Source organism: Amblyomma mixtum, chromosome 8, assembly GCF_055824585.1.
Source record: "Amblyomma mixtum isolate Tamu chromosome 8, ASM5582458v1, whole genome shotgun sequence".
NCBI lineage: Eukaryota > Metazoa > Arthropoda > Arachnida > Ixodida > Ixodidae > Amblyomma > Amblyomma mixtum.
This window is the reverse complement of record NC_143019.1, coordinates 128,422,611-128,493,678: the sequence shown is the minus strand read 5'-3', so window position 1 is coordinate 128,493,678 and position 71,068 is coordinate 128,422,611. Positions and strand designations below refer to the sequence as shown.

The 71,068-nt window shown below is 45.5% G+C and overlaps 2 protein-coding genes and 9 non-coding genes across 11 annotated transcripts; 9 read left to right on the top strand and 2 right to left on the bottom strand.

The window, feature by feature from the left end:
* Positions 1-12,230: 12,230 nt before the first annotated feature.
* LOC149334381 (kunitz-type serine protease inhibitor A-like) lies at positions 12,231-14,674 on the bottom strand. The gene is made up of 4 exons (XM_089557909.1): positions 14,632-14,674; positions 12,912-13,100; positions 12,645-12,674; positions 12,231-12,421 (listed from the first exon to the last, which is right to left on the bottom strand). Exons 1-4 carry the CDS (start codon positions 14,672-14,674, stop codon positions 12,231-12,233), a joined length of 453 nt encoding a protein of 150 aa, XP_089414035.1.
* A 12,824-nt stretch (positions 14,675-27,498) lies between these two features.
* On the bottom strand, positions 27,499-30,131 carry LOC149334380 (kunitz-type serine protease inhibitor A-like). Its single transcript, XM_089557908.1, has 4 exons — positions 30,087-30,131; positions 28,179-28,367; positions 27,920-27,949; positions 27,499-27,695 (listed from the first exon to the last, which is right to left on the bottom strand). Exons 1-4 carry the CDS (start codon positions 30,127-30,129, stop codon positions 27,499-27,501), a joined length of 459 nt encoding a protein of 152 aa, XP_089414034.1. The 5' UTR covers positions 30,130-30,131.
* A 22,230-nt stretch (positions 30,132-52,361) lies between these two features.
* Positions 52,362-52,433, top strand: TRNAT-UGU (transfer RNA threonine (anticodon UGU)). Its single transcript has one exon. It is a non-coding gene; the product is annotated as a tRNA-Thr (tRNA).
* A 68-nt stretch (positions 52,434-52,501) lies between these two features.
* TRNAT-UGU (transfer RNA threonine (anticodon UGU)) lies at positions 52,502-52,573 on the top strand. The gene has a single exon. It is a non-coding gene; the product is annotated as a tRNA-Thr (tRNA).
* Positions 52,574-52,641: 68 nt separating this feature from the next.
* On the top strand, positions 52,642-52,713 carry TRNAT-UGU (transfer RNA threonine (anticodon UGU)). Its single transcript has one exon. It is a non-coding gene; the product is annotated as a tRNA-Thr (tRNA).
* Positions 52,714-57,798: 5,085 nt separating this feature from the next.
* TRNAT-UGU (transfer RNA threonine (anticodon UGU)) lies at positions 57,799-57,870 on the top strand. Its single transcript has one exon. It is a non-coding gene; the product is annotated as a tRNA-Thr (tRNA).
* Positions 57,871-57,938: 68 nt separating this feature from the next.
* On the top strand, positions 57,939-58,010 carry TRNAT-UGU (transfer RNA threonine (anticodon UGU)). Its single transcript has one exon. It is a non-coding gene; the product is annotated as a tRNA-Thr (tRNA).
* Positions 58,011-58,078: 68 nt separating this feature from the next.
* Positions 58,079-58,150, top strand: TRNAT-UGU (transfer RNA threonine (anticodon UGU)). The gene has a single exon. It is a non-coding gene; the product is annotated as a tRNA-Thr (tRNA).
* A 68-nt stretch (positions 58,151-58,218) lies between these two features.
* On the top strand, positions 58,219-58,290 carry TRNAT-UGU (transfer RNA threonine (anticodon UGU)). The gene has a single exon. It is a non-coding gene; the product is annotated as a tRNA-Thr (tRNA).
* A 68-nt stretch (positions 58,291-58,358) lies between these two features.
* On the top strand, positions 58,359-58,430 carry TRNAT-UGU (transfer RNA threonine (anticodon UGU)). Its single transcript has one exon. It is a non-coding gene; the product is annotated as a tRNA-Thr (tRNA).
* Positions 58,431-60,071: 1,641 nt separating this feature from the next.
* TRNAT-UGU (transfer RNA threonine (anticodon UGU)) lies at positions 60,072-60,143 on the top strand. Its single transcript has one exon. It is a non-coding gene; the product is annotated as a tRNA-Thr (tRNA).
* Positions 60,144-71,068: the final 10,925 nt, after the last annotated feature.

The following is a 71,068-nucleotide window of genomic DNA, read 5'->3' as shown; positions in this document are numbered from 1 at the left end:
AAGGTGGGGTGAAGTAGCGAGAGCCAGCGTAGGGCAAATCGGCTGCTAGTGTTCGGGAAGGCGATACGCGCGAATTTCCCGAATCCTTTGTACCAAGTTCGTGTATATACGATATCGAAAAGAAGCTTTCCGCATGTTGTGCTACATTCAATACATACAATCACTTTGCTGCTTCGCACATGTGGTTAAGCATCTTGTTGCCGAAGCTCTCACAAGAACAACAACACTCTCTTCGAGAACTCCAGGGAGCACTAGAACCAGTCGATGGTCTTGTCTTCGGAGCAAAATCGACGCATTTCTTAGGTAGTAAGTTAACGTGTTTGCTACTATTCAAGAGAAGAAAATTAATAAACATGCAAACTCTAATTATTTGGTCGAACTTCTGGCACAGAAAGAAAAGGACCAAGGAAGCGTAGTGAAGAGGACGCAGCTCTCATTCATATGAGGGATTGTGAATATTTCACTATTATGACAATAATGGCGTAATGGTAATGCTTATTGTCAATATAGTGACAATAAGCAATAACATTAGGCATCGGTTGCGTCTGCAACATGTTCAGATGTGGGAAACATGAACGTTGTTTTATTTTATTTTTACAGATGGACTGTTCAAACAGAAAGGCCACTCTGGTTATCGGCGGTTTGCGTTTAAATTACTTTCGCATTTATTTTTGAAAACCCAAACTTTTTATACAATAATCATAATATTTTAAATAGTAATCAGCTTAATCCTCAACGCTCCAAACCGGCATATATCTTTAGGAGCAGCTGGAGCGACTCTCTTACTAAATAGATGTCTCGTGGTTGTATTTTAGGCAGTGGCGACAGAGTTGAAAAACATAGCAGAAATTATCCTGTTCTCTGAAGATATATTTGGCTGGTTTGTGGGCCTTTTACCTTTTAGTAAGGACCAATATGACTGTAGTAACAACAGAATATTTTGATAACTGTGCTCTCTTTTGTTGCTGTAACAGAACCACGAAAATTTATTGCAGCATAAGACCGCGTAACTACAAAAAAGAGAATACCACACAAAAACTTCTCGCTATGACAAGACCACAAAAGAGTTTGTCAAATTTAGGGCATAATTTCGCACTTTTTTCACCTCTCAAATGGGCAAATTCAGATGAAAAATAAACAAACAATCCTTATATCACCTTATAGAGACACATTTTGCTTTAACAAGCTTTGTTCCAGTCTTGAAACGTAGCCCCTACGGTCATAGGCGACTGCGAGTGAATTAGCTGACGCAACTCCGCTTATTGTGCGCACTTATCTCACTAAGCAAACAATTGCTAGGCCTCAGTGGAAACTCCGAGTTCATCAAGTGCCTTAACTACCTAAGCTGAGACCTAAGAATACGCCTAAGCTTTCTGTTTTCCTTCCTGAGACTGGGGAGCGCTAGGTTCTAGACAAGGGAACAACACACACAAAGGAACAACACGAGACACGAGATGTGTATAAATTTACGTCATGTCGAAAATAAACTTAGTTGTAAGTTTGCGCTCGTGTCTCGGGTTATAAGAAAATTTCCACGACTTGTACCGACCGTCGCAACACATCCCCCGCCCCTCCTCCTCGCCTACACACTCGCATCCTAACCCCTCCCCGAAAAGACACATTCTATATATATTACTTCTGAGCTCAAGGCTGGGTGCCGAGCATTTGTACCGTGGCTTCGCCGCACCAATCCTCTAATTAGGGCCAACTTGAAACGGTAGCTTTTGTTAGTCCAATCACTCATACCAACTTGTACAGCCTAACAAAAATACAATTGTTATCGACAGGTATCGGTTTTTATAACATTGCACATATAGGTCGCACTTTATGCGGCCGTGTGACATACAATGTTTAATCACCTTCCATTTGCTGAATGAGCGCAGGCTCGACTCGTCAGACAGCGCCATAACGCTGAGTACAGATTGGTCTGCGAGAGAAATAACAGATCATCGCAAGTGATTCGCATTAGACCAGCTAGAATTGGGCACCTGCATCAAGTATTATTGTTACAATGCACGACTGATGCTGCGGCTGCTGTCATCCCTACCCGGTCAACCACCTTGCACTGTTGATCCAGGTCAGAGCTGGACATCGCGGCTTCCCATTATGCATGGGAAGGGATGGGTATATGGTAGATTGTCAGGTTGTATTTGGCGCGTACAGGAGGTTTGGTATTCGGATGGGGTTTTGTTATAATGTGAGATTATGTAAAGGTATAGTGTTGTAGTCTGAGTAGTAAGTAGTGTGCTTATGAGCAGGTGCATTACATTGCAGCTGTCGCCACAGCCCTGCCCCGCTGAACTTACTCACCGCAGTCATGCTGAACGCTATTGCTGAACGTCTAAATCTTTGTATTGATTCCGTAGAACTCCCTCACTCACCTTTTGACAACATAACCGCTAAAGTGCCGCTGAGAGTCACCGACGTTTCCACCATAACAGTTAATATGCCCAACGAAAAGTTTATTCATTGTCCCTCAGAGCAGAAGTTTCCTTTTTACGCACGCCTCTAAAGAGAACGGTTGTGCTGACAGCACCTCATCTTTGAATTAAAATTTGCAGTTTTTGATGCTGCCAAGCAAGCGCTCATTTAGTTTCTGGATGTAGTCTTTTACACCTCTATTCCGTAAAGTATTTCCGGGATGAATTATGGGGCGTTCTGACCACTATTTACAATGCACCCACTTGATAATAGCTGCGAACAACTATTTATAAATCAGCGCAAAAGCACTCCTACAATCACCAACACCTACCAAGACTCTTGTCACCGTACGTACCTACGTACGTACGTACAATCTCGTGCCGTTGCCTAGTAATCCCAGCTTCTGGTCGAGCTTACCCGAATTACGCGAGTTACCGAGTTACTCGGGTGTACTCGTTAGGAGCGCCGCGCCAGCTGCGGGATTAATTTTTTCGGGAAGAGCAACAATGCGTCGGACAGGCCCTACCGGGGCCGTGATAGAAACGGGCACCTGCCAGTGCAGTGTCGTATCTCAAAACCGCTGAGCCCCTGCGCTCGTAGCGGTATGAGCGCTTTCCGCAATCGATGATTGTTAAACAGAGAATGGCCAGTTACGCACATAAGCAAATTAATCCAGCAAAGGTATAACACCCTAACTTCAAGGCGGAGCTTTAGTGCTCACTCCAATTGAAGAATGAAGATGTGCTATCGAACGTGTCCTGTGTTTAAATGCGCCAGACCCCTATAATTTTTTCTTCCTATGAAGCATTAAACAGTGACTGTCAATCAGTGTTGTCGGTAACGCGTTACTTTTCTCGGTACCTTAGTAACGTACTCGTTACCATTTCGGAACTGTAACGGGTAACGTACTTGCGCTAACATTTTCCGGTAACGTGAGGTGTCACGTTACTAGTTACTTTTTATTCCAATTGTCCCCCTCCGCCTCTTTTTCAGAAAAAAAAACGCCGAAAATGATGTTGCAAATAAACAAAATCTACGGGTGCTCTCGACGACCCTTGTTGTGGCTCGCATGCATGCCAGAAAACACGTGCCCTTCAGGACGCACTAAACTAAAAAAAAAGCACGAACACGCATTCACACACTTGTCTTCACCCCCAAGCCACTCACACACACAACTCTCTAAAGAGTGGACGCTTGCTGAGCCACCAATGGTCCATTTGCAGAAACCTGTAAGTCAGCTTCTCCGTAGGCTTGTTTTCCAGCCAAAAGGTCTCGTTCCCAGGCGACACTCTCGCATTCTTTGTGGAAGCAGTTCCCTCTTCTGAGTAAACTCAGGAATGTCGCCACTTTACTTCAAGATGGCTCCAAGAGAGCCGTCGAAAGAGTACAATGGTACAGCACAGAAACGGGGATTGCAGTAAACTGGCTGTAGCACCGAAGTAGAGAGAAAAAGGAAATGAGCCTTTGTTAAATCCTGTGCAGGCGGTAGTGATCTACCTCACACTAAATTTTCTAAAAATTTTCTGCTGACCAACATTGTCGCTCCAACTTTCTTCCGTCATAGTCATACCCCCCCCCCCCCCATTTCTCCCCTAGCCAGAAGAAACAACGCACTCCCTACAGCACTGTGAATAAGCACGGCCCCTCCCTCCTTTTCCTGCCTAGACCCTGTAGCAAGCAGAGTGCGACCATCCGGAGTTTCCATTCGCTTGAAGAATATGAGCGTGTCGCCAGGGTTCGAGATGTTTTGGTTGAAAAACAAGCCTTGCAGAGAAGACGGGTTATAGGTTACAGTTAGAGCCAAGACGCACTGATTAAAATTTATGGCCATGGAGTAACGGCAAAGTAACGTGCGATACTTTTCTCGGTAACGGTAACGCGTTACCTTTTTTTTTTGTTTGTAACGTAGGGCGGTAACGCGTTGTTTTTTTTTTTCTTAGCGTAACGAGTAACATATTTAGTTACTTTATTTCGGTAACGCCTACAACACTGCTATCAATCATGTATTTGTTTTTCCCGCATTGAAGGCGGGGTTCTTTAACAGTTCTCAAGTGAAACACCTTTATTGAAAAAATATGTTTAAAGAAAAACAGTGTTCCATTTTTAGATGGATTTGAAAAGAGAAATATTATAGTTGAACAGAATAAAAGTAAAAATCAATGCTCTTAGGAAGCAAGGCAAAGGATGTCTCAAGATCTTCTGTACTGTTTCTTTTTTGTTCTGTGCGAATGTGTTTTTCTTTTCTACTCCAATTGCTATCGCTCATTGTTGATGACTTCTTGAGTATTATTTTATGCCTGATCAGTGTTTGTGTAATTGCTTATATTGAATTCCTGTCCCATTGTGTTTGATGTACCACTGTTCTCACTGATATGTCACTCAGCACCAACGTGTATGGCGGGTGTTGGACCTCGTCAGGAGAATCCTTAGTCTCCTTTAGCCTCTCCCCGCGGATACTATCTATTGTTGTCCGAAATAAATGAATTGAATTGAATGTTTAGTGTTGTTCTTCGCAGACCTCTTTTAACTGAACATTACCCACGTGTTTGCAGCACCGCATTAAGGGTATAGGTCGTCTATGTGTAAATGACTGCTAGATATAGATCCCTCCAAACCGTTCGTGCGGTATAGACTTTTAGACATCTCGTCCTCTCCAGTGCCTGTGGCCAATTCCTTTCTGCGTTAAAATTATATCAGCAGAAAGAAGTAGGCAGTATTTTTATCGTTCCATTAAAATTTCGAAACGAATTCTGCTTTTTTGCTTTTAAGAGCAAAGCATTACTTTGTATACGAAAGCATGAACTATCACCGGGTCAGTGGCAAGTATTCTTTGTACAGCGCTTTCTAAGAGGCAGCGCAAGGGAGCTGCCAGGCCTTTAAGATAAAGTCCTTGTAGTTAGCAGGGAGCCCATAGGCCACTCATAGAAATATAATGCTTGTCGGGACACAATTGATAGCGTGTAAGAGCAAAGCGATAAGCTTGGAGTCCATCTAAGCAGTCACGCCACCTTCGATACACCCTAGCTTCGACATCAGGCGAAGAAACGATAATGTACCAGATTACGCATACTCGGGGGTTATAGAGGAGGATTAGTGGCATGCCAAAGCTGTGACTCAAAATCAGTATCGAAAGGTGACGGATGAGAAACGCTCTTTTTGTTCTTGGAATCTATACCAGCGAATTATAATAGCGCGGGTAATGCGCTGTTCTTCTGTGTCCTCAGTAGCTTTCCGTGTTTTCATAACTGAGTCTCACCAACACGCTCAAATATGCAGAATATATCGTTCTTCAAAAACGAGGCATCCAAGCTGTTACCTTACGGGACTCTTCTGTTCAATAAAGTAAGGAATCAGGTGCGGCATTTTTGTTTGGTGACGACGGGTATACGGGCCACAATTTCAATACCACACGTCTCCTGTAATTTTGCCGCACTATAGCAGAAGTATGACTAAACAGTATGAACCTCCACCATCCGCAATACGTAGCGTACGTTCATTTGGCAACTGGTGTTGAAGGCCTAATAATTTGGGACTATATTTAGTGCACTAGCCTCAAAAATGCTTCAAAATAATAGGTAACATTTCACCGTTTAGCACGTCACACTTTTTTGTGTGGAAGTTTTCCGACTCCACGCACAAATAATGATCGCAAAAACGCGAGTCCTTCGTCTCGCCTTGCTTATAAGCTGTGCGCCAGCCAGCGTGAACATGTGGCAGCCTTTTAGATGCATATAATACTTTGTAAGTTGGACAAAGAAGACAAGAGCCTTTTTCCTATTACGCTACACATAGGATAGACCAGAGGACAGAAAATGAACAAGGATGGAGGGTTACTATCAATCTGCCGTCCAACGTATCGAAACGAAATGTAGTGTCTACCTGTAAAAAAGAGTTGTAGTCTTCTTTCAGGAACAGTAGCCGCGGTGGCTCAGTGGTTATAGCACTCGGCTGCTGGTCCGAAAGACGCGGTTTCAACCCGGGCTACGGCGGTCGAATTTCGATGGAGGCAGAATTCCGCAGGCTCGAGTACTGCGCGACGTCATTGCTTCTTAAAAAGCCCCATGTAGTCGAAATTTCTGTAGACCTTCACTAAGGCGTACCTCATGGCCCGAGTCGCTTTAGGACGTTAACCTCCCTAAACCAAACGCAACATTCGTCTGTGAACAAAATAATCCTTAAATTGCATAAAGACCGCCGATATATCTCCACATTCTAAAACATACATACGATAAACGTAGCGCGCACACTTTATAGTAAAAAAATATAAAGGATAAACGTGCTCGATACTGTACAGTATTGATTAGCCGTAATGTACCTCTCAGATATGTACCAGCGGCTGACATAGACGGATTTCTCCGTGCGAGTGGGTGGCGTGATCCAAGCCCTCAATCACGACTCACCTGCGCTGACCTTCTCAATCTCTCCTCATCTCTCAGTTCTCTCTCTGTCTTCATGTTCCCTCTCCCTACCGACCCCAGCAAGCGTTGAGGGAGGCTCCATTTGTCCACTTTGCCACCCACAACCTGTTCTCCCCTATAACCAATTACCCTCTCCCATCAGCGTAGAGGGAGATTTTACTCTCCCCACTTTGCAACCTCAAAATCGAAGTCGAGATGGACGCAACGACCATTTTTTCCAACGGGGAAGCCTTCATTTTAACGCATTAATTGCACATTAGGAGCAACAGAGTGCGCAGCGATAATGAAACCGCGCGGAATTTAGTGTCTCTACTATTCTGCCTCAGTCAATGACAAGGCAACGCAATACTCTATCAAACATGACAACCCGCCCGATCACCCTTTTGTTTTCACCTCCCCCGCCACCTCTACCATCCGTTTGTGCCTTGCTCTGGCAAGAATTCGCGGCACCACCGTTCACAGAGAAGGATGCTGACTACATTTTTTCCCTCACCGGTAGTGTTATGATTGTGCGCCGACTCTTACGAGCGCACCGCACGTTGACTCACCTGGCCTGAAAGTCAGCATAAATTAGCCCCAGAGGCTAACGTGGTCTCGGAGAAAATACGTGATTTCGTCACGGTTTTGTAAACATAAACACCTCCCCCCCTCCACCACCTCAACTCGGGGGCTCTGATCACGGGAGAAATGGCGCACCAAGCGGGGGCGGTTAGGGGAATATCCAAAAGGGAGGAATGTTAGCGCTCCCTGCCGAGTTTCGCGAGCAAGGTGACGCCTCTGGCGGCTGCTTTGAAAGCGCATGTTCCGAGAACCTTCGAACGGGAATGCTTGGATACGAGCCGCGACCCTGACGTCTGCTACCTGCCGGTGCTGACATATTGAGAGGGGGGGGGGGCACCCGGCTGCGAGGCAGAGGCCACGGGTACAGGACTGTAGCGATGTGTTAGCAGTGTGTGATGAGGGTCGAAAAAAAAGGCAGGCTGTTTTCTTAGTCTCCGATCGCCTTGTCTAAAATTTAACACGTTGTAAATACCCTGTATGCAGTGCTTTCGTGTGGTCTTCTACACAATCACGTCTCTGGACTCCTCTTTACTGCTGCGACTCCGACCACGCTACGTGTGTGAATCCTAGCAACTCTCGCTTACCCATCCAATCATCAAGAGGAGCAAGTCGACAACACATGAAACGGGCGTTCTTGAATGCCCATAACCATGGACTTGTTGCGTGAGCGACCCTCTTGCTTCCAAATCACCAGTTCGACCGGGCGGAGGAAAGCTCAAAGCTTCGCCGACACAAGGAATCGTAGCGAAGGTTAAGGTTGGTAAGCTCGCAATTAAATAATCGCTTTTGCTGCAAATTATTGTGCTCAAAATAACTGAATACTATAATAAACTGCAAGAAGAGACGTGAAATTGAATAAATTACAGGTTACCAAGTAAAGTAATTAAATTGTAGCAATTACATTAGAGTAAATCTCAGTGACCGTTTTTCAGCTAATAGAGATCAAAATGAAACCCTAGATAGGCTATCTAACGATAAATTGGTTTTATTCAACGTCCCTATCCATGATGCCGTAGTCCCGTCTCAAACGCAAATTTTCTTCCCTGATTTTTGTAACCCTGACGACACAAGTATTCCAGATCACCTGAATTTTGAATGCTCACGTCTCGTGAATTTAGCATCCAACGCATCAACAGACAATGTAAATTTATGGCTTAGGTTCAAACCATTGTATTGCATTGCACTAAATGTTTTGTTCCAACAAAAAAATGAAGACAAAGCAGCAAAATCCATGGATTACGCGGGGCATCATTCACGCCAAGCGAAAGGTGAAAAGACTGCGAAAGCATCTGAAGTCAATTCCACAAGCCAAAGATCAACTCACAACAGATATCCATACAATGAAATAAAAAAAAACAAAGCATCCAAAACTAACTACTTCGCAAAACCCTTCGTAAATTTTTGAAGCGCTCGCCCCGGAAAATCTGGGACTATATAAACCTTAAGAGTGGGCCCGAATGCTCAAGAGCAGAAAACCATATTACCGCCAGATATCTAAAAAACTACTTTCAATCGATTTTTAATGAAGATAACGCTATCGCTCCACACATAAGCGACAGCAACCAAAAGCAACTAGACCCACTCACTATGACCGAGTCAGGAATACTAAATTTTTTACTGGCTTTAGACACAAAGAAAGGACTAGGCCCAGACAACCTGTCGAACGCTTTTCTTAAGAGATATGTCTAATGGACAGCTAAAAATCTATGCACAATCTTTAAAAAATATTCTTATCCTGCACTCCTCCGAATGAGTAGAAAATTGCAAAAATCATACCAATACACAAATCAGGAAACAAAGATGATGCCGCAAACTACAGGCGCATCTGACTCACTTCCATTAATTGTAAACTACTGGATCACGTCATCGTAAAACACAATACGACATACTTGGAAAGGGAACACATCTCACCACTATTACAGCACAGATTTCGAAGAGCATTGTCCACAACTACACAGCTAATTGAACTAGTGCATGATTTATCTTCCAGTATCGATAATCAAAAACAAATGAACCTATTACTACTAGACTTTTCGAAAGCATTTGACCATGTATCCCAACGTAAATTAATAATGAAGCTGGAATCTGCATTAGGCAATAGCCCCATAGCTATTTGGATCAAAGACTGTTTAAGAAACCGATCACAATGCGACTCGATTTGCCTGGAAAATTCGAACATACTGCCTGTAACATCCAGAGTGCCACAAGGTTGCCTATAAGCCCCTGTCTTATTCCACATCTTTATTACTGACTTACCATCAGATATTTGCTCTAACATCAGTCTCTTTGTAGACGATTGCATGACAGAGTGCGAGATCAGTTCAAGCGCAGACAATACGGTTCAATTCAAGGTCGTCTTAACGACTACCTTGAAGCAGTAAATTAATGGTAAACGATTCGTAAATTTACCTAAACGTAAAAAATGCGCTGCGTTATCACTAGCCAGGAAAATTCAAAAATCAGCCACAAAGTATGCCATTAATATTATCCTACTCCCCAAGTTGTGGAACGCATATACTTCTGTGTAATATCATATCCTATGACCTGAGATAGAATTTCGATATAAATCATATCATCTCCAAGGCTCTAAAAAGACTTCTTCCAGAGCAGGTGCCTCAGACCATCACTATTATTATCCTTGTAAGGCCATTTCTAGAATACTGTAAAAATGTCTGGTTTCCATTTACTAAATAACACGTAAACTAAAACAAGCACAATGGAAGGTGACCAGAGACATTTTTATTAAAAACCGTCAACATGATTCACCAACGGTCCTACTCCGTAAAGCTGCTACTCATACCTTGAAGAAGAGATCCAAATATCACGTCTTAGATTCACGCACCAGTTACTCGAGAATAAGCTGCATATTGACACTTCTAAACATTTATCCTTTACAGATACCAAGCCCACGCGCCATTAGAACTTCCGTACATTATACGAGTACACTTTCCGGACATACTCCTTCAGACACTCACTGTTACCACCAACCATATGCGAATGAAATACCCTTGACCAAAACATCACAAGCTGCTTATCATTAAATACATTTGTAGCCCTCGTCGAAAACTACTTGCATACGAAAGAAATGCCTGAAGTATTTTCGAATATGTACCCGCCTTCCAGGCAGCCGGTGATGATGATCATTCTATGCGTATTACTATATGTTCTTCCGTTCCATTACCTTCCATTTACACCTATTATTTTCAGAATATTGAATCATTGGCTTACCGTGTCTGTTCTCTGTTCAGTGCTTCCTTTCCATAGTTGCTCCGGCTATTTGGAAGTTTATAACCTTTTACTTGTATTGTTGAGTTCTTTGTTAAGCATCTTACTCTCACAACGCTGTTTGTTTACCTTTGTATTATGCTAGCTTGCCTTATTGTGCTTATTTATTAATGGTGTTCAACTTATTCCCTTTCTGTTTTAATTCAAATGGGATTGGCAGTATGTACAAATAAATAAATTAACAAATAAATAAATGGCCGTTTTCTGCTTTACATTCATAGACAGCTTTACATTCATAGTCTTCACACCACTGCTGCCGCAGTGGTGCAGAGGTTAAGCGATGTCCACTGCCTTGCGATGGCAGTTACTGCCGCCGATGGGGCTTGTGTGACCAAGGCTGTTCTTGCCGAGCGACCTCAAGGTCTCGCTTATTGGCTTGAGACAGACAAACATGGGGGAAATCTGAGATTGGGGTTTCAATGTTAGTGCACAAAAAGTCTTATTGAACATTTGCTGTGTTCTCTAAAACTCCACATTGAAGTCTGCTCGCAACTGTACCTGATGTGATTATACGTAAACATCGCGATGTAGTGCTTTCTGTCCAGGTAAATATCGAGGACCAATGTCACCAGAACATGTAAAACGCACACTAGAGGCATTGACGGAATGGCTGACAGTCCCTAATTGGATTGCGTTGGTCTTGATAGAGCAGGATTGCACGGCCTGTCATTTCTTAAAATGTGGTTGAAGCCACTCATTCGGAAAGATAGCATGTGCTTCGGTTGGAACCAAAATGCCTTGGAAAATTTTTTCGCCCCATGCAGGGGAATTCATGTAGTTCCTCTGCATTGCTCTGAATCTATCAAGCTGTCAGTAATGTGTTATGTGATTAAAAGCCTTGCGATAAAAATATACCAAAGGCAATTAAGATTGTGAGCTCTGCTAATCACTTGATTAATCCTTTCTCTCACCTACTCATTAGCACAGGATCCTGAGGAAACAGCTACGCTGGGTTCACCTTTATTCGCCAATAATAAACGCGCTTTTGTGGCCCACGGGTTTCGGGCTGCCTATATGCTTTGTTCGATTCCCCGCACATTTCGAGGGTTTTTCTTTCGTGTTTGCTGCAGACATCACTATTTTATTGTCAGCTGTCGATGTGCTGCGAGACCATCAAGACGCCACTGAGGAATTTCGCACCATTTATGCGGACGGGTGTTGGACGGCGGCGTTTGTGCTAATGGAAGGTATAACTCTTTCGCATTAACATACGAGGGCTTTGCGTGCTATATCCCATGCCGTGAAAACTTGTGCCTCTACGCATGCCTGTAAAAATCGAGGTGTTAAGTATTGAGTGCTTTGAATATTGCTTGAAGCATTCCCGATTAGTGTGGATTGACGTAATGACAGCGACACTGTTCATTGTAGTGCATACAGTTTATTACTCCTTTCTTTTTTGCAAGAATGATAAAGCTATAAAGCGGAATACCGACATAGCAGCCGAAGAAGCTCTCATTTTTCTTATAATCGCTTGGTTTAAGCATTAGGCTTAACCAAATACGTCGGAAAAACATCTATTTACCGAAGCACAACATTGCTCAGGCTCTATGCGGTCTTAGTGCTACAAATTTCCATGCAGCGCTCGAAGGTCTTAAAGTTGTTTCCGTTGCTGAAGCAGCCGCCGAAAACAAAGGGACGGCAGGTTCCGGCCTCTCGGTCGTAGTAAAATCGGGGCATACGGGCCACGCAGGGTCCGGGATCCGCAGGCAGGTGGCACCACTTGGACTCCACGGGGGCTGCGAAGGAATAGTTTGGAACAAAGAAGGATAAATTATAACACGTCAAAATATCTGTCTTGCTTGTATATCCTTATCCACTTCGCTGCACCGATCTTCAGTTGGATCTCGACTGGAATTCAGATTTTAAGCATGAGTTCACGGCTTATGCACTAACCTTGATAGTGGTAATATGAATGAATCGTTACAATATTTCTCTTCATGCGACATAGTGGGTACTCACCAGGCACCTCCTCAATGATCTTTGCCGTTGCTGTAAAAGATGTAGAACATAGTTTTTAGTTCCAGGTTTGCAAAAGATCAAAGCAACAGTCGCCTTAAGACGGACATAACATTTTCTTTCGTCATTTATTGTTTTTTTGCTTCGCACGCAGACATTTCTTTTTTTTTGTGTATATTTATTCAAATCGGCATGAAAAAGATATAAATCGCATTTCCGTATCCTGAAATGCGAACGCTAAACTTAGTTATGCAGCTTGTGAGCGATTACCTGGCTGCGGTTTGCAGGACTCTTCGCACTTCGACTGATTGACGTAATTGTTCTCGTTGCCTCCGCAGCCAGTGTAGACGAACATTTCGCATTCTTCAGTCTCTTGGTTGAACCACCATCTCTCCGTGTATCCAATGCAGTGGCCAGGCTTAGGCCTCACGGTGCATTTCCTGTTCAAATTAGCCGCCGCTGGAACGAGGACAAATGGTTTTTTTATTGCACTCTTATCCCCAACAGGAATAGTACGTCGGATTCCAGTGCCCTTTCCCCTTATGTCGCACCTAACGCTCTAATTGTTTGTAAGGCAACAAAAACCCTCGTCCCCAGCTTTTACGATATTTAGTTTCAAGAGGCGGTGCAATGGGTCCACTGTACGGCACAGAATTACTGAGTTCCATAGCTACTTTAGACAAACACAGTATATTTGAAGGGCGAACATTGGAACACAAACGTGCACAGTTGCTGGTCGGTGTGTTTTATTTGGATAATATTAGCCTACCAAATGTATTTTGACGTCGTTTTGCACCGCTGCATTGCTATTTCACAGCGTCACTATCTTACAGCCCTGATTTCTCCTTTTCAGAGAACGTTTACTGTATATATACCAATGATTTCCATGTAAAGAGCGTAACGAAATCTAGTTGTAGCTTTGGCACTATGTTATAGCTAAATATTGTTCAACATTTTTACACTGACAGCTTTCTAACCTCCATGAAAAAGATTTTCGGTAAACGTTTTCAGAGGTTAATTAGCTAACTTCTGCAGTTCACTAATTTAGTTACGGAAAAACGAATGAGCACACAATTACGTGTTGTACACTGGTGTGCCCAAGTACTTGGTAAGACTGTCCATAAAACTATTTTGAAAACTGAAACTTGTAGGTGGTTCTCCGGCATTAGTTCACTGATTACGCTTTTGTCTAAAACGGAAAGACAGGTATTTTTTTCACCTTATCGATGATCTGGTTACCGCTGTTCATAAAAGTGCCATAATTGCTCCCATCGCTGAATACTCCAGGTTCTAAAAACCTGTAAGTGCACACGTTTGCTATGTTCTACGTGTAGCATATATGCTAGCTAGTTTAGTTTTACGGAACCAAACGGCGAATGCTAGAAAAGAAGGCTCTCACGCTAATACTTGCGACAAAAGCCTGCCTCTAGCATTGTTCGCTTGCGAGAAAACTTGGAAGCGCCCCCGATTATCATCAATAAATGTTAGAATCGTTTTTTCGGCTTTGTTTAAATCATTCTCATTTTTCAGCACTATATCTGTAAACAGACACAGAAACGGAAAGAAGAAAAGTTCTCGCAACAAAACAGAAGCAGATATAGAGTCTGAAATCAGAAAGACTGATATTCAAACTTTGGACAGTTTTGATCCAGATTTTGCGAGTCTCGCGCTTCTTACTACTGTACTCATTTATTAAGGAAATCTCGGTATTACATTCGCGAACTATCAAAATTCACTGGACAGTCGCAAGACCACCCCTATTGCAGCGATTTTGTAATGTCCCAACTCTCTAGCATATATGCAATTTTACACAGTTTCTGTTCAAGGTTGGTAGAACGAAACTGATGAATGGCACACAGAACCGTCATTGGTTTGGAACCAAGTTTTCCATGCTCCGAATGCATAAGAAAAAATGAGGCAGGGGTGGAACCTTTCTGTGAAGCATAGTTAGTCCCACCTCTCACAAGCAGGAATTTCAACTGGAACTCACCTAAAGCGGTGCTCACGAGAGCCAGGACGATGAGCGCCTTCATGGTGATCTACGGCTAGAGGAGGGTTTGTGAAGCTTCCGTCGGAAAGGCTGTCTTTTATTCCCTCGAGAACAATGGAACAAACGTGATTCAGGCATGCCGATTGCAAGAAGAGTTGTAATAGATAGAAGTCGCTGAGTCTATTGAGATACTAGCATCACGAAGTGATGGCATGAATATGATTATCTGTGAGTAGTGCCAAGTACATTGAAAGTTATTGTGCAAAGAGTCTGTATTTGGGCTCACTTAGTGCAGTGAAAAACACCACTTAATGCGCCATTTGAGATTCATTGAAAAAAAAATGTTGAGTATATTTTACGTCCAGCTCTGAATACCTATACCATCTTTGTGTCATGTAGACGCGATGCGGATGGAATGTTCAGCACTTACGCATTTTCTGCGTTTATTTTATGGTAGCTTTACCACTCATTTCGAACAAACTCTTTTCGCTTCAAAACAAAATCTACCGAGCCAAGATTTCAAAATTTTAATGTCTCAAGGCAAACTCCAATCCAGGCGAACATTTAAAAAAAATTTCAAGCTTCAAACAACACGACTTCGCTGGATGGGCTATAGACGTGATTGTGTTCATTACGAAAATGAATACAATGAGTTCAAAATCTTCTGGGCAAGAGTGGTATCTTAAAGTGTTGCGCATGAATTCCTTTCAATAACATCGGAAGCACTCTAACAGATTTGGATCCTCCATTGCAGCAACTTCTGCCGATACTTGAACCAAAAGCTTCACTTTAGGACATCAGGCTTCAGTCGAGGACCGCGCAGATTTGGCCTTCAAATGACCTTGAACATCGAAAGCAAATGAAATACGCATAACTGGCCCCCTGGAATAGTGGACACCTTTGTCGCGGTTTATGCTTCGCCACCAAAGCAGCGGGTGCATGAAAAGCAAATGATCATAACTGCCCTCTCGGAACAGTGGACACTTAGTCGTACTTTAAGCTACGTGGCGGTAGCGACAGACGCGCGCTGCATGCGTTGGCATTGACAATGTTGTGTCAGAAACGTGGCACTGAAACCCGCCGCGGTGCCTCAGTGGTTAAGGCGCTCGTCTACCGTGACGGAGCACCCGGGTGCGAACCCTGCTGCGGCTGCCGCGTTTCGACCGAGGCGAAACGCAAAAGGTGCCCGTGTGCTGTGCGATATCAGCGCACGTTAAACATTCCCAGGTGGTGGAAATTATTCCGGAGACCTCCACTATAGCACCTCTTTCTCTAGTTGTTCTTTCACTCCCACCTTCCTCCCTTCCCTCACGGGGCGGTTCAGGTGTCCGCTGAGATATGTGAAACAGATACCGCGCCATACAAATTTACCATAGGCCGTCGGCGTTCCTTGCCCTCACTCTTGTTGGCGTTGAAAACATTTTACGCTACGATTATTTTAATTAAAGTAAGTGCGCATAACCTGCTCCGTGGCCCATTGGATGCGTGAATCGTATTTAGACATGTGTGGTGGTGAGAGAGAGATGTGGGCCGCATACGCTTGCGCCTACAACGTTGTGGCTGGCACGCGGCACTGCAGCAATCGGGTGCAGCGTTCATTGGAGAAGCAAACTCTCGCGATAAACCAATAACTGCCCCCTGCCAGGTTACAGGGTGAGTGCGCTGCCTATCCAGCGTCCTAAACGTACTCAACGTTGTAGAAGCCCAATCGTAACTTTCGCTCTTTAACCAGGTTCAGCAGTAGTTGAACCGCACCGTTTTTATTTTATGGAGAGTGTTGTTTTTGCTGTAGCGAATTAGGGAATGGGGATATGAAAACTGCACGGGCCTGCGTACTGGCTCGTGCAGAGCCACAACCGCTGCAACGAGTGGATAGAAGAGAGCTGAAAGATATGTGGGAAAGAGTGAAAGACCAGACGCGCGTCGCAACAACCGCGTCCGGCGAAACGGCGACGCTGCCTGTAACAGATACCGAGAATGAAGTACTCACCCATCCAGCTGTTCTCTGCTACAGTAATAGTAAAAATACCATGAAGTGACAAATTTATGAAGTCTAAATTTCAGTTCTTAATTTTACTCCTCCGCCGAAGGAACTCGAGCTAACTGGTTGACTTGAGTCTATGAGGCCACGCACCCGACGGAGGTTCAGGTACTGTGGACAACGGATGGCTGCTAACCAAACAAAGAAAACAGGTTTCGCGTTCGAATAGCGGCTGCGAGAATTCTGCAGGAGGAGGAGGAGCGGGGATGGTACATTAGCAGATGCGCTGGTGTGATGAATGTCCTATGCTTGCATAGTGCGAGTTTGCGAGCTGGGCTGATGGGGGCTTGATGGAACTAGTGTCTGCAAAGTGTGTTGCAGGGGCGTGTAAAACAGCTACAGGTTCTAGTAAAAGAGTACCGAGGGGACCCTGGTGCCCGGATATATGTCTATAGTACGAACTGATGGTTCAGCTTATCACCAGGAATGCCCGCATTAGCTCACCGCCCATACCATAGAGACTAAGGCAGGGTGAAGTTGCGAGAGCGAGCGCAGGGCAGATCGGCTGCTAGTCGTCGAGAAGGCGATACGCGCGAATTTCCAGAATTGCTTGCAGGAAGTCCGTATTCATCCTGTAACGAGAACAAACTTTTCATGCGTTGAGTTTAGCGGTGTTTTTCTCAAGTTATCGATATATTTGCTTCGCTGCCTCACACATGTAATGTAAGAATGTTTTGCAAAAGCACTCAAAAGAACCTGAACAGTCTAACAAACCTTTCCCCATTTCATAAACGCGAGTTAGCACTAGAACAGTTCGACGATTTTGCCTTTACAGCAAAATCGACGCATTTCTTAGGAAGGAAGGGAAATTGCTTGCTAAAGTTAAAGATAGGAGAATTTACAAACATGCAAACTTTAATTATTTGCCCGAACTTCTGGCGCTGAAAGAGAATGACAAATTAAACGCAGTGATGAGGACGCAGCTCTTCTTTCTCGATACTGATTTTGATTCTATCACTTTAGTGACAATAACGGCGTAGTGGTAATGATTATTCGCTCTATAGCGACAATAAGCGCTACCATTACACGTGGGTTCTGTCGGCAGCGTGTCCAGATTTGGGGTGAGTAGACGCTATTATGTTTTATTTTTCATTTGGACTGTTTCAACAGAGAAGCCACTCAGGTTATCGACTGATCGCATTTAAAATACTTTCGCATATACCTTGGAAACTCTGAACGCTATTTCGTCTTTTAAAATATAACCTTTTCATTCTTCAACGCTCCAAACCGGCATTTATCATTAGGAGCAGCTGGAGTGAATATCCAACGAAGTAGACGCATAGTGCTGGCAAATATTTTAGGCAGTGGAGATAGATTAGAGAAACATAGCAGAAATTCTTCTGCAATATCAAGAGGTACTTTGTCCGTTCGTGGGGCTTTTACTTTGTAGGAAGGACGAAACTAACTGTAGTAACAATATAATTTTCCATTACTTGGGCTCTCTGTTTTCGTAGCAACGGAACAAGAGAAAATTATTGCAGCAAAACAACACATAACCACAAAAAGACACTACCATGCAAAAACTTTTAATTATGACAGCACCACAAAAGATTTTGTTATATCTAGGACATATTTTTGCGGTATCTTTTACCTGGTTAACGTGCGAATTAGGATTTAAAAAAAAGTAAAGAACCCCTGGACCACCTTGTAAAGACACATTTTGACTAAACAAGCTTTGTGCCAGTATTTAAACGTACTGTCTACGTTCATAGGTGATGCGAATAAATCAGCTGATGCAACTCCACTTATTGTGCGCACTTATCTCCCTAAAGTAACAATCGCTGAGGCCCAGTGGAAACTATGTTCATCAAATGTCCTAACGACCTGAGCTAAGACCTGGGAATGCGCCAAAAATTTCCATTTTGGTTCATAACTGTGCCTCTTATAGGAAAATTTGCACAACTTGAACCGACCGTGGCAGCCCTTCCACATGCGCAAACACGCCCTCCCCGTCCCCCTCGCCTGCACACTCGCGTGCCAACCCCTCCGCGAAATGACACGATCTACACATATTAATTCTAAGCTGAAGGCTGGGTGCCCGGCATTTGTACCTTGGCTTTGCGGCACCAATCCTCGAATTAAGGCCAACTTGAAACGGTAGCTTTTGTTTGTCCGAACACTCATACAAACTTGTATAACCTAATAAATAAAAAAATATAATTGTTATCGACTGGTATCAGTTTTTAGAACTTGGCACATGTCGCTTTTTGATGTGACCGTGTCACTCTTGCAACCGTTCGTGACCACCCATATGCTGCATGAGTGTGAGCTTGACTCGCGAGAGAGTGTCATTACGCTGACTTCAGATTGGTCTGCGAGAGAAATGGCAGATGATCACGAGTGCTTCGCATAAGACGAGCTGGATTTTTTGCACCGACAGCAAGTATTTCTTGATGCATATATATTTCTTCATATCTTTTCTTTACTTAAATCGTCCTGTACGCATTACAAGGGGTAGGATTAGTGCTGAATTGCAACAAAAACTAAGAGGATGTAAAGAAAATGATTTCGTTCAATACGAACTTTTAGCCAAGCTTGTGGGCCCTAAAGTTCAGGACTGATGCAGCGGCCGCAGTCAACCCTGCGCGATCAACCAGCTTGCACTGTTGATCCAGGTCCAGGCTAGACATCGCGGCTTCCGTTTCGGCGTGGGAAGGGATGGGGATATTGATACGTGGCGGCTAGAAGCAGCAGTAGAAGCAGCAGAGGTAGTCTGCTACGCAAGGAACCGACGGCTTGGAGTAGTCTCTCAGCACACAAACACGCACCTCAGCGTCGTCTTCGTTACAGAACCACTTCGTCGTCCTCCCAGCGTCCGTAGCATGACCCCCCTCGCGGCAAAAGCACCGTCCCGGTGCGCACTACACAGGCCAGCTCGACGGCGAGTTGTAAGGTTTGAGGCGGGACACATGGACGATGTCGGTGCGGGATGCAGCTGCCGGGGATGGAGGATGTAGCGGGGTGATCTCGTAAGTCACCGCGGTCACCGGACGTACGACCCAAAAAGGGCCTGTATATCGGGGGAGCAGTTTTTCACAAAGGCCCGCACGGCGGGAAGGGACCCAGAGTAACACAAGGGAGCCAGGAGAGTAGGTGACTTCACGATGGCGACAGTCATGACGTCGTTTCTGATTGACTTGGGAGGCCGACAGCCGCTGTCGGGCGACAAGACGGGCAGCGTCGGCGCGAGCGATGGCGTCCCGAGCTTAAGGACTCGTGCAGGCAGTGGCAGGCAGTACACTGTCGAAGGGCAGCAAAGGATGCGGCCAAAGAGAAGATAAAAAGGGGAGAAACCGGCTGTATCGTGACGCGAAGAATTGTAGGCGAATGTAACAAATGGGAGGCTAATATCCCAGTCGCGGTTATGGTCGGAGACGTACATGGAAATCATGTACGTCCCCAGCGTCCGCAGCAATATGGTTGACTGACAGGATGGAATGGGCGCGCCCTGAAGGTTTGTTATTACGCAGGGTTTTATTGCGAAAGCAATACTACTCGCACTTTCAAGCCTTCGCGTGACCCGGCCGCAGTTACGTTTGACCTTTAGCGGAGTGAATATGGGCGACCAACTCGCTCCTTCAGATAGCCCGGATGCAGTTACGCCGCTCCGCGCACCTGTGGCGCGACGCCGCTGTGACGTCATACCAGCTGTAGATAATGGGCGACCAACTCGCTCCTTCAGAGAGCCCGGTTGCAGTTATAGTGTGTGTTTGCCGCGCACGGCACCTGTGGCGCTACTGCCGCTGTGACGTCATACTGGCTGTAGATTATGGTTTCTTTCTCTCAGTCGCAACAACATCAAAAAGAAAATATCAAAAAAATTATCGAAGACGCTTTGAGAGACGTCGCGCAGCGGCGGCCGGTAGCCACGTGTGACCTGTAGACGCGGCATACTGCGTTCTAAGACGCTTTGAGAGACGTCGCGAACCGGCGGCCGGTAGCCACGCATGACCTGTAGACAATGCGCACTGCGTTCCTTCAGTTGGAGGCGCTGCGCTTTTGCTTTCGCAACCTACCAGGCTTAACCAAAGCTAAGCGCCCGCCAATTTTTTGTTTTAATGTGGGCTTAATTTAAGGTATAGTGTCGTGTTTATTGCATAGGATGCTGAATGAGCTCGTGCATTACATTGCAGCTCTCCCCATTTGACAGCCCTGCCTGGTGTGAGTTGCTCAACGAACTCACCGCAGCCATGCTGAGTGTTATTGGCAGTAAACCTTCTCGCTGGTTTCCTAATTATAAGTTTACATTGTGTAACTGTTCTTATTGATCCCGTAGAACTCCCTCATTCATTTCTTGACAACATGTAAACAGCGCGCTGGCGCGAATCGGTAAGTGCCGCTGAGAGTCACCAATGTTTGCACGATCATAATTAATCTCTCCAACGAAAAGTTTATTCGCTGCCCTTCCCAGCACAAGTTTCCTTTCTGCACATGCATCTAAAGAAAACGGTTGTGGTGACAGGTTGTGCTTACAGTACCTCTTGTTTCATTTAAAAACTAGCAGTTGTTGATACTGCCAAGGAAACGCTCATTATTTTCCTGACGAAATCTTTTGCAGCTCTATCAGGTAAAGTATTTCGGGGATGGCCTATGGGCCGTCCTGCCCACTATTTACATTGTACCCACTTGATGGAAGGTGCTAACAACCAGTAAATTCATATATTTATTTGTTAGCGAGAAAGCACTAATACACTCACCAACATCGACCAAGAATCTTGTCACCGTTCGTACCTACGTACGTACGTACGATCTCCTGCCGTTGCCTTGTAATCCCAGCTTCTGCTCGAGCTTACCCGAGTTACACGAGTTACTGATTTACTCCGAGGAGTGTCGCGACATCTGCGGGATCGGTTTCTCGGGAAGAGCAACATGGGTCGAACAGTCCCTACCAGAGGCTGTGATGGAAACGGGCACCTGCCAGTGCAGTGCCGCATCTCAAAACCGCTGAGCCACTGCGCTCGTAGCGGTATGAGCGCTGGCGCTATCGATGATTGTTAAGCGGAGAATGACTAGTTATGCATATATGGGTATTAATCCCGCAATGTTATCACATCATAACATCAAGGTGGAGCTTAAGTGCCCGCTCCAGTTGATAATGATCGCGTGCTATTGAACATGTCCTCTCTTCAAATACGCCAAACCACTGCAATTTTTGCTCTCTACAAAGCTTGAAACAGAGACTGTCAAGCATGTATTTCTTTTCATGCATTGTAGTCTTGGTTCCTAAACACTTTTTAGGCCAAGCAACTTCATTAAAAAATATATCTAAAGTACAACTGTGTTCAGTCATTAAAAATATATTTGGACGCAATAAAAGTAGAAAGCAATGCTTTCAGGAGCCAAAGAAAGGATGTCTCAAGATGTTTAGTGTTGTTCTAGCTAGACATTTTTTACCTAACTATTGCCCATGTGTTTGCATCACCACAGGAAGGTTCATATCGTCTATATCTAAATCACTGCTTTTCCCTCTAACAGCAGCGCGCGGTATAGATTTTTTGACATGTTCTCTCCAGGCATTGTGGTCCATTCTTTTGTACCATCAAGGATTTCAGCAGAAAGAAGTAGGTAGTATTTTTATCATTCCATTTTAATTTAGCAAAGTATTCTGCTAGTTTGCATTCAAGAACAAAGCTTTACTTCGTGTACAAAAACAATATCTAGAGCCGTTAAATGGCAAGCATTCTTTTTACACCTCTTGCTTAGAGGGGGCTCAAGGGGAGCTGGCAAGCCCTTAAGATAAAGTCCTTGTAGTTAGCAGAGAGAATATGGGACGGTCATACCAATTACCACGAATACACCAATGTGTATTCGTGCCTTTCTTTTGTCCCATCGTCTTCGCGCAGTTTTTTTTCGCTCGCTCCTTACCAATTAAATGCGTGGCGAGAGACAATTGATAGCGAAGCGATCAGCTCGGAGTCCATCTAAGCAGTCACGCCCCCTTGGATACGCCTTAGCTTCGACATCGAGCGAATAAACGATAATATACGAGATTACGCACAGTCTCGGACTAAAGAGAGGATTAGTGGCATGTCAAAGCTGTGACTCAAGATCAGTACAGAAAGGTGAATGAAGAGAAAAGCTCTTTTTGTGGTTGGAATCTATACCGGCGATTTATAATAGCGCGGATAGTGTGATCAGCTCGATGTCCATCTAAGCAGTCACGCCCCCTTGGATACTCCCTAGCTTCGACATCCGGAGAATAAACGATAATATACAAGATCACGCTCATTATGAGGCTATAAAGGAAGATTACTGGCATGTCAAAGCTGTGACTCAAAATCAGTATCGAAAGGTGAATGAAGAGAAACGCTCTTTTTGTTGTTGATATCTGTGCCGGCGATCTATAATAGCGCGGTTAATCCGCTATTTTTCAGCGCCCATAGTTGCTTTCCGTATTTCCATAACTGAGTCTTACCAACACCCTCATATATACAGAATTTATCGTTCTTCAAAAACGAGGCATCCAAGCTGTGACCTTACGGGACTCTTCTATTCAATAAAGTAAGAAATCAGGTGCGGCATTCTTGTGTGGTGACGACGGACGTATACGGACCACAGGTGGAATTCCATACGTCTCCTGTGATTTCACCGCACTACAAGCAGAAGTTTGACTAAATAGTATGGATCTCCACCATCCGCAATACTTATTCAAAGTCCATTTGTAAAAATTTCTTTAATTATTACAAATTGTGTCGAACGCCACAAAATGTGGGATTAGATTTAGGTCACTAGCATTGAAAACGCTTCAAAATAATAGGTAACGTTTCACCAGTTTAGCACGTCATACTTTTGTGTGTGGAAGTTTCCCGGCTTGGCGCTCAAATAATAATGGCAAGAACGCGAGCCCTTCATCTCGCCTTGCTCATCAGCTGTGCGCCCGCAAGCGTCACCATGTGGCCGCCTTTGAGGTGCATATACGACTTCGGAAGTTGGGCAAAGAAGATAAGAGCCTTTTCTTATTACGCTACAGATAAGATAGACCACAGGACACAAAATGAACAAGGATGGAGGGTGACTATAAATCTCCAATTCAACGTATCAAAAAAAGTTCTAGTCTTCGTCGGTCGAAAAGAGTTGTAGTCTTCTAGGAACAGGCGCCGCGGCGGCTAAGTGGTTATGGCACTCGGCTCCTGGCCCGAAAGACGCGGGTTCGACCCCTACCACAATGGTCGAATTTCGATGGAGGCAAAGTTCCAGAGTCTCCTGTACTGTGCGATGTCAGTGCGCGTTGTAAACCCCAGGTGGTCGAAATTTCTGTGGCCCTTCACTACGGCGTCCCTCATAGCCTGAGTCGCTTTAGGACGTTAGTCCCCCTAAACCAAGCGAAACCTTCATCTGGGAAGAAAATAATGCTTCAAGTGCATAAGACCGCAGATATATCTCCTCATTCTGAAATATATTTACGATAAATGTTGCCCGCATACTTTATCGTAAAAAATTATAGAAGGTAAACGCGCTCGATGCCGTAGAGTTTTGATTAGCCTTAATGTACCAGTCAGATATTTAGCAGCGGCTGACATAGACAGATTTGATCGTGCGAGTGGGTGGCGTGATCCAAGCTGTCAATCATGACTTACCTGCGCTGACCTTCTCAATCTCTCTTTATCTCTCAGTTCTCTCTCTCTCTTCATGTTCCCTCTCCCTGCCGACTCCAGTAAGCGTTGAGCTGGAGTTCAGTTTGTCCGCTTTGCCACCCACAACCTGTTGTCACCTACTACCAATTTCCCTCTCCCACCGGCGGAGAAGGAGATTTTACTCTCTCGACTTTGCCTCCTTAAACTCCAGGCTGAGATGGACGCAAAGACCATATTTTCCAACCCGGAGGCCTTCAAGTTATCGCATTGAATGCACATTAGGAGCAACACAGGGCGCAGTGGTAATCAAACCCCTCGGCATTTGGTTTGGTTTGGTTTATGGGGTTTAACGTCCCAAAGCGACTGAGGCTATGAGAGACGCCGTAGTGGAGGGCTCCGGAAATTTCGACCCCATGGGGTTCTTTAACGTGCACTGACATCGCACAGTACACGGGCCTCGAATTTCTCCTCCAAAGAAATTCAACCGCCGCGGCCGGGATCGAACCCGCGTCTTTCGGGCCAGCAGCCGAGCACCATAGCCACTGAGCCACCGCGGCGGCTCCTCGGCATTTAGTGTCTCTACAATTCTGCCTGAGTCAACGACAAGGCAACGGAATAATCTATCAACCTTACACACATAAATACACAAACAAACATAAACGTACAGTCTTTGTCAAAAGTTTAGAGCCCAGGGGGTTCACTTCTAAGCTTTATATTGGGACTCCAGGAGCATTCGTGGAAGTCCTACCTATTGCAGGAGGCAGTACCAGAAATCTTCTCACGTTCAGGAAATTTGGAGCGCTAGAGATTCATTAAGAGCGACACAGCGTGGTTGAAAAGAAAACCCCCTGGGCTCCAAACTTTTGACAAAGGCTGTACATATATACATACACAAACATATTCTATCAAGGAGGGGAAATTAATTGCATCCTCGACATTGTCTTGTATCTAACAACTTGTCAATAATGTGTGATGCGGCTAAAATCCTTATCATAAAAATGTACAAAAGGCACTTAAAGGTGCCCTGCGACGTAGATAAAGCATAAGGTCATTAATCTTTATTTGCAGCGTAAGCGACATTGTGAGTCCAGAACGCGCTCTCAGATTGCCGAAATGGTAATATTTGATATTTTAATCTTCGACAAAAATGTTTGTTTTGAGCCGATGGTGCCGCCATGCGGCGGCCATTTGCGGCAGCGGAGATGAAGTGGCACCTAGATTGGGCGCTGATTTCTTATTTGTTCGGCGTCCACTTTACATGTTGTTCCTTTATACTTGCAAAATGGATCTGAAATATTATTCCTCTTAGTACTGAAACCTTTTTTTCGGATGCCACAAAAACTGCAAAGAAGCTGTGTAACCGAACAAAAATTAACAAGAATAACGCTAGGGGCTACACCTTCCATTCTCCTTCAAGCCTTCTTTGCGGCCAGCTCTGTTCAAAAAATGTTGGCTAAACTACACCAAGACGGCAGCGAAAAAAATCCAGTTTCACACCCTGCCCAGAATTGCGAACAGAAAAGCCGGACAGGAGACGGGAGTCGAGTTTGGGGGGGGGGGGGGGGGGGGGAGGTTACTGCCTCCCATTCCGAGTAAAAAACAAACATCGGGGAGCATCCTTTGTTGTTAGTCACCCCTGCCCTGACTACGGAACCACGTACACAGGAGGAAGACGCCACCAAAATGCGCGGTTGTCTACAGCCCGACAAAGCAAGAATTGCATGCACGCTATACACGCTTCCGCTATGTGTGCGCTAGGCGCGGTTCTGTTTGGTAGCACTCAGTTTAGGTACCGGGTGCGTGATATGTGCGATTGAAATGCGTATTCATCTGAGTTTTTCATTTTGAATTTTCAGAGTGGAGTAACTTTCGTTTGCATGCTCTGACTTCATTACTCCTTTTTGCACGGTCTATGCCAAAAGCTGCTCTCTGAAGCAGCTTTTTCGCGGCTGCTCCTTTCCTTTGTAAAAGAGGAAAAATAAACTATTATTATTATTATTATTATTATTATTATTATTATTATTATTATTATTATTATTATTATTATTATTATTATTATTATATTATATTATATTATATTATATTATATTATATTATAAAAGACACACACAGCGCTGACTAAAGATTGCTTACGTGCTTTGAATGCGAAAGCACAACCTTATCAGGAGCTCTGTTACGGAGTTCATTAATGATTTCTTCTTTTCTATCGACACACCCACTCATTAGCATACGGTGCTAAGGAAACGCCTCCGCTACGTTCATATTTAGTCGCCAATAATAAACGTAATAAACGCGGTTTCATGGCTTATGGATTCCACGCTTGCCTATGTGATTTGTTCCATAACCCGCACCTTTGGAGCGAGCTTTTCTTGTTTGCTGCAGACATTACTATCTTATTGTCAGCTATTGATGTATTGCGAGAGCATGGCGACTCCACTGAGGAATTTTGCTCCATTGACGCCGCTCGATCAGATAGTTAACTGGGGAGGTCTGTAGAACAACGCGATAGGGGCCTTGGTATTTTCTCAGCAGTTTTGTAGACTGCCCCGAGCTGGAGGAGGGCACCCAAAGCCAAACCAAGGAGTCAGGAACATAAGACGGCGGCAGACCGGGGGAAGCGGCGCGGGCGCTTTTCTGACGGTATTAACACTTCTTCTTGGGCGAGTTGGTGCATACTTGATTGGAAGAAAATATATCGCCTTGTCTTTTCGTGCTTTGCATGCTCTGGCGCTATTTTCTTCCAATCAAATTTTCTGACGGTACTGGTCGTGAGAAGTAAAGGAACGGGCGAGGTGACGGCATTCTTCGGCATGCGCAGCGGCCTGAGAGACGGTTGTAAATTCGGACTAATCGGGGCGGTAAAGGAGTATGGTGTCCATGATGGAGGAAGGCTCGCGTCCGTACAGAAGAAAATACGGGGAAAAACCAGTCGTGGCTGAATGTGTCATGCCGTCAATACTTGTTGTATCTGTACGCCCGCATGTGTAAATCGAGGTGTTAAGTATTCAGTGCTCTCAATATTGTTTGAAGCCTTCCCGAGAAGTGTCGATTGATATAATGGGACTGACACTGTTCATTGTACTGCATACAGTTTATTGGTCTTTTCTATTTTTTGCGAGAATTCTAAAGGTCTAAAGCGGAATACCAACAGAGATAGGAACAGAAGAAGCTTCTGTTCTTTTTTATCATTCTTTGTTTAAGCCTGTAGCCACATAAGAAGGAAAAACATCTGTTTTCCGAAGCGAACAGTGCTCATGCTCTAGCGGCTTTAGTGCTACAAACTTCCATGCAGCGCTCGAAGGTCTTGAAGTTGTTTCCGTTGCTGAAGCAGCCGCCGTAAACAAAGGGACGGCAGGTGCCGGCCTCTCGGTCGTAGTAAAATCGGGGCATACGCGCCACGCAGGGTCCGGAATCCGCCGGCAGGTGGCACCACTTGGACTCCACGGGGGCTGCGAAGGAAGAGTTTGGAAAAGGGAAGGATGAGGTATTTCATGTCGAAGTATCAGTATTGCTTGTATATCAACATCCACTTTGTGTCAGTGATCTTGAGTTGGATGTTAACTGAAGTTGATGTATTGTGCCTGAGTTCAAGGCTTTTTCGCTAATCTTGATAGTTGGCGATAGGAATGAATCGATACAATATTCCAGTTTATGCGATATAGTGGCTACTCACCAGGACCCTCCTCAATGGGCTTTGCCGTTGCTGTAAAAGATGGAGAACGAAGATTTAGTTCTAGGTTGACATAACAACAAATCAACTGTCGCCTTAAAAAGGACATAACGTTTTCCTTCGTCATTTATTCTTTTTGCTTCGCACGCAACTATTTCCTCTGCTGTGTATTTATTTAAATTCGGATGTAAAAGAAATAATTCGCATTTTTCTATCTGAAACGCGAGCGCTACATTTAGATATGCTGATTGTGAACGATTACCTGGCTGCGGTTTGCAGGACTCTTCGCACTTCGACTGGTTCACGTAGTTGTTCTCGTTGCCTCCGCAGCCAGTGTAGACGAACATTTCGCATTCTTCAGTCTCGGGGTTGAACCACCATCTCTCCGTGTATCCAACGCAGTGCCCAGGCTTAGGCTTCACAGTGCATTTCCGGTTCAAATTAGCCGCCGCTGGAACGAGGAGAAATGGTTGTTCTATATCAATGTAGTGCATGCGGCATTGTAGTGATATCCCCAACCTGAGCAGTATCTTGGATTCTGGTGCCGTTACTCCTGTACTCTTTACGGAAGTTTCAATGGAATGGCTTTACTCATTTTTGTGAGCATACACTCTTTTCAAGGGTAACAAAGAAACCGGGTTCATGCCGTTTAGACATTAAGTTGCACCGTACGTTCTAACTCTTTGCAAAACAAGGAAAATCCTCGTCCCCAGACTTTGTGATCTTTTGTTTTCAAGGGGTGGCGTAATCAGTCCACTGTACGGCTCAGAATTACTCAGCGTTCCATGGTTACATTGAACAAATAGAGTATATTTGAAGGGCAAAGGTTCAAAGACGTAACCATGCACAACTGCTGGTATGCATGTTTTGTTTAGTTAATATTAGCGTGCCAAATGCATTTTGACGTTGTTTTGCAGCGCTGCATTGCAATTTGCAGCGCCTCATTAGATAACAAACGTGATTTCTTCTTTTCAACGAAAGTTGACTGTAAATGTCAGCAATTACCATTTAAATAGCGTACCCAGTTCTCGTTGCAACTTTTGGCAATGTGTTACAGGTAAATATTGTTTAACATTTTGACACCATCAGCATTCTCCTCCGGGTGCAAGACTTTCCGTAAACATTTTAGGCGGTTAATTAAATAATTTCTGCAGTTACACTCATTTAGTTACGGAAAAAGCAATTCGCACACAATTACGTGTTTTAGATTGGTTCACCCAAAGTGCTTGACAAGAGTGTCCACAAAAGCATTTTGAAACTGAAACCTGCAGGTGGTTTTTCGGCATTAGTTCAACGATTACGCTGTTATCTAAAACGGGAACACAGCTTGCGTAGGCCGTCAGGTAGCCGTCTTCTCCCCTCCCAGCTTCCTCCGGTGCACTGTGTCCCCAGGAAGCCTGTACGTAATATATCATTTTTTTCACGTTATCAACGACCTGGTTACGATTGTTGACCAACGTGCCTGTATCGTCATACTCCTGCATCTTTAAACTTTTGATAAAATCTATGGCCAGAATATGCGCTAGATAGTTCACTTTTACGCAACCTAACTGTGAATACTAGAATTGAAGGCTGTCCCATAAATGCGACAGAAGCCTGCCTCTTGCGTTGTTCGCAAGCCAGAAAGCTTGACGGCGCCACTTGTTGCATGCATTAAAGATAAGAATAGTTTTTTCTTGCTTTTAGATAATTATTTTTCAGCATCACTTGTGCAAGAACACCCTCAAAAAACGGCAGTACAGGTTTTTGCAAGAAAACTGAACCCGGTTTAGCGTCTCAAGCGATATTCAAACTTTTGCCAGTTTTGAAACCCACTCACCAAGTACCGGGCTTCTTACCTATGTACCGAACTATTTAGGAAACCTTGGTATTACATTCGCAAACTTTCAAAATTAACTGGACAGTCACAAGTCTACCCATTATTGCAGCTATTTTAATATATTCCACCTCTCCAGTACAAATGCAATTTTCCACAATTCCTCTTCAATGAACGCGTCAGAACGAGGTCGGAAGGACGAAATTGATGAAATGGACGGAGCACCTTCATTAGTCTTGAAACAAATTTTTTGTTGCTACGAATACATAAGCAAAATTGATGCAGGGGTAGAACGTTTCTGTGAAGCATAAATAATCTCACCTCTCACAAGCAGGGAGTTGAAATGGAACTCACCTAAAGCGGTGCTGACGAGAGCCAGGAAGATGAGGACCTTCATGTCGAGCTGCGGCTGGAGGACCGTTTGTGAAGCTTCCGTTAGAAAGGCTGCCTTTTATTCCCCAGGGAACAATGGAAGAAACGTGATGTAGGCATGCCGATTGCAAGAGGTGTTGTAATAGATAGAAGTCGTTGAGTCTATTGAGATACTAGCATCACGAAGTGATGGCATGAACATGATTATCTGTGAGTAGTGCCAAGTACATTGAACGTTATTGTGCAAAGAGTCTGTATTTGGGCTCACGTAGTGCAGTAAAAAACACCACTTAATGCGCCAATTTGGATTCAGTGAAAAAAAAAAAATTCTGGGTATATCTTGCGTCCAGCGATCCAAGCACTTGTGTGCCATGCTTGTGTCATGTAGACGCGATGCGAATTGAATGTTTAACACTTAGGCACCTCCTACTTGTATTTCTTGGTAGCTTTAACACTCATTTGCACAAACTATTTTCGTTTCAAAACAACATTCAGCCCAGCCAAGATTTTCAGATTTTCGTATCTCAAAGCAAACTCCAGCACAGCCAAGCTCTCAAAAACTGCAAGCTTTAAAGAATACAACTTCATAGCATAGGCTGTTAACGTAGTCGTGTTCAGTTGTGTTCTGTGGACTCCCTGGCAGTGTGGCGGCATGGTCACGCGTCCAAATATGGCGGATCCCATGCTCCCACGCTGTTAAGTGTCTACAAATGCGCGCTTGCCCTGGCGTGAATGTTTTCCGATGCAGTCCTCTAAGGAGAAATGACAACGACAACGTGCACAAGAGACGCCAGAACACCGTGAAGAACGTCTTGCAAAGCGTCCTGCTAAAGATGCCGCTCGGCGACAGCGTTCTACCTCGCAGAGTGGTCCCACGTCATCGGTCACCGAGGAATCTCAACACCTGACTGCTCAGGAACGCCGCAATGCTACCAGGCGAAGGCAACGCGCCGAAGAATCGCCGGAAGAACGCGCGCAGCACTGCTTATGCAATTTACCCTGCTTAACCAGAGCTAAACCACTGCCACCTTTTTTTTGTGTGGCCTGAATAGAAATTAGGCTAATTGTTTAACCGATATCATTCGAATGCCATCGTTGCAAGGCGAGAGCGTTTCCTGGTGCACTGTTTGTTTTTCTATTTAATATTTTGTTTTGTGTTTATGGCATTTTTACTTTTTGTTTGTTTTCTTTTTCTTTTTAATTTTTGTTTCTTTTCGTATGTTTTATTCATTTAATTCCTATTTTCTTATTTATTTAGGTCTTATTTTCTGTTTTTTTTTTACTTGTTTAATTCTATTCATGAGACCCATGCATTCCAGCATGGGTCTTTTATTCATGATCAAACCCTGAGCCTTCGTGGTGGAGTGGTAGCGTCTGGGCTTTAAATGCTAAAGGGCATGGTCGATTCCCAACCTCGGCAGTTTTTTTTTTAACAGAGCAAACTGCTCGGCGCTGCTGCCGCGCGGCACGCCGACGGCGCTGCCATCTGGAGGACCGAGGCTAAAGCAACGCTATTCAAGGTCAATGCCGGGAGCTACGCGACGGCTGGAAACCTGGCGCAGTATTGCTTACGCAATAAAATGAAAGGTTTCACGTTTGAATAGCGGCTGAGAAAATAAGTGCCCGAGGAGGGGGAGTGAAAACGGTACTGTAGCAGTCGGCCTGACGTGATAAATGTGTTAAGCCGTATAGCTCGCAGTGCGTGAGTGTATAAGGTGGTCTGTTGGGGCCGTGGTGGATCTAATGTCTACAGTGAGTGTTGCAGGTGTATGTAATATAGCTTCAAGTTCTTGTAAAAAGAGGACCAAGGGAACACTGGCGCCCGGGTAAATGTCTTCTGGCGCAGAAAGAGAAGGCAGAGGAAACTTAGTGGAGAGAACGCAGCTCTATTTATTGCTCTATTTCACGCTATTTCTTGCTCTAGAAGGCGGAAAACAAGCACTATTTTCTGTATTAACTAATTGAAAATTTTAAACTGGAGCGACCCACCGCTACTGTTCTTTCTTGATACTGTAATTAAGAAAGTGCGCCCCTCGCCGTGAACGTTTGTCCACATTACTGAATGCTTCATGTAGCCTAATTCAGTTTGGTTTCGTTTATGGCGGTTTAACGTCCCAAAGCGACTCAGGCTATGAGGGACGCCGTAGTGAAGGGCTCCGGAACTTTCGACCACCTGGACTTGGTTAGTGTGCCCTGACATAGTTTAGTACACGCGCCTCTAGAATTTCGCCTCCATCGAAATTAGACCGCAGCGGCCGGGATCTAACCCGCGTCTTTCGGGTCAGCACCCGAGCGCCGTAACCACTGAGCCACCGCGGCGGTTTGCAGCCTACTTCGCGATGCTCGCTTAGATCTGGTACACCGACATTACCAGGTATCTCGTTATCTACGCAGGTACTAAAAAAGTGTACTCATTTCGAAACAGCAATGTGTCCGTTGCGCTCGTCTGAAGAAGCCGCTCAGAGAAGATAGATTCTACGAATCACATCGGCTCCCCGAGTCGACCTATCATACGACGGAGTTCGAGTTCCGCGGCAGCTGTCACCCACCACCATATAGATCACGTCGAATTGTAGAGGTCCGCGGACCGCAGTGGGGATGTTTTCGAACTCCAGCGCTTTTTATCGGGCGTACTGTCCTGCTTTGGAAACCAGGATTTCAGCCATGTGCCACATTATTCAAGTTAGGCAAATTCCTCAAATTAAGCCCGAAACGGCACTTTATATGGCCTGGGTCATGACTAACGCTCGCGTGTTAACATTCTCCAGCAGGTGGCGTCTGCCAACTATATAGAACTTTCCGAGATGGTCCTCCCGACGAACTGTGTAAAGTAGTTGGGAGGTTCCGCAATGACTAAACAGGCTTGTGTTGGGTGTTCGTCGCGAGCCGAACCCAATTTTTCAGCACTGCCCAAGCGCGAGCTGTCCGACCCTTCGTCTTTTCTGAAACTGCATGCCTGAGGTCCCGTAAGTGTTTCAGTGCGTTTTTCAGTTTCTTCTAAGTACATGGCTACCGACGGTGCTGATAAAAAATAGCAGGCAGGTCTGTGGAGAATAGAGATGAGGGAGAAGCGGAATTTTGGTTATTATTTGCGCTTTGTGTACTTTCACCGTCATTTTCCTCTGCAATGATTTCATATGACTGAAGGTAAAATTGAAAGATGGAACTTAGATAAAAACCAAAAACAAAAAACGCTTTTTTTGGCAGCCTGCTAATGTTTTCCGATAAAATTCTCCTCAATTAAGGTAACAGATGTCAGCATACAATAATTAGGAAAAGGAATCCCGAATCGGCGAACTTCGATTTATTAGATGCTTCCTCTAATATCAGAGCTTTAAGCGGTCGATTACGAATAGGCTTAATGGATTATTCTGCTGCAATAGCTCACCTAAAGGGGCGCTTCCACTCTCTCTGGGGCTTTGTACCAATTATGAGCACTCAGGCCAGGCATTCAAGAAGCATTACTGTTAGATACGCTTCGTGTACGTAGCGTGTTCAGATTTCGTAAAAACCGAAGCCATTATATCTTAATTTTAACGTTGGACTCTTTCAACAAAGACAACACTCAGATTATTGACGGATCGCATTTAAAAGACTTTCGCATTTATTTTTGAAACTCTTATTTTTCTTTGGTTTCTTTAAACGATAATTTGTTTACTTGATAATGCTCCAACCGGCACTTATCATTACAAGCAGCTGCATTAAATATCCTACTCAGTAGACGCCTCGTGAGGATTAATACTTTAGGCAGTGGCGACGCAGTCGAAAATTATAGCAAAATTTGTTCTGCTATCAAAAAGATACTTTGCTCTTTTTTCGGTTGTAACATTGTAGTAATGTAGAGGTCGACCAGGAGACGACCGCGGACATAATTATTAGAGCCCGGCCGGAACTCTAATAATAAGTATCTCATGCCACTCCTAGAACCACCTGGCCGCCAGCGTGCTTCTTGCCTACCTTCGCATTGAAGTAAAGCGTACAGTGATTTTACTTTGTTCATTGCCGACTCCACGTTTTCATAGAAGCTTTCAACGATCTGGCCATCATGGCTAGATTTAAGCGCGTTCGCCTCCACCACCTTCAGCTTGCACCTCGTATTGTGCCTAGCTGCAATAGCAGCCACCCTCTCATTAATGTTATAGTACTACTCTGCGTTGCCAGCTATATCCTGATTGATGAGAAATCCCGCACCCGGTTCGGGCCTGTATGTTAATCCGCAATAACACAGTATGTGCCCGCCCTTTAGTAGTGTATACGCCTCACCTGTGCTAAGCCCTCTGACATCCCATTTAATGCCAGCTAGTTCCTCGAACAGCGCGGCTAGGCAAGCCTCATTGGATAAGGTTCTACCGTTTAATGTGGCCAGGTTCAGATTACAATGGCGGCTTGTCCTACCTGTGCCTCATGGTACCATCTGCAGTGAGTGCCAGGCAGCCCTTCGGGTTATTCAATCAAAAACACACCTACGATATCTGTCCTCGGACCACGAGGCTGAACTTGCGTCGCTGTAGCACCTCCGCCTGCCTCGCTTTATTCTGCACGCATATGCAGTTGAACCTAAATTTCAAGTCATCTAAAGTTATCACGAAATCATTGTGTCAAAAGAAACCTGGTAAAACCCGCTTTGGAATCTAGGTCGTCGCAAAGGTCGAACGTCAACTGCTTCAAGCACGGATAGAAGAATGCAAGCTGACAATGAAACGCCTGGAAATGGACTTGTTCTTCGCAAAACGACCCCTGGAGTTCATCGCTCCAGACATTCTTGCCAACGTTCAGTTAGTTGCCAACCAGGAATCGCGCAAAAGAGGGGAAAGCGCTCGAAATCACAAGGACGGAAAATTAAAGCATTATTTGCTGAAAAAGTAACAGGCACCACCGCAACGGCCATCTTCGAAAGAAAGAACTAGTCATCCTACAGTCTGAATCCCGCTGAAGCCAAGTGACTCGGCTGAGGTTCAACCAAGGGAAAGTTCCGAACCTACGAAAGGTTCCTTGGGCCACCGAAGGAGTGGTGCCACTTCTAGACTGAGACATTCAAGACGAAGTTAGGACGAAGGCGGTAGGCGTGTTGTCTCGTATAAAGAAGGTTTGGTTTATTGTCTTATTAGGGTTTAACGTCCCAAAGCGACTCAGGCTATGAGGGATGCCGTAGTGAAGGGCTCCGAAAATTTCGACCGCCAGGGGTTCTTCATCATGCACTGGCATAGCACAGTACACAGGCCTCTAGAATTTCGCCTCCACCGAAATTCGCCAGCCGCGGCCGGGATCGAACCCGTGTCATTCGGATCAGCAGCCGAGCGACGTAACAACTGAACCACCGCGGTGGGGCGTGTGAAGAAGGCGTCACCAGACTACTCCCTGTATCAAGACGAATGCAAGGAAAGAAGTAGCCTACAGGCCAACAACGACATTGTAATCCTGCTGCAGATAAAGGCAATGTCACGGTAATTCTTGACCGCTCTTCGTACCAAGAAAAATGGAAGCCCTGCTGCAGGACGGGAATACCTATCGCCGAGTGCGAAAAGACCCCACGTCCAAAATTGCACAGACGTCTCTTCAGAAAATGCTCGAAAAATCTTCGAGGGCCTTCCACCATCCATGTAACGCCTCTACTACCAGCTACTGTATACGAACCGCTCGGAACGCGCCATGTACGGGCTTCCAAATATTCTTAAAGAAGGCACCCCTCTACGCACAATAGTAGACTTCAGCAGGTCTCCTGTGCACTCGCTGTCGCAGTACCTTCACGGCGTTTTGGCTCCACTGGTTGCAAGAACGGAAACGAACGTCAAGAACTCCTCGAATTTTATCAACAAGGTAAAAGTCATTGTACCTGAAGACAACGACATCCTTGTTTCTTTCGATGTCTGCTTACTGTTTACCAGCATACCGTTAAATCTGGCGTTGACGCTTGCATGCAACGCCTCGAAGATGCGACCTCATGCCGCGATTTTACTCATGGCAAGATTTTACACCCATTTTACATACAATGAAAACATTTACCAAACAGACTTTCAGCGCGCAAAGTTAAAAACCATCTCGGTCACACCGGTGAACATCACGATGGATGTCATCGAAAACAAAGCCCTAACCACTTTCCCTCCCCAATTAAAAATATTTCTACGGTATGTGGACGTCTATTTCAGTCTCCTAGAGTGCAAACAGGTGGCCCTTTTCAGGGACCACCTGAACGCAACTGCACCCCCAATCAAGTTCACTGTTGAGGAAGAAATTGACGGCTGTTTCCCATTCCTGGAAACCTCAGTAATCTGTACATCGGCTGGCCTTATATTAAATGTTTACCGCTAACCTACGCACTATGGAAGATACATTTTAGTTCGGTCCACCCAGTCACCCACAAGCGGTCTGTGGTTGTCTCTGTGATCAACCGTGCCCGACAAGTCTGCAGTGAAGACGGCAGCCTAAAGAGCAAAATTAGAAGATTACAGTTCGACCAGCGGAGAAACGGCTACCCTCTTTGCTTGATCAGGAACGCCAAAAGAATAATGTCAGAAAAACAGTCTGCCTCCCAAAAAAGCGAGGACACGGAAAAACGGAAACAAAAACAAGCTCCTGTTCCATACGTAGAAAAATTAGCCAGGAGCTAAGAGGTATTTCCGCAAGCCTTGCGTCAACATCGCACACGTCCCCGCTTTCAAGATGCAATTAAAGCTAGTAAACGTGAAGGACGAGCTCCCTTGTGGAAGATTTCCAGGCGTTGTGTAAGAAATTGACTGCGCTGATTGCTCATCGTTATATATAAATGAAAGAAATTACTTCAGGAGACGCCTGCGAGAGCACCACAACGGCGTCCGAAATCAAAAAGTAAAAGCTAACGCCATCGTCAAGCATGTGCAAGAAACCGGCCACGAGGTAAACAGGGATGAAGTAAAGATATTGACACATGACGAACACACCAGCACGGCAGATTCTTGAGTCCCTTATCATACAGACAACGTCTAACAGACTAAACAGGAACGACGAAAATCTGTATCCCACCCAAGCTAAATCATTAAAAATGATGCTGGTTGCTACAAAAGAACGTATCCGCGTGTCTGGTTGCTTAATAGTTAACAAGGGAGCCGTAGCGCTCCGGAAACGTCCAAATTTTTGAGCTTTATTGACCTTGGCCTTTGACCAGTGCATTCTCCACTTTGAAGGATCCCCCAAAGATTTCACGAACATCATTCGTGCTTCGTGTAGCTGTTCACTCTTTTCATATCCTAGTAATCCCGTCTTCCTCAAGCAGAAGACCTACTGCTCCGGTGAGGCGGCCACCTCGGCCTCAAACACCGGAACAGGACAAATTTTCCTCGAACTAAAAGTTCCTGTGGAAACCAAACAGCTTCGTTTTGCACCCTCATGGTTGTGGTTGTATGTGTGCAAATAAGTAATTACAGCCTTACCGTAGGCACAGGAAGCGCAGAGCTGGCCACAAACAACAATAAATCCGAAAAGTAAATAAACCATCGTATACTGGCCTGCAGCCTGGATGCAATGAGAAGTCTGCTGTGAACGCTTCAACTCTGTGACAAGTGTTGAAGTTCTCGGCTACTGATACCATTCCGCTATCAGTTGTGGTCTCGTTTTCCAGCCAAGAGCAATCAATATTTCAAGTGCACCAAAAGAGCGAAAGAGTTTACCGGTTGAAAACATACCGAAAGCAGCATGCAGTGGTGGAGATAGTTATTGAATCGAGCCGCAACGTGTCACCCTCTCATGAAAAATCACTTCCATTCCTGTAGTCAGCAGAGGCATTGTATTTCATACATTTCATTTTATTTCTTGAAGACCGCTCGGGGCGCTATTACATAACGAACGGAACCAGCAGAAAAGGCAAATGACAATACGATACGCGCTCATACATTGCAGCAGGATTACAGCGAATAAAACAGTGTCGCGACACAATGAGGGCTGTTCAGGACCTCAGCGATAAACCGCTGAGACGTCTATGCTGTCACTCTACTAATCATCTATTAAGGGCTTCGTAGAAGTAGCGATAAAATATCGGTATTCGCTGAGTCTGATGACATAGGACAATGAGCGCCGCATTTCAGAGCCATGACTCAAGTTCAACGCTGAAATGTGAATGACCAGAATAGGCCCTTCTGTTTTCTGCACTTATGTTTGCGTTTTATAACAGCCCTGTAGAGCGCTATTCTTGTGTTGTCCTTGATGATGTTTGCGCTTTCATTAATAGAAGGTTGCAGGCTTGCCCAACTGCCCATATTATATCTTTTTTTTTCTTTAAACCGAACCGGATGTAGGTCTTACCGTAATTACCCTCACTACTGGCACAGTGGGCATAGCACTGGGCTATGGATCACGAAATCGGGTGCGATCGGATTCTATTATCTTCATTTCAAAAAAATAGAAACCGATCTGCGAAGAAACGGCTATCCTCTTTCCTTCATCAGGAACACCGAAAGAAGAATGCCAGCGAATCAGCCTGCCGAAGAAATCGAGAGCACAGAAAAACCAAAAGAAAAACGAGCTGCTGTCCCATACGTAGCGGGAATTACCGAAGCGCTTGCACGTATTTTCCGCAAGCATGGTGTCAACATCGCGCACGTCCCCGCTGGCAAGGTACGAACAGATCTGGTGAATGTGAAGGACAGGCTCCCTCGTGAAAGGTTTCCAGGCGTAGTGTATGAAATTGACTGCGCCGATTGCTCATCAATATATATTGGTGAGACAAAGGACTTTAGGAGACGCCTGAGAGAGCACCAGAACGACGTCCGAAACCAGAAAGTAACACCTAACGCCATCGCCGAGCATGTGCAAGAATCCGGCCACGAGATTAACTGGGATCAAGTAAAGATATTGACAACAGAAAAGAACACATCAGCACGGCAGAATCTTGAGTCGCTTATCATACAGACATCGTCTAACACACTAAACAGGAATGACGGCACTCTACATCCTATCTATGCTAAATCATTAAAAACGCTACTAAGTGCTACAAAAGGACGGATCCGTGCGCCGATTGCTTCATAGTGAACAAGGAAGCCGTAGCGCTCCCGAAACGTCTTTCTTTATTGAATTTGGCCAGTGACCACCAATCCTCATCATTCTACACGTGTGAAAAGAGGCAGCTGTTTCATGCCTGAGGTCCAGTTTAGAAAAATCCTGCATTCCTACTCTGCGGTATAGCTTTATGGCTGACGTTTGCAGATTGTCAAAAGCAAGCTGCCAAGTTAATGTAATCGTCCAGTCTTGCACAAAACTATCAAGCTGACAAGAGGCCGTACTCCTCGCTTCACGGATAACACCAAGAATTTGGCTGTTATACTGTATATTCACGGATTATCGCATTGTCGAAAGTATGTGCAAAAAGATATGATGTCAGTGTAGCTCTTTCCTCGCCCATAAGATTAGGTAGATTATGCCCGTCCGTGAGAAACAAAGATTGAAAAAGTTAATCCTGACTCTCACACGTGCAAAATCAAACACAGAATGATTGATTGTGCAATTTCTGTTTGATATGGTCTACAAAATTTCCTTCCTGTGTGGACTGAAATATATAGCCAAGACCGGGCAATGGCTAAACTTCCGCCTTAGAGAGCATAAGAACGATAGTTTGTCTGGAGTAGCTCAGCACGGCCAGGAATGCAGGAACTGCCGGAATTTATTTCAAGAACACGAAGTTAAGTTTTGCCACGCTCGTCAACTGACCAGAGATGTGATGGAAGCATTCTACATCACCTCATATGGAAATTGTGTAAGAACACCACGAATATCGCTAAGAAAAAAAGTATAGGGTATATGTGGAGATCATAATTTTAGTTTTTGCTTTTGTGCGGTATAGAACTGAGTATCTTGCCGTTTTTTTTAGGTCTTTGTTCTCCCGCTGTAATTAAGCAAACCCGCTTTCCTCCAATAAACCAGTTGTGAGAACGGCGCGTGTCCTGTGTCTTCTTTTTCTTTGCGCCTCATTTAGTATGTGTCAATGTATTTCCATCATGAACGGCCTACAACCGGCCCACCTTCTTATTTCACGAAAATTCGCCCGGTGAGGAGGGTAAGAGCGTCGAACCAAACAAAAAGCAATAAAGCAGGTGGATATTTAGGGCAAATATGTCGCATATTCTGTCCCATATTATATCGCATATTACACAAAACATTTGATGACTGAAGCCAATAAAGCAACGGCTTTATTGCAAATACTTCTTTTTTTGCACGCAAATGCACCGGTGCGCAACAGCAGGGTAGAACTTTCAAATAACAGTCGTCAAAATGCAAGCAGTTTAGAGTATCCAGTTAGACAGACTAGCTGTTACAGAGGCAGAAGGTTCGCATCAATTTCTTCTGCCTGCTATTTTCCATTTGGCGAAACTAACGAAGCGATTGCTTTCGTGTTTCTGTTGTGTACAAATCTCACCACTATACAGGTTCGTCAAACCTGTTCCCGTGGCCCATAGCGTAGCGCTGTGCCAAGAGTTAGGGTAATTGGGATTAGATTGGGTTCGGTTTTAAGATGAAAGATATAATGCGGGCAGTTGGGCGAGCCAGCAACTTTCGATTAGCGCGAACATCATCAGGACCACACAAGAATAACGCTCTAGAGGGCTGTTATCAAACGCCAGGATAAATGCAGAAAACAAAAGGGCCTATTCTGCTCGTTCACTTTTCCGCGTTTTACTTGAGTCATGGCTCTGAAATGTCTCGCTCATTGTCTACGTCATAATACTCAGCAAATACAGATATTTTATCGCTACTTCTACGAAGCCCTTGAAGGTGACAGCGTAGGCGGCTTTGCGGTTTATCGCTGAGGTCTTGAACAGCACTCATTGTGGCGTGGAACTGTTTTATTCGCTGTAATCATGCTACAATCTATGAGCGCGTATCGTATTGCCATTTGCCTTTTCTGCTGATTCCGTTCCTTGTTTAGTACCGCCCCGAGGGGTCTTTAAGAAATAAAATGAAATTTATGAAATTCAATGCCTCTGCTAGCTACAGTAAAGGGCGTGATTTTACCTGAGAAGGTGACATGTTGCGGCTCGATTCAATACGTAGCTTCGCCACTCCCCGAGGGTCTCAGCATATTTGCCACCGGTGGATTCTTTCGCCTTATTGGTACAATTGAACTATTGGTTGGACTTGGCTGGAAAACGAGACCACAGCTGATAGCTGAATGGTATCAGTAGCCGAGCACTTCAACCCTTGTCACAGAGTTGAAGCGTTCACAGCATACTTCTCATTATATCAAGGGCTCAGTGGCAACGTACCACGGTTAATTTATTTTTCGGATTTGTTTTATGCGAAGCATACTAACGTAGGTTTCGGGCCTTCGCGCGACGCCCGGCGGTGGCCACCATTGACCTTCAAGTGACCTTCAAGTAGGTCACGTGACATGACGTCACGTGATGACGTTACACCGGTTGTAGATGGGGCCTCATATCGCGCCGTCGGTCGCCTCCCGGCGGTGGCCACCATTGACCTTGAAGTGAGATCACATGATGTGACGTCACGTGATGACGTCGCACCGGCTGCAGATGGGGCCTCATATCGCACCGTCGGACGTCGCCCGGCGGAGGCCTCCACGCTTCGGTTCGCGCCGTCGCGCGCGACGCGGCGGCGGCGCCACCATCGCTGCATCACGTGATATGTGACGTCACGCCAGGGATGAGGCGGCGCGCGCCCGCCGTCGTGTCAGTCTCTGTGCCCGCAACCGCGCCAGCGTCTTTGCGCCGGGCGTGTATGCGGTCAAGATGCCTCCAAACGCTAAGGACATGCTTCGCATCCACTGGGCTTAACCTTGATAAGCCTCCAATTTTTTTGTTTGTGATCAGCTCTGTTCTTCCTGCGAATATAGTAAGGCTGTAATTACTTATTTGCAGAAATCCTACCACAGCCACAGGGGTGCAAAATGAATCTATTGGGTTTCCACAGGAACTTTGAGTTCGTGGAGAGTTTGTCCTGTGGCATCGTTAGAGGCCGAGGTTACCGCCTCGCCGGAGTAGTCGGTCTGCCGTCTGAGGAAGCCGGGAAGGTTAGGATATGGAAAAGGAGATCAGGAACACGAAGCAGAAATGAGGTTCGTCAAATCTTTGGAGGAATCCTCCAAAGCTGAGTCCATTTGTATACAGAATGTAATTACTGACTTGCGTCCACACAAGCTCTATTATAAAGCGACAAAGCAAAGCAATAGAGCTTCCGCAGAAACTCCCTTTGGTCAAAGTGTTCAGCACTTTCTCTTCGAGTTCATGCTAGAATGGTTTCCGCGCAGCCCTCTGCTAGCTGTACCGGTTACCTTAGTTGGTAGAGCGACTGCTCTGCTGAGGCTGCAGTTAGGGGTTCGAACCCCTAAACAGGTTGAAACTTTCTCAACTACGATGTTTCTGTAGAATCTGCATGTTTTTTTTTTTGTCGCCGTACGGCTGGGCTAGGGTCGGTGCGTGCGAATACGCAATTGCTGCTTTATTGTAAATATGCTCTATATTTAGCGAGTCCCCTGAACATTTAACAAAAAACCTGCGCTTAACACGCTTTATTCCGCAAGGAAGCCAACAAAGCACCGGATAATGTTTTCTTTTAGTTTGTAATGTTTATCAATGATAGATTAAGAGTGCATTTTTTTTAACTCTTGAAGAGTATGAGATTAATAGTGCCGTTTTTTATCGCTTGAAGAGTATCATTATAAAGAAAAAGAAACACACCACCTGTTATTGGTTGGTTCCTAACATACCACCACCCAATTGCGTGTCCGGCGCCCTACCAACGGAGCTACGATGATAGCTCTCCAATCCTGTGAGTTCGCGGGTATTTATGTTACGTGTAACTTGGCGTCGAGACTGTTAACCAGCGCCACCCTCCTCCATAGCGGCGGACGTAGTACGTCCTGAGTTACCGCGAGTGTCTCGTGAAACTCGATCAAACGGGGGGGACGCAAGTTGTGCGAGAACCCTTTTATGCTACATATAACACGATGACTACGAAAACCAAGGACCTTCTCAGGATACTGGGCAGAAAAACGCCGCGAGACAACAGATACGTTACCTGATCAATGAAGGAAGCCAACAGTTACTGAAACGAAGGCGCATAGGGGAATGCATCCTTTCTTTCAATTTGTGCTGTTCGTCAATGCCAGATAATTCTCTATTTATGTTATTGCTTAAAGTTGCTAGATAATTGTGTAAAACAGATAATTAGATAATTGTTAAATAAATCATATATTTCACGCTGCACAGATCACATACATAAAGTAGGCATTTCTGCATGCAGAACTAAAACATTCTCGGATTCTTTTATTCCTCACACGTCATATGACTGGAACCACCTTCCTTCTTCAGTCGCCACAATTCCTGACCCTGTATTGTTTCGGACTGCTGTTACCGCTTCTGTTGAATGATATATTGTGTTTATCACTTATTCTAACTTCTCTGTTTTGAAAATTTATTGTTCTCTGCTGTTTGTATTTTTTACAGTGTTATGTATTACCCACTCCCCTCTTTAATGCTTTGCCCTGAGGGTAAAATAAATAAATAAATAAATAAATAAATTGTTTTATCGGTTAAATGTAACAGATTATTAAAGCAGAAGCAAATACATCCGCATGCAGGCGGTAGGTTCTGAACGCACGACCACGGAATTTCGCGTACTTTGCTCTACCAGGGCACCTTCCGCTAGGCTACAAGGTTTCGTTGACTGCTGGCGTCTTTTATGATTACAATAACGAGACCTTCGTTTCCCTTCTCTGGTCTGCTCTGCAGCTCAACGAGGGATTTAGCTCTGGGAAGCCCAAGAAGCTTCTCGCACGACTGCGGCTCTCACGGTTCGATCGAGTTCCACGTTACAACCACGCTGTTATAGGACGTACTCGTACGCTCCTGTCAACGTCGGGGGTGCTGGTGAATACGCTCAACCTTGGGTTACACGCAACTTAAGCACACCTGGAAGCAGAAGACTAGAAAGCCTTTCCCGTAGCTCAGTTGTGGAATACAACATGATCATTTCTTACCAAAATGTTACATTTTTGATACAAATGTAACACAACGTCTCGCAAACTGTACCACATTTCTATCACAAAGCACCTATAGTGTTATTACATCATTATACATTTCCACAAGGATATATTGTGATCGGAATTAAAAGCAGCCATCTATGTAGCTAAGAAGCTCTCCTCGCGTGCTGTGTTATGATATATGGAAATGCAGACAACAAAGAATGTACGATGGAAGACCTATGTTTAGGGAGACAGCTAATTGCTGCACGCAAACTCTGGACAGCTATCGAAAGGCCGAATTACGAAACCCTCGAAATCTTAACTGAGCCTCTAAAAAGTTATAAAACCTCGCTTCAATTCGATGGTGTCGCCGCGGTGGCTCAGTGGCTATGGTGCTCGGCTGCTGGCCCGAAAGACGCGGGTTCGATCCCGGCCGCGGCGGCTGAATTTCTTTGGAGGAGAAATTCAAGGCCCGTGTACTGTGCGATGTCAGTGCACGTTAAAGAACCCCAGGTGGTCGAAATTTCCGTAGCCCTCCACTACGGCGTCTCTCATAGCCTTAGTCGCTTTGGGACGTTAAACCCCGTAAACCAACCAACCAACCAATTCGATGGCCGTGACCATTTCCTGGCCTTGGTCGAGGCCGAAAATCAAGAGCGTGGCTTTGAGACTGGTTTGATGCTGCCTCCAGATTTAGAGATTACGTAATTCGTCTTGAATGGAGAAATATTGTAAAATTAATAATTGCTTATAAACGGAATAAAATGATGAAGAAACCGTGCATTCGCGAGGAAATTATACGGATCGGTAACGCACTCCTGTCACTTTTCCGTATGTAAGCGCCAAAAGACTGTGAAAAATATACGCAACACCGTTACAACTTTGTTCAGCCCAAATGCGATGCCATGGTTTTTAGCAGGGCCTCGAGGTTCCTTTTGTCTGCTTTCATGAAGCCTCAGTTTACTGTCATTAGATTATTTATGCAGGATTTGCATCACGTGTGGTCGATTACGCGCCGTTCAGGAACATTGATGACGATGAAAAGGCAGCATTCGGAACGCAATTTATTTCTCAATGCCCTTTTCAGAACCATGTGCTAATTACCCGGGCTAGTCGATCCCCATGCCAGACTGCGGACAGTCCTGTGGAGTCAGTCGTGGTCACTTTGAACAAACAAAAAGCTTAGCAACGCAGGCATGTGCGGGATACTGGGCAATTGTACTAGCGAATGTCACTTGCACAGTATTCTGTAAAGTACACAGCCTGCTGTCTGAAATAAATAATTGGCATTAAAGCTTATTTTGCAAACTAGCGACTTCGCTGGAGTTATTTCAAACAAAGTAGAAGAAAGAAGCTCGTCCAAAACTCCAAAAAAAAAAAATGCGAGTGTAAATTGTTAAGAAAAGTTTTTGAATCGTTTAGGGGAAAAAAAAGAACTAAACTGCACGCTAATAAGATTGCAACAAGAAAGATGCAGCGGGATGTGACTTGTGATTGCCAAGAAAATAAAGCCATATTAGGATTGGTACGTCAGAGTGCATGGTATAACGAATACGCCACCACAGCGGTCACATAGCTGTGAGAAGGTGCCTTTAATAGGCAGCGGGTGTATATTTACCAGTGGGCGGCCGGCGGTGCTCTTTTGGACGCCGACGCCGGCACACAATTTAGCAAAATTTTACAAACGTCTCATGCGGTAATAATAAGAACTGTTTAAAAGAACATAATAAGAATTGTTTGTGCGCTGAGCATTCATAATCTGGAAAGATCCAGGTGCGGACGGTGCATATACAGGGTGTTTCAACTAAGTGCTAATGAGGGGTGGTGATTTGGGCTTGTAGGTTCATCACAAACGAGCCAATTATCAAGCGCAAAAATAGCGCACGGACGATAAAAGAAACACAAGCGCGAGTGCTGTCAGCGCTTGTGTTTGTCTTTCTTCTGTCATCGGTGTGTTTTTTTACGCTGCATATTTTCTTCGCCTTTCACCTAAGACTTTACGCAACTTTAAAAAGCAGGTTTTTAGAGTTAAAAGCGCATTTTTTTCGGCATGGCATTGGCAGTTGTGTATTATATCAAAATACAGCTAACACGCGGTAACTAGCAGGCTGGTTAAGTAATATTGTATAGCTAACTTTTAATTATTACTTTTAGGCTCCTTCATTTTTGGAGGCATGTAGCCAGCAGACACTAATATCCATATCGTTTTTCGAATTTCGAAAACGCGGTTACCGTCGATGCTGTTTACCAACAACTTTTAGCTACACCATGCCAAAATACGTGCGCTTTCGAGAAGCTTGAAGCAAAGCAACCTCTTCAGTGCACAGTGCACTAACTCGTCAAAACAGCCAAACTGTGCTGGGCGACAGTGTTGAGCGTGACCACATTTTAGAAATTGTAAAAACTGATTTGGTTATTACTTCTGGTAGCCTACATGCATTTCAATAATTAAAAAGCCTAACAGTAAAAATTGAAGTTACCTATTCTATACTAGTTAACCAGCCTGATTGTTAGCACGTTTTATTTCTATTCTGACGTACTACACCGCTGACAACGCTATGCCGAAAAAATTGCTCTTCTAACCCAGGCAATATTCCATTATCTTTGGCTTGCGCTTCCGCCGTGACGCGACCAATGCCGCTACCAGCAAGACTGCCACGACGGGACATCTTCATGCATTTGATGAATCCGCCTGCACTTGGCCAGGCAGCCTCATCGACCACAGCATCATTTTGCAATATAAAAGCGACCACCTTACTGATTTCGGCTTTAGTGAGCACAGGAACACTTCAGGAACCATGTCGTCTAAGTTCTGCGTTCCCCCGACGTAGTTATGTACGAGTACATTTTCTTCGTACGCCAGAAAGAGCGATGACGTTTGCTTATTGTTGTTCCCGTGTTCCGAAGCCCGACTGCTTTTCTATTGCCCTTTTATTGATACGCTCCGGTGATATTGAAACTAACCCTGGCCCCACTACTCTTTCCGAATCGCTTTCAGATTTCGAATCCCTCCCTTACAACCCCGCTGGACAAATGTCTGTTCTCTTTCGAATTCTGAGCAATGTACACGCGCGGTCAATGCACGACTTCGCGTGCATGCAGGAGTCTATTGAAGCCCTAACTTCGCAAGATTGCACATTACAGCCGGGGCAAGACGAGCTTGAAGACAGGGCTCGACGGGACAACTTACTTTGTCATGGCTTGCCAGACTATGAAGAAACTTGGGAACAAATAGAAACCACACTGTACACCCTTCTAACCAAAGTCTTTGACGCAGTCCCTAATAACACAAATCAGCGTGTCCACCATCTGGGCGCCTTTTCCGCTGAAAAATAATAGACCTATAATAGCTAATGTCACCAACTACAAAATTTAAGAACTAATCCCATAGCATCGCAGCGACTTCCAAGGACACAAAGTTACACTAAGCGAAGATTTCTCCCCCTCCACGCGATTCGCCCGCAAGAAACTTATCGGTATTGGTAAGAGTCAGCCAGGATCCCCAAATTTTGTCTCTGGTGCAACTAGTTGTTTTAAACAATAAAACCTTCATGTGCAATTTTACTACAGACCATGCCGAAAAAATATCACCACAAGTCTTATTTCAAAATTTCACCACAAGGTTTACTTTAAAATCGCCGCTCAGAATGACACTGAAGTTGCTAGAGCTCACAAAATAAAAACTATGTCAACGAAAAAAAAAGAATTCTGCAGTGCTGCCATCAGCAGGCCGGTAACCAACCGCAGTAATAGTACGGTGAAAATTCAAGCAAACCATTTCGCGGTCACAAGTGACGCAACGAAATCTTGGTACTAGGTACGAATTGATACTTTTCTACTACAGCACAAACACCGCCACCACGACTTAAGGATCTGTTTGTTCATGTCTAACGAGTTGTACCCGGGCGAAGCTTGTTGGTTCAAGAGTGTTACAGGGGAAAGACGTGAACGTGCTGTGATGTGTACGACGATGAAGTGTGTTGGATATGTGCATTGATGTTAGACAACGACGACTTGCAAATAAACTTGCCGACGTTCAAACGCAAAAGATTTCGCATTTCTACAATGCAGAAGACTGCAGTGTTCTACAATTGTTACTTCTTTTTGCCACTTAATTATGCAACAATACCAAGAATGCCTTTTCACAATAACCTAATGCGTCAGTACTTCACACGAAAGTGTTCACCGGCGAAGAATGCTTGAATTATTGGAAGCATGGAGTCCTAGAAGCTGTCAGTGAACGCCTACTTCATGCTTCTTAATTTTTCAGCAGCTCCTCGACTTTCTGCTTTGCTCTGCTTGCTTTTTTATCCCTTGGACGATGCGCGAAGCTTATCCCTTTATACTCAATTCAAGCAATCTCAGTAGGCCAGCATGAACACTCCATAATGTCCATCGTTCTCTTTTTGATACAATTATACACGAGCGTGAAAGAACGGTTCGGGTCGTCATTCTGTAGGAACACATGAAATCTCAGATTCTAGCGTTGCTATGAAAGCATAACCTTGCCAAAAATTCCTGATCGACCTCTTTGCTCATGGCAACTTATTTCAGCGAGGGAGGAAAACATGAGCAGCGGAGAATCAGACGCACAACAGTACTTTCCCACCTGTGATTTTAACTTAAGAATTTGATAATGAGGTGCATGTAAACTACGTTTGGGGCGAATGAAACAACAGATCTCATCATTCCTGCAGGACAAGAACCTCGGTTTGTGTAACAGATTGACTTTTTTGTTTGTGACCTATCTACGCAAGGTGTTTCTTTACCTACAGAGTTTTTGAAACCCTATTTCGGATATGTGCAGAGTTAATAGCGCACGAGTGCAAAGAGCCAGGGGTCTATAATGAGGATATTAGAAAACTGAAAAAGAAAATTGAGTTATTAGAAGAGGATCGTTATCAAGGAGCGCTCGTTCGCGCCAGGGCCGAAAGATGCGCAGCAGGTGAGACGCCCACTAAACGGGCTCTCGGTCTCGAGAAAGCGCATGCTCGTCGAAACGACATAGAAGAAATAGAGTGGAACGGCAACCTCGTGACAGATAAAGACGGCATTGCACGTGCGTTTTACGAATACTATCAGCAACTGTTTGCTTTTCGCGACATGAACATGGACAGGTTTAAGCGCGTGTTTCTTTCTTCCTTGCCACGACTAGATGCTGACACCACAGAAAGGTTGGAGCTGCCGATTTCCGAGCATGAAGTTGAGCATGCCATTGATAATCTAAATCCAGGAAAGTCGCCAGGGCCTGACGGCTTGAGCGCGGCTTTTTATAAAGCATTTAAAAAAGTGCTGTCCCCATTGTTAGCTGCAGTATTTAACGAAGGCTACGATCTTAACTTGTTGCCGCCTTCTTTTGCGTCGTCACATACTGTACTAATCCCCAAAACAGAACAAACAGAGAAATTGAGATTGGTGACGTCATACAGGCCAATAGCCCTAACACATGTTGATTACAAAATACTAATGAAAGTACTAGCAGCCAGATTACAGACCGTTATTAAGGATATTGTTGGGCCTCACCAGACTTGCGGCATCAAGGGAAGGGCCATTGCTACGAACATACATAAGGCCAGATGCGTACTGGAATGTTGTGACGCAACATGCGGTAGCGTCGCGGTTCTGCAGCTCGACCTTGAAAAAGCGTTTGATTGTGTTTCACATGATGCCTTGTTTGCAGTTCTAGATTACATTAATGTGGGTTCTGTTATCAGTGGGGGCGTGGCCTTGGCATACCGAAACTGCACTACAAGATTAATTGTCAACAAGGAACTTGGTGCACCCGTAAACGTGCGACGTTCGGTGCGTCAGGGTTGCCCCCTCAGCCCGCTTCTGTTCTGCATTTATATTGAAACTTTGTGCTTCTCAATCCTTGAGAATGAAGATGTACAGGGCTTCCAAGTCCACATGACGGAGGTCAAACTTTTGGCGTATGCCGATGACGTAGCCGTCTTCTGTGCGAACAGAGATAGCGTTAGCGTGGCAGTCGGTGCCGTGAAAGATTTCAGCACAACTGGAAGTCCGGTGAATTGGGGAAAGTGTCTAGGGTTTTGGCACGGAGAGTGGCCATCGACGCCTTGCACGTTTGCCAACGTGGCTTGGGTCACAGCACCGATTAAGTATTTGGGTGTGCCTTTAGAGTGTTATGAAGACAGTGAGCCATTTTGGCGCGACCAAGCCCAGGAAATACGTGAGAAGGCTGAAAAATGGAGCGGTGTGCCGCTGTCTATCTTTGCACGCGCAACGGTCTGTAATCTGTTTTTTGTGGCCAAGTTGTGGTATGTAATGCAAACGCTTCACTGTTCCAGGTTAAACATTCAGAGGCTGCATCGGGTGTTTGCCGCTTTTGTTTGGGCGTCGAATTGGGAAAGGTGTAGACGGGATAACTTGTTTCGGAGTGTCAAAGACGGGGGTCTTGGGCTAGCACACTTATTCGCACGACAGCTCGTAAACAGATTCCTTTTCTTCCGCGACGTCACTGATCCATTTCTGCGCACTGTTTGCCAAGTAAGGCTCGTGCGGGCGTTGCCAAATTTTGTTGTTGCCACAGAAAGTATGCCAGGGCGCCTCTTTGGTTTTTTTAAGAGAGGTCGTAAGCAGTGTCAGAATTTTGACAACTCGTTTTTCGGTTGAATATTTGTGCTCAGTCAATAGGAAAAAATTGTATAAGGATGTATGCGATGACTTTTTCTCCGTTCCTGTGTACAGAGCCTTGTACAGCGGCTATCCGGGTCAAGATGTATTGAAGCGGGTAAAAAGGATGCCAGTTTCCCCTGGAGTAAAAACGTTTTTCTTTAAGCTGCATACTGGAACGTTATCGGTAAAAACATTTCTTGAGGACAGGGGCTTTTTTCTGCCATGGGGGTCACTTTGTTTAATATGCAAACAGCCTGAGACAATAGATCATGTTTTTCTACACTGTTGGGAGGGGGTTTATTTTTGGGACGTGCTGCAAAGAACCCTTAAAAAAGACTTACCGTTAGATACACGTAGCATCAGGTTCTTGTCAACAGATAACGAAGATGGCGTGCCTTTGGATACCGTCATGTTAATCGGTCTGCACAGCCTCTGGCGGTCCCGGATGGCTGGGTTTCATTTAGACCCCGATGCTCGCCCTGCAAGGCTCTACTTTCGTGAAAGTATGCATGCGTTTGTTGAAATGCACAAATTGAAGCGTACAGTTCCCGAATGGCTGCCAAGATTAGAACCCTTGATCCATTTGAGAGAATTTCAACACGACAACGTCATCCCACCTAAGGATGACAGCTTACTTATCACTATCATTTCTACGTGAACATTTGGCTGTGAGCTGGCTGATTTGTTCCGTGTACAATTTTGTAATGCGTCAGTGTCCGGTAATAAAGAAAAAAAAGACTGTTGTCTCAACCGAAAGTTTCTCGGGACGTATTTTTGGTTACTTCAGAGAGGTTGTCGCGAGTGTTCGATTCCTGTCTGTTCGATTTTCGTATGAATATTTATCTTCTGTTAACAGGAAGAAGTTGTACAAAGATTTGTGCGATGTAGTTCTTCCACAACCTATGTACAGGGCCTTATACAATGGAGGCCTGAGACGCGACGTACTTAAGCGTGTGAAGGCGATGCAGGTGCCACCAAGTGCAAAAACATTTTTCTTTAAATTACATACCGGAACACTACCAGTAAAGAAATTTTTGGAAGGGAAGCATTTATTTCTACCTTGGGGATCCCATTGTTTAATTTGTAAACAACCAGAAACAATAGACCACGTTTTTTTGCACTGTTGGGAGGGGGTATACTTTTGGGACATCTTACAAAGGACTTTAAAAAAGGAATTACCGCTGGACTCTCATGGTATTCGGTACTTGCCTGTAGAGAGTGAGGATGGGACACCATTCGACCTTATTATGCTAATGGGCCTCCATTGTATTTGGCGCTCCAGAATGGCAGGATATCATCGCGATCCTGATGCACGGCCAGCACGCATCTATTTTCGGGAGTGCATGCATAGGTATATTGAAGGTCAGAAACTTGCTCCTGAAGCTCCCGAGTGGCTCGAAAGAGTCGAGCCTTTGGTGCCGCATAAACAGTTTTAACATGACGAAGCCACGCCCCGTCAGGCGGATAGTGTTGTTAATTATTGCTCGTTGTGCTCTGGAAGTGTATTTGTGTATTGTGGTTCTTGCCGAAGTCAGGCAATAAAGAAAAAAAAAGTAGAGCGCTGGTCTTGCAAACCAGCGGTCGTGAGTTCGAACCTCACTGGCGGCTTCCCTTTTGTTTTGGCCTAGACGAAGATGCCAACTTTGTGTCACAGAATTAATCGGCCCTGAACAGTAGCCGCTATAGCTCAGTGGTAGAGCGCTGGTCTTGTAAACCAGCGGTCGTGAGTTCGAACCTCACTGGCGGCTTCCTTTTTGTTTTGGCCTAGACGAAGATGCCAACTTTGTGTCACAGAATTAATCGGCCCTGAACAGTGGCCGCTATAGCTCAGTGGTAGAGCGCTGGTGTTGTAAACCAGCGGTCGTGAGTTCGAACCTCACTGCCGGCTTCCCTTTTGTTTTGGCCTAGACGAAGATGCCAACTTTGTGTCACAGAATTAATCAGCCCTGAACAGTGGCCGCTATAGATCAGTGGTAGAGCGCTGGTCTTGTAAACCAGCGGTCGTGAGTTCGAACCTCACTGGCGGCTTCCCTTTTGTTTTGGCCTAGTCGAAGATGCCAACTTTGTGTAACAGAATTAATCGGCCCTGAACAGTGGCCGCTATAGCTCAGTGGTAGTCATTCTACTTCCAGACGCGATAGCGGACGGTCGCAGAATCATGGGCTCCCACGGAGCGGCGATAGCGGCCGTTGCCGGCCGCGGAAACAGGGTTGCCAGCGACGCTGATACGGACTACGAGATCGTTCTGCCTACCCTGCCCACCGGACGTGTTGTTTTAAACACGGTTTTTCTGCACGGCGACGTGCGTGTGCGACCGTACAGGGTCGAAGACTTCAGAGACGCCCTCGCTAACGTTGGTGCGCTCCCCGACGTCGTGGCGTTGGGGGCGTACCAGATTAACCACGTGTGGGCGGTAACCTTCAGCAGTGGGGATGCCGCAAAGAAACTGGCCGCCATGAAGGAGCTCGAGGTTAAGGGACGCCACTGCATCGTCTTCGACCCAGAAGACCACCAGGTGAAGCTGCGCCTGCACTGGATGTTACACGGCGTCGCCGACGAGGACATCCGGACTGCATTCGCGGCGTTCGGCAACGTAACCGAGGTCACTCGGGAGCGTTGGCGCGTCGCCGGTATGAAGGAAAAGGGGTCCACCACGAGGACCGTACTCCTAAAGATGAAGCCAGGCATTAAGGTGGACGACCTGCCCCACCAGGTTCGAGTTGCTGGCGAGTTGGCTCTCGTGGTGGTGCCCGGGCGGCCGATGCAGTGTCTGCGCTGCGGCGGCGCGGGGCACGTGCGCCGTGATTGCAAGGTGCCCAGGTGCTCGAAGTGCCGACGCTACGGACACTCCGAGGCTGACTGCGTGCGCACCTACGCGTCGGCTACCGGGCGTGTAGCGGCGAGCGACTCCGCAGAGCTCATGGACGTCGTCGAAGCGGAGGAAGCAGCGAGCGGCATCAACGACACGGGCAAAACGGCGGGGGGTGAGCCTGCTGTTTCGACCAGCAACACCGACGCGGCTGGCGCAAAGGAGAGCGGGTCGCCCATCAGTGACCAACCTTTTACGCCTCTGGAGACGCTGAAAGATAACCCGAGCCCCCCAGAACACGTGGAAGCGGAAACAAAGGCGGCCAGCGAGAACCGCGACGAGAAGACCGACGCCCGCATGAGCACCGGCGTCACCACCCCAGCGAAGCGTACGCACGCAGAGACCAAGGCCGACGGGGAGAAGGCAGCAGAGCCCAGCGTGGAGGAACCGCCGGCAAAGACGCCGCAAGCGCGACGGCCCAGCCCTGCGGCCGCGCCCAAAGGTCCCGACTGACAAGCGTGGCGGCGACAAGGCGCCGCCTGACCAGGAGCACGTGCTCGCGCCGGATGACACCGGCGGCGACGGCATCGTCTAGCGACATGCTGGACGCGAGAGGTAAGCACCGTGCTTTCGGTCTTTTCTTCCTAAGTTAAAATGGCTTCTGCAACTCCGTTTAGAGTCGCCACCCTAAACGTTAGAGGCCTGGCAGGTAAAAGAAAACAAAGCCAGCTGTACAGACTTATAACGGAGCAAGATATTGATATACTGGCAGTGCAGGAGACTAAAGTCGATGGTGAGGAAGAGACCGGGAGCATGGTGCGACGTTACACGTCTAGGTATTTTGCCGTCGTTAGCCATGCTGTAGGCGCATCGGCTGGCTGTAGTCTTTTTGTTAAGAAGTTTCCGGGAATAGAGGTACACGGTCATCATTCGTGCTTGTCGGGTCGACACGTGTCCATCGATTTTTCGCTCTGTAACATAGACTGGAGCATTGTTTGCCTCTACGCACCTAATGTGGTTGATGACCGAGCCGCGTTTTTTGAAAGCGTCGAAGAACGGCTTCGCACGGACAGACAACTGATTGTTATGGGCGATTACAACTGTGTCCTTAGTGCGCGCGACAAGACAAGCGTCCGAGGTTTCCGAGATAAAAGCACCGAAGTGTTGTTACGAATGATTGTCAACTGCAACCTCGAGGATGTAGCAGAGTGTCTTGAAGGAACGCGTGCTGTAAGGTACACACGATTCGAGGGCACAAGTCACGCACGGCTAGACCGAATTTATGCATCCGCGGAAACTGTACCTATATGCAATAGTTATGTAGTTCTGCCGATTTCATTTTCTGACCACTGTTTGGTTGAATGCTGCATAGGTTTCATTAAGAAGGGGAATTGTTTTTCATGGGAAATGTGGAAGTTAAATGACAAGCTACTCCAGGACGAATTTTATAACCGAACTGTAAGGGAAGAAATAGCAAAAATAGAACTAAGTAGTAACATGAGGATTTGGCAGCAGTGGGAGCTCACTAAAGAAACTTTAAAATTAAAAGCAATAGAAAGAGCCACCTGTATACGTCATGAAGCAAAAAAAGAGGAAATGGAGCTAAAGGCACTGCTTCAGAAGATGATAAAAGAGGAATGCCGAGCGCCTGGTAAATTAATAGAGGATATAAGAAAAACCAAACAAAAGCTAGAGCTAATCGAACAAGAACGTTATCGGGGAGCATTGGTGAGGGCAAGGGCAGACGACATGGCTGCAGGGGAATCGCCAACGAAACGAGCGCTTGGTTTAGAAAAAGCCCGGGCCGAAAGAAATCACATTAACGAAATAAAATGTGGAGGTGTTTCAAAAACGGACATCGATCACATCAAAGCAGCCTTTTTCCAGCATTACCAGGCGCTCTTCGCAGCGCATCCGGTAGATGTTATCACATTTAAGAAGGCGTTTCTAGCCGAGATGCCGCGTCTGGTTGACGAAACTAAAGACAGATTAGAGCAGAAGATAAGTCAAGGGGAAGTTGAGCAAACAATAGACAGTTTAAACCCTGGTAAGTCGCCTGGACCGGACGGGTTCAGCGCGGCATTCTACAAAGAATTTAAAAATGTAATTTCCCCGGTCTTGCAGGTAATCTTTAATGAAGCCTATAAAGTAAAAGCACTGCCTCCGTCCTATGGGTCGTCCCATACTGTGCTGATTCCCAAGACGGACGACATAGACAGATTACGAATGGTAACAACATACCGACCCATAGCGCTCACTAACGTCGAGTGCAAAATTTACATGAAAGTTTTGGCACGAAGGTTGCAGACCGTGATTCATCACTTAGTTGGCCCGCATCAGACGTGCGGGATTAAAGGGCGGTCTATTTTTACAGATATTCACGTTGCGCGCAGTGTCTTAGAAACCTGTGATGACACTAATGGTCAGGTGGCTATTCTCCAGATCGATTTGGAAAAGGCTTTTGACTGCGTTGCCCATGAACTTTTGTTTTCAGTATTAGGCCATGTTAATGTTGGTTCTGTTATCCGGGAGGGTGTGGCCCTGGCATACCGGAACTGCACGACGAGATTAATCGTTAACAAGAGTCTGGGGGCCCCCATTAGCGTGCAGCGTTCGGTGCGCCAGGGCTGTCCCCACAGCCCCCTTTTATTTTGTATTTATGTGGAGACCCTGTGTTTAAAGATACTGAAAAACAGGAGTATTAACGGATTCACTTTACATGCAGCCGAAGTAAAGCTCTTGGCGTACGCTGATGACATTGCTGTGTTTTCCGTTGACGAGGGAGGCATAAGCGAGGCCATTCAATGTGTACGAGATTTCAGCCAAGCTACTGGAAGCGGGGTTAACTGGTCGAAGTGCCTCGGGCTTTGGCATGGGAGGTGGGCATCTACGCCTGAGCGGTTTGCCAGCGTGCCTTGGACGACGACGCCAGATAAATACTTGGGCGTTCCACTCGCTGCTTACCGTGACAGTGAACAGTATTGGACAGGACAGATTAAAGAGATACGGGAGAGAGTGGATAAGTGGAAAGGAACGACCTTGTCCATTTTCGCCAGAGCCACTGTTTGCAACTTGTTCTTTATCAGGAGGCTCTGGTACGTCATGCAGGTGCTGCACTGTTCACGGTTAAGTATTCAAAAGCTACACCGAATTTTCGCCATCTTTATCTGGTCGTCTGAATGGGAGCGCTGCAGCCGGACCAACCTGTTCCGACGGGTTCAAGACGGCGGGCTGGGACTGGGCCATTTGTTTCTGAGACAGCTGGTCAATCGTTTATTGTTTCTTCGGGACACAAGAGACCCGTTTTTGCGTACCGTATGCCAAGTTAGGCTGCGGCATCTGCTTCCAGAGTACATAGTCGGAACTGCTGAGGTTTACAGTAGGGTCACTGGTTTTTACCGGGAAATCGTTGCCAGTGTAAGGTTTCTTTCCGCGCGGTTTTCAAATGACTTTCTGTCGACTGTGAAACGAAAGAAACTGTACCGTGCTTTGTGCGATGTAGTTTTTCCGGTGCCCTTGTACAGGGCCTTGTACAGTGGAGGCCACGGCAAAGATGTTTTAAAGAGAGTTAAGAACATGGAGGTGCCATCAGGAACAAAAACCTTCTTTTTTAAGCTGCACACCGGAACCTTACCGGTTAAAAAATTTTTAGAGGGAAAGGAATTATTTTTACCTTGGAGATCTGACTGTTTAATTTGCAGAAAGCCGGAAACAATAGACCATGTATTTTTACACTGTTGTGAAGGGGTTTATTTTTGGGATGTATTGCAGCGAACCTTAAAGAATTTCCACTAGACCCGTATGGCATCCGGTACTTATGTGTTGAAAATGAGGATGGGGTGCCTTTCGATTTAATAATGCTGACAGGCCTCCACTGTATATGGCGCTCCAGAATGGCAGGCTGGCATTGTGACAGAGACGCAAGACCTGCCAGAATTTACTTTCGCGAAAGTATGGACATGTTTCTGGCCATTCAGAAAGCCGCTGCGGAGCCTCCGGACTGGGTCTCAAGACTAGAGCCGCTCTGTACGTTGCGTGAATTTTAATTGGACGAAGCCAGTTTCATGCTGCCTGACCACAAGTCGTGTGTACATAGCGTTTATAGTCTTTTGTTGTTTTTTTTGTGTTGTCCAGTTTTCTGTGTCAAAGCCAGGCAATAAAGAAAAAAAAATAGCTCAGTGGTAGAGCGCTGGTCTTGTAAACCAGCGGTCGTGAGTTCGAACCTCACTGGCGGCTTCCCTTTTGTTTTTGCCTAGTCGAAGATGCCAACTTTGTGTCACAGAATTGATCGGCCCTGAACAGTAGCCACTATAGCTCAGTGGTAGAGCGCTGGTCTTGTAAACCAGCGGTCGTGAGTTCGAACCTCGCTGGCGGCTTCCCTTTTGTTTTGGCCTAGTCGAAGATGCCAACTTTGTGTCATCTAATTGATCGGCCCTGAACAGTAGCCACTATAGCGCAGTGGTAGAGCGCTGGTCTTGTAAACCAGCGGTCGTGAGTTCGAACCTCACTGGCGGCTTCCCTTTTGTTTTGGCCCAGACGAAGATGCCAACTTTGTGTCACAGAATTAATCGGCCCTGAACAGTGGCCGCTATAGCTCAGTGGTAGAGCGCTGGTCTTGTAAACCAGCGGTCGTGAGTTCGAACCTAACTGGCGGCTTCCCTTTTGTTTTGGCCTAGTCGAAGATGCCAACTTTGTGTCACAGAATTGATCGGCCCTGAACAGTAGCCGCTATAGCTCAGTGGTAGAGCGCTGGTCTTGTAAACCAGCGGTCGTGAGTTCGAACCTCGCTGGCGGCTTCCCTTTTGTTTTGGCCTAGACGAAGATGCCAACTTTGTGTCACAGAATTGATCGACCCTGTACAGTAGCCGCTATAGCTCAGTGGTAGAGCGCTGGTCTTGTAAACCAGCGGTCGTGAGTTCGAACCTCGCTGGCGGCTTTCCTTTGGCCGCTATAGCTCAGTGGTATCAACGAAAACGACAGAATAACTGGTTTTCGGCTGCAAGCTGCGGAGGTGAAGCTGCTGGCATATGCGGATGATTTAGCGGTTTTTTCCGCTAATCGAGAAGGTGTAACAGAGGCCGTTGAATGTGTCGCTGAATTCTGTAAAACCTCTGGCAGCAGAGTGAACTGGTCTAAGTCAGTGGGGCTCTGGGACGGAGCATGGCAAACGACGATGGACCACTTTGCAAACGTACACTGGGTGAAGACCACAACGAAGTACCTTGGAGTACCGCTAGAAAGCTATCGCGATAGCGAAACATATTGGAGAGTGCAGACCCAGGATGTGCGTGAGAAGGCGGAAAGATGGAAAGGAACAGGCTTATCAATTTTCGCTAGAGCCACCGTGTGCAACCTTTTCTTTATCGGTAAAGTGTGGTATGCGATGTAAGTGTTGCATTGTGGAAGAATGAGCATACAAAAGCTACATCGATTTTTTGCTGTTTTTGTGTGGGCTGCACAATGGGAAAGGTGCAGCCGGACGAATTTGTTTAGAAAAGTGAAGGATGGTGGAGTGCGTCTGGGACACCTTTTCTTTCGGCAGACTGTTAACAGATTTATGTTTCTGCTTGATGTCAGTGATTAGTTTTTGCGCACCGTGTGCCAAGTAAGGCTGGGGCGCGCGCTGCCTGACTTTGTTGTTGCAACCGAAACCCTATCGGGCGGAATTTTTGGGTACTTCAGAGAAGTTGTCGCAAGGGTCCGATTTCTTTCAACGAGGTTTTCCAACGAATATTTATCTACAGTGAACAAGGAAAAATTGTATAAGGATTTATGTGAAGTTCTCTTGCCGGAACCCATGTATAGGGCCTTGTACAGTGGAGGCCCTGGAAGGAATGTGTTAAAGAGGGTAAAGAGAATGCACGTTGAGCCAGGGGTTAAAACTTTTTTTTTTCAAGTTGCACACTGGAACGTTATGAGTCAAAATGTTTTTACAGGATAAGGGCTTATTTCTTCCGTGGGGTCATCACTGCCTTATCTGCAAGCAACCAGAAACGATAGGTCACGTTTTTCTGCATTGTTGGGAAGGGGTTTACTTTTGGGACGTACTTCAAAGGACTATAAAGAAACAATTTCCACTTCACCCCCATGGAATACGATATCTGCCCATTGAAAACGAGGACGGAGTACCTTTCGATCTGATAATGCTATTGGGCCTCCACAGTATTTGGCGCGCGAGAATGGCAGGATATTACTGTGATCCCGACGCGAGGCCAGCACGAATATATTTTCGTGAAACTGTGCACCGGTTTGTTGATAGGGTCAAAGCTGTTGGCGAGGCTTCCGAGTGGCTGTCAAGGGTGGAGCCTTTGATGGCTCTAAATGGATTTTAAAGTGACGAAGCCAGCCCCTGGCAGGCTGACTATATCAACACCAAGTGTTCATTGTGTCCCGCCATTTTGTTGTGTAATGTCAAAGCCAGGCAATAAAGAAAAAAAAAAGCTATAGCCCAGTGGTAGAGCGCTGGTCTTGTAAACCAGCGGTCGTGAGTTCGAACGTCACTGGCGGCTGCCCTTTTCTTTTGGCCTAGACGAAGATGCCAACTTCGTGTCACAGAATTAATCGGCCCTGAGCGGTGGCCGCTACAGCTCAGTGGTAGAGCGCTGGTCTTGTAAACCAGCGGTCCTGAGTTCGAACCTCACTGGTGGCTTCCCTTTTGTTTTGGCCTAGACGAAGATGCCAACTTTGTGTCACAGAATTAATCGGCCCTGAACAGTGGCCGCTATAGCTCAGTGGTGGATTCCGTTTCCGGACGCCGAGGCGAAGGGACGTGTGTCAAGGGCTCCGTAGGAGCGGCTTCAGGGGCCCAGCAGGGCCGCGGTAAGAGGATTTCTGGCTCTGATGACCGGGATTATCAAGTGCTTTTGCCTCAGCTACCTACAGGGCGAGTTGTTTTAAGCACTCTTTTTTTTTGCATGACGATGTGCGTGAAAGGCCATATCGTGTGGAAGACTTCCGTGACACACTGGCTAGCCTAGGCCTGCTGTCTGAAGTTATCTCCCTGGGGGCGTATCAGATGAGTCATGTATGGGCTGTAACTTTCAAAAACGAAGAAGGTGTGCATAAGCTTTTGGCTTTGAAGGAATTGATTGTGAAGGAAAGGCGGCGCGTTGTGATAGACCCTAACAACCAAGCCTTGCGTATCAAGCTTCACAACGTACTGGACGATGACATACGTGCGGCGCTCTTGCTTACGGAAGAGTGACGGACGTCTCCCGGGAACGGTGGTGTGCTCAAGGTGTGCAAGACAAAGCGTCCTCGACGCGCTTGGTGGCCTTAAATTTGGAGACGGGTGCGACGGTGGACGACTTGCCACATCAGATCCGTGTTGCAGGTGACCTGGCGCTTGTTGTGGTGCCCGGCAGGGCCCCGCTATGCTTGCGCTGTCGGAATACCGGCCACGTTCGACGTGACTGCCGCGTCCCACGCTACGCATTATGCCAGCGATACGGCCACGGAGAAGAGCAGTGCGAGAAGACGTATGCCTCTGTCACGCAGAAAGATACGAGGGAATTACCTGCTGATGGATGAACACGATGTTCAGGAATCTTCGAATGGAGCAGAGGAGAAGAGTGACGAGGACGCGAAGTCTCCAGAACAGAAGTCCGGAGATGACCACAAGGCCAAGACCAGTGATTCTGCGTCTCCCACTACTTCTAAACTGGAGCACACTACGTCGAACGCGACTACGGGTGGACGTTCTCTAAGCTCGCATGGCGGAAAAAGCCCTATAGATGAAGCTGGGGCAATGGACGCCAGCGGTAAAGGCCCAAGCGGTGTGGTGGTGAATAGAACTCATGATGAGTTAGCTACCGAGGATGGACAACCAAACGAGCCGAATAACGATGAACCGCCGCCAAAGACGCCGGGGGTGCATCGGGCGACGCTGCGCCCGAAACCGAACATCCCGCAGGATAGAAGTTCGGCGGTCACGCCCACTTAGCAGAAAAACTTCTGATTCGAAATGCCAGAAACAACGAAACCTTCGAGCAACACATTCGAGCTACGGTTGTAGATTTTACTGGACTTGGTTTTGGTTTTTCATGATGTTATTTTTCACCTTAGACTTGATAGAACAGTGTCAGTCATGTTTGTAATGACACCATTCGTATCTTTATGCTTGATTTACTTGATTCAAAATGGCAAATAACTTAAATTCTTCCCTACGGATAGCGACAATTAATGTCAGAGGCTTGGCTGCAAGACGACGGCAATACCAGCTTAGTCGCCTTTGCATGGAAAATGAGCTAGATTTAATTGAGATACCAGAAACAAAGGTGGAACAACAAGAGCAGACTGATCGTACGGTGTCCCCTTTCACAGCGTGTTATAATGTCTGTGTATGCCATGCCGTAGGAAGATCTGCTGGCTGTGCTGTATCGATACGCAAAAGTGTGGGAATTATTGTGGAAATGATTGCTGTGTCTGAAACTGGTCGCCTCATCGTCTTGGACTTTTCGTTCACGGGGGAAAAGTAGCGTCTGGTTTGTGTCTACGCCCCCAACAATGTCAATGGGAGATGCATTTTCTTTGAACAACTTAATCAGTATCTGCCTTATGAAAGAAATGTTAGTCTGCTGGGTGACTTTCATTGCGTTTGCTTTTCGGAGGATAGGTCGAAAGCGGCCTACGTATGTGATCGAAGCGCCCACTTACTTAGTTCCTTGGGGGATGACTATAACTTGGAGGATGTAGGTCACACAATAGCAAGCAGCGGGCGGTCACAGTTCACTCACACCCAGCAAGGTAGTCAAGCAAGACTTGACAGAGTTTACTTGTCCCTAGCTCTAATCCCCCACTGCAACAGCTACAATGTTATACGTGTTTCATATTTAGATCACAGCCTCGTGAGTTTCGTCATTGGCAATAAGCAAAAGCAGCCACGATTTAACTGGCACCTTTGGAAGTTGAACGCTAAATTGCTCAATGATGAACCCTTTGTTAAAGGAGTTGAAGGAAAACTGAAACGGCTAGTGAATGATGAGCCAGAAAATTACTCGGCTGCCTGGGAACAATTTAAAAATAAAGTGAAATTAGCAGCGATTGAAAGAGCAAGCATCAAGCGTCGAAATGAGATGAAGAATGGGAAAGCTCTGCAGCGCCAGCTAGAATACTTGTTAAACGCTGCGAGTTTGGAGCCTGAAAAAGTGGCAGACGAAATAAGAATAACCAAAATTGAACTTGAGGTAATAGACATTTAAAGATATAAGGCAGCTAAGATTCGTGCACGATGCGAACGATTATGGCTTGGGGAAGCACCGAATAAACGCACTCTTACTGACGAGAAAAGGTATGCATAAAAAAATGAAGTCAAACAGATCCGCTATAAGAACGAGGTGACGGGTGAGCAGATAAGATAGAGGAGGCGTTCGTGGAATATTATCGCGAGTTGTTTAGCAACGTTACTCGTGTCAGCGACACTCTTATCAAAGAATTCATGACTGGTATGCGAAAGATAGCAGATGACGTCAGAGACAGTCTTGAGGAAGAGATAAGTGTTTCCAAAATCGAGGCCGCTGTCGGCGAACTGCTGGCAGGAAAGTCTCCGAGACCAGACGGCTTAGGAGCCACATTTTGCAAGGTGTTCGCCCATCAACTAGTATATGTGTTGCATCTTGTTATTAATGAGGCGTATAAAACAAGGCGAGTGCCACCGTCCTTCAGAGCTGCTCATATTGTCTTGATTCCCAAGACGGATGATCGTGACAAGCTGATGTCGGTAGGTTCATACATGCCTATCAGCCTTACGAACAACGATTACAAAGTGTTTATGAAAGTGCTCGCGAAGCGGGTGCATTGTGTTATCAAGCACTTGGTTAGGCCGCATCGAACATGCGGCATCAAAGGTCGAACAATCTACACGAACACTCACGTAGCCAGAAATGTGTTAGAATGCTTCGACGACATGGATGGCCAAGTTGCCATGTTGCAACTCGATTTGGCGAAAACCTTCGACAGTGTGTCACACGAGGTCCTCTTCTGCATATTGAAGCATGCAAATGTAGGCAGCACCATTTTAGACGGCGTAATGATGGCCTATCGCGATTGCTGTACCCAGCTTATAATAAATAAGACACTAATGGAAAGGGTTCCAGTGCAATCTTCCGTAAGACAAGGATGTCCACTGTCTCCTCCCCCGCAGGGGAACCTTGTGTAACGAGGTGTTGGTGCTTGGCGCCACCACGGACCCTTAGCCCCCTACCGAAGCTGTCATCCGTACCGTGGCGATAGGTTGAGAGGTGGAGGGAAGAAACCTTGAACGGTGGCGGTCGAGGTAGTGGTCAATCCTCGGCCGATGGGCTCCTCGTCTGTCTACCAGGCGGGGAGTCCCGGGACCTTCCTCTGTGTATAAGGGTTAATCAGAGGCGACAAAGTGTCAGGAACCCTTAGTTTATACATGCCGTATGGATAAATCTGCAAAAAAATCTGATCGGCCCCCAAAAATGGGTCGCACCGATGTCAAGAAATTGAATCCACAGAAGCCAGAAATGTTTGCGAAGTTTTTTATGGTTGACTCAAACACTGATGAACCCGTAGCCAACCTGTCTGCATTTGTCATCGCCAACACCCTAAAAAGCTGTCTAGGCAAAGACTACAAAGCAAAAAAGCAGAGAACCGGAGATCTCCTTCTGGAAGTAAACACAAAAGAACAAAGTATCAAACTGATGCCGTTACAGAATCTTGGAGAAGTGAGTGTGCAGGTAACCCCGCACCGCACCCTGAACCACTCGAAGGGCGTCATATCTAAATATGAACTCCTACAGAGTACCGATGCGGAAATGGAAGAAGAACTAGCTCAACAAGGAGTAATAGCAGCCCGACGAATAACCATCCGGAGAAATAATGCTGAAATCAAGACAAAACACATTGTCCTAACATTCAATGGCACAACTCTGCCTGACTCCATCCACGCCGCATATCTCCATTGTAAAGTCCGCCCATATATACCAAATCCGAGACGATGTTTCAAGTGCCAGCGCTTTGGACACAGCATGTTGGCTTGCCGAGGTAAACCTACTTGTGTCACATGGGCAGAAGACGCACATACAGAAGAAAGATGCGAACGCACACCAAAATGCGTCAACTGCAATGGCGCACATGGCGCGTACTCCAGGTCGTGGCCAGTCTGGAAAACAGAAAAACAAATTATAACTTTGAAGACCACAGAAAACCTGTCCTACCTTGAGGCAAAAAAACGTGTCTCTTTCCAACAGAAAGGGACATACTCTGAAGCGGTGACGCGGGGACCGCCGCCGCCTTCAGTTTCTGTCGGCACACAGGTCCATCCAGTGGACCTGGTGTCAACACCCAAGTCCCTACCACAGAAGTCAGTGGTACAGTTCACATGGCTGAAACTTTCGCGAGAAGACCACGCGATCCTCGCTGGAGGCCCTCAGGACCCACTTTCAGCAGCGGCATCCTCGGCGACAGACACCCAGAACAGCTCTGCTGAACTGGACCTGTCGCCCCACCCCTCTAAGAAGGCACCTGCTGGCCCAAGAGACTCTGCCCCTAGAACAGAGCCTGGTTCAGTGGTGCCAACAAAAAAGACGACTGCGAAGGCCACGGGCCATCGAAAACAAGCAGCATCCTCCACGTCCACCGTGGAGGAGATGGATGTCAGCGAAAGTCCGCTGACATCTAAAACACACGCATCCGCGGATTCTCCGCGGAAATCCGGCGCCACGAAAGTGGCGATGGATACAACTCCTGGTTCGCCACCGCTGCAGCGGCGGCGAGACTCCCTAGAGAAAAAAGCGAAACCACGAATCACTGCTCCTGAGAATAAGTAACTTTCCCCAATCCCCAACTTATCACAATGGCGTATCTAATACAATGGAACTGTAGAGGTCTACACAGAAACTACACAGACATAACCAATATGCTCAAAACAATGGCACCTACAGCTGTGTGCCTGCAAGAAACGAACCTTGGGCCACAGCACACAAACATCTTAAAAAAATATAATATTTTCCGGAAAGACCAAGCACAAGCTAGCCGACTCTCAGGAGGCGTTGCTATCATTACGCAAAGCGATGTCCCTGCAAGAGAGGTATCATTAAAGACGAACTTAGAAGCGGTCGCAGTAAACATCATTAGCCATAATACAATAACAATATGCTCTGTGTACATACCACCACACAACACAATAGCCATGCATGACCTAGAAGAACTTCTGAAACAGTTGCCAGAGCCATATGTAATAATACATATACATACATACATCTTTATTAACTCTCACAAGGTTACATCAGTAACAGAGGAGAGAGGACGCAAGGCAAAAAGCTGCGTTGGTGCAGCTTGAGGGCCACCCTGCGCCCCCTGCCGGCGGTATCGCCTGGCAGCTAATCACAACAGCAGTGGAAGAGCGCACTCACAAGCACAAAAGAAAATACAGCCACAAAATATATACATCAACATTTGCATGACGTTATGCCTCTGTTATCACTCGACATTATTGGACAAAAGAAACTGCTCAAAATTTTTATGTACAGGAAACGCATTTATAATCAACCGAGATACAAATCAAGTAGAAAGAAGATACACAAAGCTATATATACATATATACATGTTCTAATCATGATGTCAAAATGATGCACATTCAAACAAAGGAACACATTCAAACACATTCAAACAAAGGAATAAGTGGGGGTGGGTTACCGCACACGGTAACCCACCCTTACCCGTGCAGAGGAGGTTGCGCTTCGGAGGATCCGGGTCGGGGTTGCCCTAACTCCAGCCGTTACACGAAAGTGGCCGCAATTTGAAGGTGTATTTCCCCGCCCCGGGTGTCCAGTCTCCAAGAACAGAAATCTTGAGGCCGACATTCACCACCTGCTGTGGGTTTGCCCGGCGCTGAAGCCTACAAGAATTCGGCACCTGGCGGCAGCGGGTCTTTCGCCCGAGAACAGTGCGTCATACACCGCTTGGACACAAGGACCTCATCATCGTTCACTGCTCGATTTCATTAGATCAGCGAACCTTTACTCATTTATTTAGGCATCCTCATTTATCATTACATGCCGTTTTATGCCCTGAGGCAATAAACATCGCATTAAAAAAAAAAATAAGTGCTATTAATTTATGCCGTGAAGTCTTTTCAAGTATGATGTTGTTCTTGTGCAGAATATTGAGGTAGTGTGGTAGACTATATGTCACTGACTGCTTACCGTATGTAGTGCGGCAGAAAGGTACGGACCATGACATTTTGTTCCGTGTGTTATAAGATGGAATCGAACGAATGAGGTTGAAACTTGATAAGAGGAGATCATTCTTAGTTGAAACAGCATTTTTATACATAGAGATTAACTTGAATGGGAATAACTGAGAGTTTCATGATACTGAACCTTGCAAAGTAGGAAGCCGTATGAGTACACCATGGCACATTAGCTATTAATCTAATTGCTCGTTTTTGCGCCATTAGAATTTTCATTTGGTTTTGCTTGGTTGTTGTCCCCCAGACCATGAGACAATAAGTTATATGTGGCAATATAAATGCATTGTAAATTAATAATTTAACTCTAGGCGGAAGTGTGTGCCTCTGGCGGCATAGGATGCCATTAATCTTGTTTATTTTAGCGCAGATATTCTCAGTATGTTTATCCCAATTAAGTGGTTCGGTCCAAACAACACCAAGACATTTCACAGCTGGCACGACATCAATTTTTTTGTTTCCTAACCAAAGGTCAAAATTTGCACGCACCATTCTGTTTTTAGCTCGGCATATTATTGCTTTGGTCTTCGTGATGTTTACCCTTAGGTAGTTCTTAAAGGACCATTGACGCAGGAATTCTAAGAACTTATTGCCGTGTTCTAGCAGCTCTCTTTCTGTGTTACCTGAGGAAAGCATTGTGAGGTCGTCTGCATACGCTATTATGTTGACAGGAAGGGGAGCAGAAAATATATCATTAATGTAAATATTAAATAATAGGGGGCCCAGAATGCTGCCTTGTGGTACACCAGAGAGGATAGCTTGCGAGGTTGATATAGTGTTATTAAGGGAGACCATTTGTTTACGATATTTCAGATATGATTGAATTAAAGATAAGCTGTTACCTCTAATTCCATAGTTATTGAGTTTATGTACCAGTAAAGCATGATTAAGCAGGTCAAATGCTTTGGAAAAATCAACAAATATTCCTAGTACAAGGAGCTTTTCCTCAAACGCATTTATTATTATTTCTTTTTGCTTAATTAGTGCCGTTTCCGTGGACCTTTGTTTTCTGAAACCAAACTGACTCTCTGATAAAACTGAATGTTTGACTAGAAAAGTATTTATTCTCACATAAATAATCTTTTCCAGACCTTTGGATAATAGGGGATTTTAACGCACACTCCTCATTCTGGGGAAGTGAGCATACTGATTCCAGGGGTCAGCTCATCGAGGATTTTATTCTTTCGAATAACATATGTTTAATGAATACGGGAAAAGCTACGTACTGCTGCCCCAGCTCTGGAAAAATGACCTGCCTCGATTTAGCATTTGCATCACCATCTGTTTTTAATGATTTTATTTGGGATGTTTTAGATGACTCCCGGGGAAGTGATCACTTACCTACAGTTTTAAAACTAACATCAGCTACATTCATCCTCCCTACGATGCCACGGCGATGGAAAATTCACCTCGCCGATTGGGCAGTTTTCAGAACGAAGGCCACACTAGAAAAAGAATGCGCCGAAACCCTTACAATAGAAGAACTAAATGAAAAATTTGTCACATGTTTAATATCTGCAGCAATAGAAGCCATCCCACAAACGTCTGAAATTGCACGAAAAACACATAAAGTTTGGTGGTCAAATGAATGCTCATTGGCTAAAAAGCACCAAAACAAGGTTTGGGGCAACCTTCGCAGATATCCCACTGCAGGAAACTTGCTCATCGTCAAAACGCCTAGAGCCAAAGCACGATACATTAGACGCAACGCAGAAAGGGTATCATGGAAACAGTACATATCCTCCATAAAAAGATCAATATCATCAAAGAAAATGTGGGAGCAGGTGCGGAAATTCACAGGAAATTTTACTCCATTCACATTTCCAATGCTAACAACACCCGGTACTCAAACAACATTAGAAGAGCAGGCCAACATATTTGGTGAGCATTTTTCCACAGTTTCAAGCTCATCCAACTACACACACACATTTCAAAAGCACAAAACAATAGTAGAAAAACAAAAACTGCCCTTTGAAACATGCATACATGAAGACTACAATCAGCGTATTACAATGCAGGAACTAAACACAGTACTAACATCCGGTAAAGTGGCAGCAACAGGCCCAGACAATATACATTATGCCATGCTTGCTCACCTCTCTGAGACTGCCATACAGGCTCTATTAAAATTTTTCAATAAAATATGGATGAGTGGAGAAATCCCCCAAGCATGGAAAGAAGCAATCATAGTACCCTTCCTAAAACCTGGGAAACCACCAACTAGTCCCACCAGTTACAGGAAATAGCACTCACTAGCTGTATAGCAAAATCATTCGAAAGCATTCTAAACATCAGACTAACCTTCATACTTCAGTCCCAGCAACTTTTAGATATACACCAGTGCGGTTTTAAAAAGACATGTTCCACAACCGATCACCTCGTTCGCTTTGAGAACACAGTTCGGGAAGCGTTCATCCACAACCAACACTGTATCGAGGTCGTCTTCGACCTGGAGAAGGCTTACGATACCACGTGGAGGTTCGGTATCCTCCGTGACCTAGCGGACCTAGGTAGCCGCGGCAGGATGCTGGGCTGTTTGAGCGACTTCCTAAGCAACCGTACATTCAGAGTCCGCCTAGGTGCAACCTTCTCCAACACTTTTATTCAAGAAACTGGCGTACCCTAGGGGTGCATCCTCAGCACGACCTTATTCATCATCAAAATGAACTCCATAGGAAAAGTAATCCCAAAATTCATAATGTAATAATGTACTCAGTTTACGTAGACGACCTTCAAATAGCATGCACATCTTCCAGCATACCTACCTGTGAGCGACAGGTACAAATAACAATAAATAAACTGGCTACCTGGGCAGATAGAAACGGATTTAGATTTTCTCCTCAGAAAACAGAAGCGGTTCTGTTCTCTTTGAGACGAGGCCTACAGGCCGACCCCACACTATATTTAAACCAAACCCCACTACCGGTCAAACAAGAGCCTAATTCCTAGGGATAACTTTCGATAAAAAGCTCACTTTTTTGCCACATATAAACAGCTTAAAGAAAAAAGCTTCCCAGGCCCTCAATGTGCTGAAAATACTATCAAGAAAACGCTGGGGGTCTGATAGAGCTTCCCTGTTACATATGTATCGTTCTCTGGTTCGCTCTAAGTTAGACTATGGGTCCATAGTATATGGCGCAGCAAGACTGTCCTACATAAAACGACTGGATGCTATCCACAATCTTGGTTTAAGGTTGTCTTCCGGTGCTTACAGAACCAATAGCAAGTCTGTATGTGGAAACGAATGAACCTTCCTTAGAAGATCGAAGAACTGCACTAACTTGTACATACATCCTCAAAATCCTTTCTCAGCCCAAACATCTCTGTTACCCAATTGTCACGAAATGCCCATCCCGAATACTCTTCAACAACAAGCCCCATGCGATTAAGCCGTTGCTCTTGCGCTTTGAAAAAAAAATGTCAAACCATGAACATACTAAACGAAATCAAAAATATTGCCCCAAGACAAGAAGCGCTACCACCGTGGTACACTCTCCCCACAGTGTGTGACATCACACTAACACGCCTCAGGAAAACCTGTACACCACACGACCATATAATACAAGAATATCTAGCACTACAACAAAAATACCGAAATTATACTGCCTTTTATACTGATGGGTCAAAAACTCATGCTCATGTAGGAAGCGCAGTAATACAAGGAAAAAATGAAAATGCATTACGACTGCCCTCCTGTGCTACAGTGTTATGCTATTAGTGTTGCGGTACAGAAAATAACAAATGAAAACATCAAAAACAGCATCATTTATACAGATTCACTGAGCGTCCTTACAGCATTAAGCTCCAAAAATGCCACGGAGCCACTGATTGGAAGCATCATACACAATATAGTAAAGGTCACAACACGAAAACATGTTATAAATAGAAGTACAGAAAGGTGGGCAAGTTGGTTATTACTATCCATGGTAAAACAGCGCGGAAAAAACACGAGGACGGAACAAACACGACAACACAGCGCTCGTGTTGTCGTGTTTGTTCCGTCCTCGTGTTTTTTCCGCGCTGTTTTACCATGGACATGTTATAAAATTCTGCTGGGTTCCCAGTCACATTGGCATTAGGGACAATGAGAGAGCCGACATGTGTGCTGCACAAACCAGGACCATGGAAATAAAACATGTGAATTTACCTCCTAGGGATTACATGAAGTTAGTGCATAGCAGACTAAGAGCCAAGTGGCAAGCTTCTTGGGAAAATGAAGGACACAACAAGCTGCATACCATAAAGCCCATTTTAAAAGAATGGAAATCATGCCGCCATAAAGAACGTTTTATCGAAGTAATTTTATGTCGTTTACGCATAGGTCACTCACACATCACCCATAACTTCTTATTAACAAAAAA

Bases quoted from the DNA above. Each gene is read 5' to 3' on its own strand.
- LOC149334381 (XM_089557909.1), bottom strand. From the start codon at position 14,674: ATGAAGGCGCTCATCGTCCTGGCTCTCGTGAGCACCGCTTTAG. The intron at 13,101-14,631 runs GTGAGTTCCAGT...TCCTCGTTCCAG, and splicing joins TCTCGTGAGCACCGCTTTAG to CGGCGGCTAATTTGAACAGG. The intron at 12,675-12,911 runs GTAATCGCTCAC...CATCTTTTACAG, and splicing joins GTCCTGCAAACCGCAGCCAG to CAACGGCAAAGATCATTGAG.
- LOC149334380 (XM_089557908.1), bottom strand. From the start codon at position 30,129: ATGAAGGTCCTCATCTTCCTGGCTCTCGTCAGCACCGCTTTAG. The intron at 28,368-30,086 runs GTGAGTTCCATT...TCCTCGTTCCAG, and splicing joins TCTCGTCAGCACCGCTTTAG to CGGCGGCTAATTTGAACCGG. The intron at 27,950-28,178 runs GTAATCGTTCAC...CATCTTTTACAG, and splicing joins GTCCTGCAAACCGCAGCCAG to CAACGGCAAAGCCCATTGAG.